The sequence below is a fragment of the Mustela nigripes genome, chromosome 11 (assembly GCF_022355385.1).
Source record: "Mustela nigripes isolate SB6536 chromosome 11, MUSNIG.SB6536, whole genome shotgun sequence".
NCBI classification, from domain to species: domain Eukaryota; kingdom Metazoa; phylum Chordata; class Mammalia; order Carnivora; family Mustelidae; genus Mustela; species Mustela nigripes.
In genome coordinates, this window is record NC_081567.1 from 35559007 (window position 1) to 35628195 (window position 69189).

The 69189-nt window shown below is 52.6% G+C and overlaps 4 protein-coding genes and 1 non-coding gene across 10 annotated transcripts in view; 2 read left to right on the forward strand and 3 right to left on the reverse strand.

Moving 5' to 3' along the window:
• MGRN1 (mahogunin ring finger 1) overlaps nucleotides 1–3496 on the reverse strand; it is a 56657-nt gene extending 53161 nt beyond the window's left edge. For 2 of the 6 annotated variants that reach the window (XM_059415428.1, XM_059415430.1), the window contains exon 1: nucleotides 3227–3496. In XM_059415428.1, the coding sequence (XP_059271411.1) occupies nucleotides 3227–3314 (88 nt within the window). In that variant the 5' untranslated portion in view covers nucleotides 3315–3496. The remainder of the gene's footprint in view (nucleotides 1–3226) is intronic. The other 4 variants (XM_059415426.1, XM_059415427.1, XM_059415429.1 and 1 more) reach the window with 2 other exon arrangements.
• On the reverse strand, nucleotides 1678–1814 carry LOC132027323 (U4 spliceosomal RNA). The gene has a single exon (XR_009407121.1). It is a non-coding gene; the product is annotated as a U4 spliceosomal RNA (small nuclear RNA).
• Nucleotides 3497–9393: 5897 nt separating the features above from the next.
• Nucleotides 9394–14639, forward strand: UBALD1 (UBA like domain containing 1). Its single transcript, XM_059415437.1, has 3 exons — nucleotides 9394–9656; nucleotides 13221–13280; nucleotides 13601–14639. The coding sequence occupies exons 1-3, from the start codon at nucleotides 9537–9539 to the stop codon at nucleotides 13952–13954; spliced, it is 534 nt and encodes a 177-aa protein (XP_059271420.1). The 5' UTR covers nucleotides 9394–9536; the 3' UTR covers nucleotides 13955–14639.
• On the reverse strand, nucleotides 14484–52592 carry C11H16orf96 (chromosome 11 C16orf96 homolog). The gene is made up of 17 exons (XM_059415889.1): nucleotides 52173–52592; nucleotides 42688–42792; nucleotides 40893–40973; nucleotides 40640–40730; nucleotides 39225–40517; nucleotides 37239–37324; nucleotides 36799–36909; nucleotides 32621–32695; nucleotides 31808–31972; nucleotides 30774–30892; nucleotides 30024–30086; nucleotides 26761–26853; nucleotides 25690–25867; nucleotides 25459–25561; nucleotides 21701–21781; nucleotides 20767–20980; nucleotides 14484–19344 (listed from the first exon to the last, which is right to left on the reverse strand). Exons 1-17 carry the CDS (start codon nucleotides 52590–52592, stop codon nucleotides 19329–19331), a joined length of 3294 nt encoding a protein of 1097 aa, XP_059271872.1. The 3' UTR covers nucleotides 14484–19328.
• A 13019-nt stretch (nucleotides 52593–65611) lies between these two features.
• Nucleotides 65612–69189, forward strand: part of CDIP1 (cell death inducing p53 target 1) — a 23824-nt gene continuing 20246 nt past the window's right edge. Inside the window, exon 1 of the mRNA XM_059415440.1 lies at nucleotides 65612–65724. The gene's annotated coding sequence lies outside the window, so the exon portion shown is untranslated. The remainder of the gene's footprint in view (nucleotides 65725–69189) is intronic.

The following is a 69189-nucleotide window of genomic DNA, read 5'->3' on the forward strand; positions in this document are numbered from 1 at the left end:
CATTATTCATTATAGCCAAAAAGTGGGAACAACCCAACTGTTAACTGGCAAATAAAATGTATGATATCGGGGCGCCTGGGTGGCTCAGTGGGTTAAAGCCTCTGCTTTCGGCTCAGGTGATGAACCCAGGGTCCTGGGATCGAGCCCCGCATCCGCATCGGGCTCTCTGCTCAGCAGGAGCCTGCTTCCTCCTCTCTCTGCCTGCCTCTCTGCCTACTTGTGATCTCTGTCTGTCAAATAAATAAATAAATAAATAAATCTTTTTTTTTTTTTTAATGTATGATATCTGTACAATAAGGTACAAGACAGCTGTGACAATAGGGATGAACTTCAAAGACATCGTTCCAAGTGCAAGAAGCCAGATGCAAGAGAGACTACATGTTATATGATTTCTTTTATATGATGTGTCCAGAGAGGGCACAATTTAAAGACAGAAAGCAGATCAGAGTAATGGGATGGGGGCCGGGTAGGGGCACAGACTGACTGCAAAGAGGCACCAGGAAGCTTTGGACAGTGCTGGAAATGTCTAAAACCTGACTGTGGTGACCGCTGGACAATTCTGTATGTTTACTGAAAGTCAACAAATCATATGTTTACAATGAATGCACTGTATGGCACACAATTTATATCTCAATAAAGCCACTTAAAAAGTAAAATGAAAAATAAATACAATAAAAACAAACCAAATGTTATTAAATTTGAACTAGATACCTTGGCAGTACATGCTGAAAGTTCCACAAGCAAAAGAAAACTGGATAGGAGATCTTAAAAGTTCTAAACACACACACACACAAAAAAAAAAAAAAAAAAAAAAAAAGGCAGAGTGATGAGGGTATTAACTCACCCTATATTGTGGTGATCATTTCCCCATGTGCACAATTATCAAATCATCAGTGTGTACACCTTAAACTTGCACAACGTTATGTCAATTTTATCTCAAAAAAGCTGGAAGGGACTGGACAAAATTATAGATGTGTTTTTAAAAATTAGCATCCAATCATTTTTCTCTGTTCGATATTATCAACAACATTAACAGAGACCTGAAAAGATACTTTCTCATCAGGTGCCTGAAGGCTCCATGGGGCCATCCCCTAAAAATCATCTGAACCCCCTGGGCTCCCCAGTCCACCCTTGGGGAAACATATGAAAGTACTGCTAAGGTCATTTCTCGGTCCAAACCTCCCTGAGCAAGGTGGCCCGAGGCACAAGGAAGCCAAGAGGACAGCTTCTGGACTGGACAGGTCCAGGAGAGCACAGCTGTGGTGCTCTAAGGTAGCCTACGACATTCACCATGGGTGCCAGACCCAATCGATTAGTTGTGGCTGACCCGGGTGTTTGTTAATGGATTCTGAAACCAAGTCCAGATTTCGTGTCAAAGAGTGTCCCGAATGATTAGCAAGGTCTACCACACAGAATCTGGAAGTGGTATTATAAAGGCCTTGTATTTGTGATTTGTCCAAACACCCAGGCAAAGTGTGTCCTAGTCCCAGGTTCTATAGGAAATGCCACATTAAACTTTTGATACCTCTGCCATGCCACAGCTAGGTGCTATTATGGCACCTAATATTCTTTTTAGGCCATTACAGCAATCAGTATTTTGAGGACTTAAGGTGCACTATTCTGACCAGTGTACAAGCATCAACCCACTGTAGAGAAAAGGAAACTGTGTGACCCAGAGCACAGAGCAGCTTGCCGAATGTCACTCAGCCTAAGAGGCTGGAAGAACATCAGAGATGGAAGAGGATGAATTCAATTAGCAATAATCGCGCCTCGGATAAACCTCATTGGCTACGATACTGCCACTGCGCAAAGCTGGAAGAGGATGAATTCAAACAACCGCTTCAATCAGATGTGGGGATGTCAGCCCACCGGCCTCCAGGGGATCCCCATACCCAGCTGAGCTGCCCCGCACTTCTGCCTGGGACACAAGCAGGCAATAAGGCCTTCTACCCACTTCTGAGTGTTCCAAAAACTGTGCTATCTCCACCCCTCTATTTTCCCAGACACACCCCCTGTTGGGCTTCCAAAATCAGGGTAGAGCGGTTCTCAAATTTCAGTGGGCATCAGACTCACTTGAGAAAGGGTTTCAATGCCAGTTCCTAGGACCCAGCAAGTCCAAGGCAGGGCCTGCGAAATGCACGTTGAACAAGCTTCCCCACTAGTGGCAGTGGGTGGTCCTGGACTACATTTGAAGGAAACCTGGCCTGGTGGGTGTCCCAAGGCCAACTGTGAGGTCTAGGAGACCCCCAGATCAGAAGAGATTCTTCAGAAGCCAGGATCAGGAGACCCAACTTGAAAGTCTCCCTCATGTCCAAATGATCTGTCCTTTTCCTTCTTTTCTTTCCACAGCAAATGACCCCCATGAGAAGATGGAAAGGGAGGAACCCAAGCTAAAGTTCTGGGTCAGGCCACACTCTTTACAGGCAGCAAAGCAGAGTGGGAACAAGTGGACTGGGAGTCCACAATTTGTGGTTCTGCTCCCAGAGACACTTCCAACCAGTTCTCTGAGACCTTGGGCAAGTAACTTCCTCGCTGGTGTCTCAGGTCTCCCTGCCACCCAAAAAAAAAAAGGCCAGAGAACCAGGCAGGTCCTCTCCAGTCTCCTGTTTTCCAACAAGGACTCGCAGCCTCTCCCCCATTGATCATAATCTCCTTGGGCCGAGCGCCACTCCCCCTACCCACCCACCATATTCACAGGCACCAGGTGGTCAGAAGAGCGCGAAGCTTCTGTCCAGATGGCGTGGCGAGTGTTCAGAACCACTGGCCGGGTCGTCACACTAAGCCACCAAAGAAAGCCAAAACTGGCGATGGCGTGATGTCAATCCCTTGACAATGACCACTTTGTAAGCACAAGCGAAGCGCTGGGCACCGTGCTAACCCCTCGCCAGCGTCGCACCAAGAACCTCACCCCCGCCCTAGGGGTTTCCCACTCAGTCTCCCCTGTGTGCAGACCAGGGAGCTGAGGAGCACAGGGGCGAAGCGACTGACCCAAGGTCACCCCGCCGGAGGGGCCGGGACGGGGCCGGGACGCGGCAGCCCGGGGCCCCACCCACGGTCTGAGTGGAGGTCGCGCGGAGCCCCGGGCGGTGAGGCGCAGGGATGGCCGCGGGCCCAGTAGAACCCACCGCACGTCTGCGGGGCGCACCGCGCGGGCGCGCCCTGCCCACTCCGCGTTCCGCCCCGGGCCTCGCCCTGCCGCACGCCCGGGGCCGCGCCGGCCGCTCACCAGACTTCGGCGGGTAGCGATAGGCCGAGTTCGCCTGGATGTCGATGTCCTCCACGCCCGCGATGCGGCGGCTCAGAATGGAGCCCATGGTGCGCGGCGAGCCGGGCCGGGGCCTGGACGCGGGCGTCAGCGGCGTCCTCACGCGGACATAGCCCGGACCAGGCCACACGGACACTCGCCCACCGCCGCGGGTACCTCGGCCTCCAAGCCCCAACCCCCAGCTCGGCCGGGGCCGCGACGCCACGGCAGCCCTCCGCTCCTCCCCGGGCACGGGGCACCTCGGGAAACGGAGTCCCCTCTCTACCGAGGACGACGGGCTGCACCGCAGGAAACCCGCCAAAGAACTACATGTTCCAGGATGCCCTTCGCTACGGCCCCGTGAAGATGCTGACCGGGACTCCGGGACAAACCAAATGGACGTGAATCCAGAGGGGAGGAACCATCACCCACACCGCAAACTGACTTTCCCTCTTCATTCCCAGCACGGCCTTAACATTCTTAATCTTTAGTCTCCTAATAATCTGTTCACATATAGATTCTTATAGGAACCCAGCGCCTTCCATTTACTCCCTCTCTAAAATATCTCCCTGAGCCACCGTGGTTCTCCCCACTTCCCAGGGTTGATCTCCTGCCCCGTCCAGAAGAGGGCACACCTTTACCTGCCACCTGGCAATAGCTGGGAGGGAACCCAAGCCGACCAGGAGTTGGGGTTCACAGGAGAAGCTAAGCGCTTCTTTTGGCCTTTTCCAGAACTCAAGGCTTCTCTTTAGCTCTACATCCAGAACAATTACTTTGAAGACATAATTATACAGCCCCACAGACTTCTCCCCATTTTACCTATAGAGAAACTGAGGCACGAAGAAGGGACGGCTGCATATGAGGTGCTGAAGGCAAGTTTTAAAAATTGGTTAGGATTAAAGGCCTGCAGGTTGCAATGTACTTTCCTGGCTTTTGATTCACATAAGATTCTGTAAGCAGACCCAGTGGAGATTATTTCCACCTGTTCTTGGGTTGCGAAAGTAATGGTTTCCCAAGGCAAGTCTGCTGTAGCAGGAAAGCAGCTGGGGAGGGCAGCAGGTGGCAAAGGGTCTCAAATGATAAATGCACCAAATTCCACATTAAAATGAGTCCTGCAGGGCGCCTGGGTGGTTCGGTTGGTTAAGCAACTGCCTTTGGCTCAGGACGTGATTCCAGAGTCCTGGGTCCGAGACCCATATCCAGCTCCCAGCTCTATGGGGAGTCTGCTTCTCCCTTCTCATGCTCTCTCTCACTGTCTCTCTCAAATAAATAAATTTTTTTAAAAAATGAGTCCTGCACCTCTCTGGAGACCAGAGTCCAGTATACAACCTTCTATTTTCAGGGAACCTGGAAAGCCAAAATTAATAAAAGAGGTGAAAGATTTATGTGCTTATGAGTAGAGTCCAGGTCTTGGAAGAGCCTGATTAAATCTCTACTTCATAATCAAGATCCCCATTTACTGAGCACCTACTATGTGCCAGACATTATGTTGAGACAATCTAATTTTCTTTTTTTTTTTTTTTTTTTTTTATAAAGATTTTTTATTTATTTATCAGAGAGAGGGTGGGGAGAGAGCGAGCACAGGCAGACAGAATGGCAGGCAGAGGCAGAGGGAGAAGCAGACTCCCTGCTCAGCAAGGAGCCCGATGTGGGACTCGATCCCAGGACGCTGGGATCATGACCTGAGCCGAAGGCAGCTGCTTAACCAACTGAGCCACCCAGGCGTCCCGAGACAATCTAATTTTCTGATGTAGCTTTTATTTTCATTCCAAATTCACACACACACACACAAAAGGAAAGTGAAGCTAGAAGAGGTGAAGTACCCCACTTAGGCTGCACAAGAGATAAACGGCAATAAAGCTGAAACTTGTACCAATCCATACTCCTGCCATACTCTCCTACCACCCCCAAAGCAGGAACATTCGAATGTGCTAGCTTTCATATCTCTTGCACTAGGTGGGCCCGAAGACACCCCTCTCCCTGTGTCTATCTTTCCTTATCTTTATTAAATCACATAACAGTTATGTGTATACACATGTACATATACCAACACTGAATTCAAATTACTGGCCTCCCTGCTTGGGGGGAGGCAAGGAAAGTAGGATAGACCCTGATGTTATTGAAAAACAACCCTAGAGGGGCGTCTGGGTGGCTCAGTGACTTGGGGCCTCTTCCTTCGGCTCTGGTCGTGATCTCAGGGTCCTGGGATCAAGCCCCATGTCAGGCTCTCTGCTCAGCGGGGAGCCTGCTTCCCCATCTCTCTGCCTGCCTCTCTGCGTACTTGTGATCTCTCTCTCTGTCTGTGTCAAAGAAATAAATAAAATCTTTAAAAGAAAAGAAAAGAAAAAAAGAAAAACAACCCTAGAGCGTGCCTTCCTGGGCCAGGGCAGTCATTTCCATGGGCTGGATGTTTGATTAAACATTCCTCTTAGTAGAGCTTTGGACTTGCTCTTCTGTGCTTATCCATGCCCCGCTGGGAGACAGGCCCTTTCTGATTTGTTATTAGTTCTACTGTCAACATCTGTGCTGATTCATTTATTTATTCAACAAATATTTATCATGCAGCTACTATGTAACAGGCAATGAGCCAGGCTACTAGCCAGGCAACTGGTTTCAAATGGAAGAACCCTAGATGTGGAGCACACAGGTTAGTGAGGAGAGACACTTAAAAGGTTAACAGGTGCATAAATACAAAATGTGATGGGTGCCACAGGAGGATAGAGGTGCAGTGAAATAATAGGGGAGATTTATTATTGATAGGGATGTCGAGGAAGGTTTCTCTGAAGAAGTGACATTTAAGCCAGGATTTGAAATACAAATAAGAGCAAATGGGGTGGAGGGGGGCAAACTCTAGGTAAGTCAATCCCAAGTTCCAAGCAGGGGAAACACTATGTGCAAAGGCCCTGGACTTCAAGGGGCTGAGTATGATCCAGGGGCTCAAAGGCCAGTTTGGTTAAATTCAAATGGGGGAGTATAGGAACAGAAGAGTGAGGCAGTGGCAAGACCTCAAGTCCTCTCAGTCAGCCAGCACTGGGTCTTTTGAAACAGACACTAGGCACAGTTAATGGGAACCCGGGCAGAGTCCCTTGGGTTCAGGCTTCTTCCTGAGCCTCCTGGGCAGGCAGGATCCTTGCCTATTCATTTTTGGGTTCCCAGAATCAGGCACCCAATGATCTATGGAGTATTTGAAGGAATGGAGGTGGAGGGGCACCTGGCTGTCTCGGTGGAGCATAAGACTCTGATCACAGAATTGTGGGACTGAGCCTCACATTGGGTGTGGACACAATAAAATCTTTTTTAAAAAGTGGGGGGGAATGGAGGTGGAAAGGAGGAGGCCAGAGCATGCTGGGGAGACTTTGGCAGGGCCCCCAACTTCCTAGAACTTCAGGTGAGATGTGGGCACTACTAGAAATAACTTTTTGTCCCCCTGTCCGTATCTACTGGTCCCAGCTGTTGGGCCTCATCTGAGCATGCTAAGAAATCCAAAGTCCACTCTCTAGTCAGGCTGATCCTGGATAAAAACAAGATTGTTTTTCCCTTTCCTGCTGCCTCTGGGAAAACAAGCAGGCTAGGGGTGCCAAGGGGGCCAGAGGAGTAACCTTTGCTCCTACCAGCCTCACCTGCCCCACCCCAGTCAGCCTACTGGCTTAGAAGTGCTCCACCTGAGCTGAACAAGCCGGGACAGGTAACTGAGTGTTGCTGGCTAAGGTTAGGGGGAAGGGGGAAGGTACTTGCTGTTTCCCTGAGCCAGAAAATCCCCTAGTAGGCCCTGCCAGGGCAGTGCCCCCTCTCACTGGCCAGAAATACACCCTCATAGTCTACTGGGTACCTGGTCTCCAATGACTGGCAAGAGCATAAGGGGGTGTGGATTCCAGCCTGTTTCTTCATTAGTCAAATGGGGCTTGGGCTCCCTAGAGTGGTCTGGATGCAAGCAAAGAGGTGTGTACTAAAAATAGTAGGTACACTGAGTGCCAGGCCCCTGCTAAGCACTGCACAGGAATTAATTCCCTCGGTAGTCCTGGGATTGCTCCACACTCCTAGCTCAGGTTCTACAAATGAAAACAAAGCTCAGGGCTGCAGTAGCTTATCCAACATCAGTCAGTAAGCAGCAGAGTTGACTCATACCCAGGTCTGGCTCCAGAACCCGCTTCCCTTCCAGCATGCCCTGATGCTGTCCCTGTGTAACAGGGACAGCAATAACCACTTTCAGAGCCACCTTCCTCGTGCTGGGCGCTTTATCCACATTAATTCAAGTTCATGATGCTTTGTTAAGGAGCGGGTCCATGCTTAACAAGACCAGAAATCTGGCATTATCGGGGTTTGCAAAAAATGGTGGAGCCTGAGTGATCCTGTGTGGCAGAAGAGACATGCCCCAGCCCCCACAATCCTGGGATCCTTCAGGCCCTGTCAGCCAGTCTCCCATTATCCTCCCACTCACCAAAGCCAGAAACTCTGGAAGGGTTAAAGGACCCAGGTGGGGCTTCTCCCCACCCCTCCAGTGTGGCATAGTTCCCTCCATCCAGTGTATTTCCCCTAGTGAGGGGCGCTGAAGGTGGGGGGGGGGCACTCCACTAGAAACAGACACATCCAAAACATCTCCTGACCTGGACTGGGCCCCTCTGCCACCATTAGGACCTCACACTAAGTCTAAAGCCAACAACAGATGAAATATAGGAAAACCTCCCAATGACCTTTAGCCCAAGCCCCTAGGGCCTGCGTCACTTTCTAAAGAGCACTTTCCATACTTCTACATTTCCCCAAGTCTACATCTGTCCTAGGGATTTTTTTTTTAAAGATTTTATTTATTTATTTGACAGACAGAGAGATCACAAATAGGCAAAGGCAGGCAGAGAGAGGGGAAAGCAGGCTCCTCGCTGAGCAGAGAGCCCGATGTGGGGCTCGATCCCAGGACCCTGAGATCTTGACCTGAGCCGAAGGCAGAGGCCCAACCCACTGAGCCACCCAGACGCCCCTGCCCTAGGGTTTTTTGACACACGATCCCAAACCGCCCCCCCTCCTTTCCCTCCCCAGACAACGCTTCTCGGATGTGCTCTCCGCAATAACCCGGGCCGGGTCAGGGCAGGGCAAGAGAAAGGGCCCAAAGAACGGTTGCCCAACGGATGAAACTGAGCCCAGGGAGAGCGAGGAACCCGGCCAAGGTCACTCAGAACCGGGGTGACCGAGCCAGACCTCTCCCCGCCTCCCCGGCCGGGATCCCGTTCCGAGCCCGTCCTGGCCCCGCACGCCCAACCCGCGACGTCACCCGGAAGCCGCGCGTGCAGAGCTGTAAACACAACCCGCAACTCCCCCTTTCCAGTGTTCCCCAGTCCCGCCCCCGCCCGCCACGTGACGCGCCCCCGCCGTCCCCGATCCAGCGCCCGCCCCCGCTGCAGCCCCATTGGGCGGCCAGCTTTGTTTACCTTATATGGCCAGGTCCTTACACTCTGCGGCCACCCATTGGCCATGGCGTAGCCTCACTCACTTGACGTCATTCGGGACAGAACGATGCAAATAAACCGGGGCATTCTGGGAATAGGAGTTCGGGGCCGCCCCGGAACTGGCTCCGCCAGGTCCTGGCGCCCGCGTCTCGAAGCCGAGATTTCCGGCAGAACGCACGAGATTTTGCGTGGGAATGTGGGAGCCTCGCGGGGAGGGCACCCCGAGGCACCAGAGCCTGCCCGCCTTGCCGGCTTGTTCGGGCGCAATCCCATCCCAAACGTTCCTCGGGTCTACTGTGTGCCTGGCCGAGCGCCAGGCTGGGAAGGGACCCACATCACGAGTGGGCGATGTGAGCTTGTGCTCGGGGCGCTGGAGAGACCGGAAGGCTTCCTGGAGGCGGTGGCTTTCTGCAGAGCCCTAGAAGGCACATTCATTCATTCAGTGAAGGGAGTATTTATTGGCGCCTACTGTGTGCCAAGCCTTCGGGGCTGTACGTCCTAGTGCCTACGATTTGTGCCAAAATGTCTAGGGGCCCCCTTTCCAAGCGTGCGCCCATTCAACAGAGGGATGCCAGGCACACCCGGCCGAGAAGCCAGAGGGCCCGCGGATGCGCCCGCCCGCTTCCGCACACAGCAGGGGCAGCGTCCGGACACACCTCCCTGCGCCCCCCGGCCGGCCGCGGCGCGGGACTACATCTCCCAGCATGCCCCCGCGGCCCCGAGCCAGGCGAGGCTCGGTGAGTCAGAGCCGCACAGTAAATATTTGTATTAGCCGGAGCCGGCTCGCTAATGGTGGACGCGTGAGGCGGAGGAGCGCGGCGGCGGGAGGCAGCGGGCAGCGCGGCAGCGGCGCCATGTCCGTGAACATGGACGAGCTCAAGCACCAGGTCATGATCAACCAGTTCGTGCTGACGGCGGGCTGCGCGGCCGACCAGGCGAAGCAGCTGCTGCAGGCGGCCCATTGGCAGTTCGAGGTGCGCGGCCGGGGCCGGGGCCGGGGTCTGGGTCTGGGGCCGGGGCCGGGGCCGGGGCCGGGGCCGGGGCCGGGTCAGTCCCGCCAACCGCGCGTGTGCGGGCCGGTGTGGACACGTGCCGATGCGCGCTCCGCCTGGGCCGGGCCGGGGCCGCGCACTCGGCTCGGTGTCCCGGTGGCCGCGCGCCCCGGCGACCGGGCCCTAGCGCGCACACGCGTCTTGCGGGTCCGGCCGAACGGCACGGCCGCGTCTACGCGGCCCCCGGAAATGCTGCCCGCGCGGGGTGGGCGAGAGAGGCGGCCCGCCCCCGCCGGCGCCCTGAATCCCCGCCCCCCCGCGTCCCCAGGCGGTCGGGATACGGGGACCCCCCTCTTTTGTTCGTGTAACGGCCAGGGCGGGGCGGCGCCGCGGCCCGGACGGACAGTCGGTAGGAGGCCGGAAGGAGGACGCCCCGGGCGGGGATTGCGCGCCGCCCCCACTTAGGGAGTCGCGCGGGGTGGGACAGGCAGTCCCGGGGCCAGCCGGCAGAGCCGCCCCGCGCGAGTGGGTCTGAGGGTCTGCGTGCCCGGTGGGCAGTTCGGCGGCGCCTGTGTTCACGTGCATGTGCATTTGTATTTACGCACACGCCACGCTACGTGCGGGCATGTTGGCGTGTGTGTAAACACGCAGTCCACCCGGCGCGCGGGTGCGGGCGCTGTGTGTTCCGTGTACACACACGTCGCCGTCTTTGCAGAGGATGCCCACGCGTGTACGCACACGAGTGTACCGGTACTGTGTTGGAGCCCCACACTACAGCTACGGGTGTGCATCCGTGCACCCCGCCCCAGAGGCGTGCCCGGGTGGCCGCCTCCATGCTGGCAAGGGACTACCTGCACAGTGCGCGGCGTGGTTTACATGGCTCAGTAGCTTTCAGTCAGCTGGGCAGGAGGTGGGGCTGCCCCAGTCAGGACCCCACCCACCAGGCCTCCCTGACCCATAGGGCGCTAGTGCCCGCAGCTTGTGCTGCCAAGAGGCCACCTGGCTTTGCCTAACTCAACTGCCACAGAAATAACCCAGAGTGGTATCTAGGAAAGAGGCCAGAGTCCTGGAGCTCCTCCCCTCACAGGTGTAAGGTCACAGCCCAGCCGGTGTCTGTGTCTAGCCAGGGCCTGGGAGCCTCATTTCCTGGTGGGGAGCCATCCCAGGAAAGGTGTTTGGGTCTGCTGAGGGGACAGTGAGCTAGGGGATTCCAGGGCTCAGTTTTCTGAGAGTGGGGTGGGGATCAGAATTGCAGCCCAAAGGTTTAGACAGCCTGGGGAAGCAGTGTCCTGTCCAGCCCTGGGGGCACTTTGCTCACCCACATCCACCAGAGCTCTCAGGAGGGACCGCTGCCCCTTTGTGGTCCTCACAGCACAAAATGGGAGGCTTCTTGCTCTGGGCAAGTCCCTTCCATCCTCTGGCCTCAGTTTTCTCTACACCTCCAGTGTGGGAATTGACCTCTAAGAAGTGAATGGCCACTCCCTCCACCACCACCCCCCAGGGCCTGAGCCCCACCCTGCAGGAAGCTCCCTAATCAGCCTGTTTGTCTCAAGAGCTAGATGTGGCAAAACTTGTAAAACCACATTCAGGGCAGTTTGCATGAGTCCCACATCTGCATACACTCCCTCCCTGCCTGGGGCTGGGCAGGCAGGTGTCTTGGTGGGAAGCCCGTTGCGGGTCTGGACTCTGAGCCCAGCAAAGAGCCTAGCACCTGCTGGGCTGTCTCAGCACGGGTTGGTGGCCATCGAGGGAATTAAAAACGGAGCTTTGAGGATTGAAATGTCTGGGGAAAACTCTGTCCCTAAGAGGGGCAGGAGCTGTCTACAGACTCGTAGCTCTGGTGGCTCCCTGAGTCTTCATTTCACATCTGTAAAATGGAGGATAGGGATACTAGGGAGATTCATGTAAGGTGAAAATGAGGTATGAACCCCCAAATCTTAAGTCCTTGCATGAAAGTGAGGGCTACTCCTTCCCCTTAGTAACCTCTCCCTAACAGGCTCACAGGCTGAGGGTTGACCCAGGCTAAGGTGGTCTTTTGGGTCTTAGCTCTGTGATTCAGGTGTTAATGAAGACAGGTGGCTGCGGGTTGGGGGGGGGGGGGAACCAGAGTGTTTTGTTAAGTGGTGGTGCTTCCTGGCAGCAGCAGGTTCTCCCTGGAATCCTGGCTCAGGGGGCCTTTGGGTCTGCTGCTGGGAATGAATGGTTTGGGTGTGTCCTGGGGCTCCCAGGTAGGAAGGATTCCGGACAAGGTACTTAACCCTAGCCTGTTCCCACACCCTGTTTGGAGAAAATGGGGTAAGGCATCTCCAGCAGGAAATTCCCAGAAAAATTCATCTGAATGTAAAAAAACAAACAAACATACCCCAGGGCAAGCCCTGGAAGTCAGCTTGGTCTGGCTGTGCTGGGGGGAGGGGGGCGGGGGGGGGGGCACACGGTGGGCAAGGGATTGGTTCTGGCTGTGTTTAGGAGGCAGGGAGCCTAAAGGGGTGGCGATGGAGGGCAGCTGGGACTGGGGCTGGGACTTGGCTGGGCCACGCAGACCCTTCACACACTCCCTCACCCAGCACTTACGCAAGAGCAGCTGGCTGCCTCATTTTCCTCAGTGGGCTCCTGGAGCCCCCTCTCACCAGTCCCCCAGGGCCTCCAGAAGAGCTTGTCTGGCACAGGCCTGCACACTGTCTCCTTTCCCGCTCCCCTTCTCACCAGCCTGGGTGCAGAACTCCCCGTGTCACCCTCCTGCTTTGCAAAACCCAGACCATCCTCCATAATTCTGGCTCTCCCAGCTGGAACGTGGATCTTAGGTTATTGCGGGGTGTGGGGGGGGGCAATCTGGAAACCACCTCATCCAATTTCCTTGTGCAGATGGAGAAACTGAGGCCCAGATCGTGGCAATCTCCCGTGGCCAGCCAAGGAGAAGGGGAATCAGGTCATGGACTTAACATCCAGGAGGCTGTGCCGTCCCCTGGCTCAGTGAGGAGGAAATTGAGGGGCTCCTGGGTGGCTCAGTTGTTAATCGTCTGCCTTCAGCTCAGGTCATGATCCCAGGGTCCTGGGATGGAGCCTGGCATCAGGCTCCCTGCTCCACCGGAGGCCTGCTTCTCCCTCTCCCACTCCCCCTGCTTGTGTTCCCTCTCTCGCTGTGCCTCCATCAAATAAATAAAATCTTTAAAATAAACAATTAATGAGGAAAATAAGACCCAGATTAAGGAGTTGCCACCCATGGAGTTGGTGAGAGTCAGGCTGGAATTTTAGTCAAAGGCCATTCTCCATGAGACCTGGAAAGGGTGCTGCCTGCTCCCCTCCCAAGGTCACAGTGACCACATTAGGTGTGTGCCAGCCAGAGGCAGCCTTGTGTCTTTACTCCCTCCAGACCTGCCCAGGAGTCTACCACGCCTCCTTGGGGAGGGTGGCAAGTGTCGAGTGGTGACAGGCACACTCCTTCCACTCCCTTCTCTCCTGCTCGATAGACAGGCCCAGGGGCACACCAAGCCCAGAGATTCTGGGAGCAAGGGCCTGAGGGATGAAATCTGGGCCTTCTTTCCACAGACGGCCCTCAGCGCCTTTTTCCAGGAGACCAACATCCCCTACAGCCACCACCACCAGATGGTAAGTGTCCCTGCAGCCCCAGGGGTGGTGATAGGGGGTGTTCCCGGGTCGGGGCAGGGAGGCCTCACCCCCCTGAGGAAGCCACAGTGGCTCTCTGCTGTGGGGGGGGCTCCCTGGCAACTGCTGGTGGGTGTGCTGAGCCAGCCTGTCTCAGCTGCACCTTCACCCCGAGCTAGTGTCTGGAGCCAGAAGGCAGCCTGGGAAGAGGCCCAGAAGCTCACAGCCGTGGCAGAGTGTGGGTCTCCTCCTACGAGGCAGCGAGAGGCCAGGGCCTCCCTGGAAGGGGTTCTCACCCTAGCCTCTCTGTTTTCCCCCCACAGATGTGCACTCCTGCCAACACCCCCGCCACGCCCCCCAACTTCCCCGATGCCCTCACCATGTTCTCCCGTCTCAAGGCTTCCGAGAGCTTTCATGGGGGTGGCAGTGGCAGCCCGATGGCCGCCACGGCCACGTCCCCCCCGCCGCACTGCCCCCACGCCGCCACCGGCAGTTTCGCGGCACCGAGCTGGCCGACTGCGGCCTCACCCCCAGGGGGGCCACAGCACCACCAGCTGCAGCAGCCGCCCCTGTGGACTCCGGCACCCCCCTCCCCGGCGTCAGACTGGCCACCCCTGGCCCCCCAACAGGCCGCCTCAGAACCGAGGGCCCACCCTGCCATGGAGGCGGAGAGATAAGGGAGGCCCCTCCCCCCTCCCGGAGGCCAGGACCCTGTGGGGCGGGGGAGAGGATGTCTCCGCGGGCCCCCTTCACCCTGCTCTGTCTGCACCCCTGTTCCCCGGAGCCCTGGAGGGGAGAGACTGGACCCTGGTGCCAGCACACGGGCTGCCTGCGTACAAACATGGGAGTGCAGGCACGGGGCCCCCACCTTGCATGGATGTGGTTCAGAGTCGTCTTGGTGCTGGTGGACAGAACTTCAGAGAACAAGCAGCCTTCCCCAGAGGACTTGCTTACCCTGCCCCACCCCAGGGGACTGCAAAGAATCGCCACAGCAGCGGAGACTTGGCTGGCTCCTGCCTGGGAGCTCCTCAGGGGCCAGCAGGCCTAGATCCCCACCCTCGGGAATGCAGAGGCTTCTCCGCATGTGTGTGTGTAGCTGTGTCTGTATTTATATGTATGTCGCTCTACAAGAAGCAACCTAGTTTATGGGGCAGCTGGACTTTGCATGTTAGAGTGAGCCCCCAAGCCCCTTGTCTGCCACCTGTCTCCCCAGGGCCCTGCCCCTCTCTCCCACCCCCTGCTCAGCCAGCCTTGCTGTTCCCTGCAGAAAAAAGAATTGTGGGAAACTTCAGGACTCTTCCCACCCATTCCCCAGCGCCTGCCTGCTGGGGCTGCCTGCATGCCTCCCCCAGAGCCCAGGGGTACCTCACACCCTTTCCCTTCCTCCTTTTAACAAAACAGAAGAAAGAGTTCAAACCACCACCAGGCTCTGTGGTCTTGCCACCCATCTGCACCCGTCTGCTGCTGTCTCAGTCACAACATGGCACTGGAACCTTCTCGCCCATCCAAGGCTCTTCCCATGAAGTTATTTCTGGCCTGTGTTCCCAGAAACCCTGCCTCCTGTCCATCCTTTCCTCCTGTCTGACTGAACTGGTCCTGAACTCCAGGGCTAACAGCTGCCTTCCGGTGTGCTTGGGTTTCACATAGGACCTTTCCTTGTGTGTTAGGGTCCCAGGGCTGGCTGCAGGCTGGACTCTGCAAGCCCAGCCTCCAGCAAACATGCCGGGTAGAGCAAGGCCCTCCACCTGGGAAGGTGTGCATAGCCGGCTTCTGTGCAGAGCCAGTGGGGGCTTGGGCAGGGACAGGATGAGCCCAGGGCAGAGTCCAGTCTGCAGCTGAAACCTTTGGTCGCTAAGGAGACTGGCAGCCTAGGAGCGATAGACGGATCCCAGGCTTCTCCCAAGCTGGACTGGGGCAGACACCTGCTCTCATCCCAAGGGAGAAGCCTTGGTGCTCCGCTCTGTGCAGCACCTCCCCTGCCTGGCTGCCCTTGGTGGGGAAGGGGCTTCCTGGGGCGGCCTCAGCCTTGCATACCTTGTAAGGGGCTGGGCGTTGGAGAGAGGCCAAGGTCTTTGCCCAGCCTTCAGTATAGGCACACCTCACTCTAACTTAGGATACCCCGCCTTGCACTGGGTCTTCTGCGGCTGATAATGTGGGTTGGCAAGTTTCTTCTGTTTCAGAAGGTCTGCCGGACTGCCATCTCTGCACTCCCCTCGGGCAGTCCTGCCTCCTGAGGACGGTGCTCCTGGGTCAGGTGTTCCCAGAGCTACTGCCTGGCCTCCCCAGCCTGTCTGCCCTGCTGGACCCTGGACAGGCTCAGGGGTCGACTCCTCTGGCTGTTACCGAAGAAGACTAACTGCTGGGCCCCCGCTCCAGCTGTTGCTTCTGTCCTGGAATCGTGTCCTTACCCTGAAAACCCTTCCAGCAGCCTCCCAGGCCTTCCTGGCAGAGGAGGTCTAGAGGGGAGCACAACTCTGTGAGGGCGATTCTTGTGCAGAGAGGAGGGACGGAGGGGCAGGACACAGGGAGGGGAAGGGTGTCTTGGGCCTCCTGAATCTTCACCACAGCCTTGTGATGGGAGAAATGCTCAGATAACTGCCAAACGGCCCCCCCGGAGTGTCAGGAGATCGCAGAAGCAAGTACGTTCCCGTGGACGCTCTGCTCTGTAGGGGGTGCATCTGCCCAGGTTGTCCCAGTGAGCAGGCGGCTGGGGTGCTGTGTGTGTCAGATGTGGGAGACTGCGCACCCTCAAGAATTTGCATTCCTGGAGGCGAGGCTCAGCCCTGGGCAGGCCAGTGGGGAGCCTGTAAACAACTCACAGTCCAGTTACTCAGCTGTGGCAGTCCTGGGTTTCCAGCATGGGCACTGTGGACATTTGGAGCTGGGTTAGTCTGCCATGGGACGTCCTGTGCTCTGTGGATACTGGCCAGCATCCTGGCCCCCACCACTAGATGCCCATAGCACCCCCCAGTTGTAACAGAAGTATCTGCAGACACGGCAAAATGTCCCCTGAACCCAGGGTTCCCATAGTTGGCTACAGAGCAGAGCCACCAGGGAGGTCTGTTAAAAAGACCACAGACTTCCAGGTCTCACGGCATCACAGTCCTTGGGGAGAAGCCCTCACAGTATTATTTGCAACGTCCACAGGATATTGGTTGATCAACTTCAGAATAAAAACCACTTAATCATATACCTTGAAAGGGTGAACTTTAGAGAATGTCAACTGTATGTCAAAGCTGAACTCACAGCTCCCAGGTGATTGTGAGGCAGGAGCAGGACATGCGCCTCCCAGCGGCCAGGAGCCACCAGACTCATGACCCCAAACTTGGAGAGCATAAGAGTCCCCTGGGTGCTTGAGGCAACTGCTCTGGAAGAGGGCCCAGGAATCTGATTTTTCGTCATTGCCCCAACCAAAGTGGGAACCCAAGCCAGAGCCAGGGCTGGGGCCTCTCCGAACTTAGCAGCACATGCAGAGGCCCTGGTCTGAGCATCTCACGGTCAAGGGAAAGGCTGCAAAAGCAGGCCAGACAGGGAGCCAGAGCTGGGAGCCTTCCTCAACTTCCCGAAGGGTGAAAGCTCAGAAGCGAAGCTGGAGTTAGTAACGGTCTCTTACATGTTCAAGTCTAAACTGGCTGGAAGGCAGGGGGGCTGGTGCAGGAACAGAAGGAACAGAACATCCTCAGCTGGCCTTCGTCTCCGCGCCTCCTGGGATCTGTCCCAGCGGCACACACGGGAAACCGGCCTTGTTACCTCAAAGCCCAGCCTCTTCTGGGCATGGTCACCCCTTACCTGCCTGCCAGACTTGAGTGCAAATGACCATTTCCAAAGTTCTGCTCTAAACGCCATTTGCATCTACGACCTTGCTAGGATCCTAGGAGCTCTGTCTTATTTCTGAAGGGCAGACGTTGCAGCGTGTGGGGTGAAGGTCCGGCTTCCCCAGGTGACAGGCAGTGGGTGTGTCTTTCTGGTCCGCGGTTAAAACACCTGGGAATGCTAACTCGGGGGTTTGCAAACTCCTAGTGCCCCGATGTGCTTCTTGGCTGGCGTGACGTGCTGCTTGGCTCGCAGGACGTGCCATGTGTTCTTGAATGGCCTGCCAACATGTTAAAATCAGGAGAGTTTGTGGGAGAAGCCTTCCTTCTGGCTCACCTCAGACGTTTGCAACAGCTGGCCCGGGTTCCTGCAAGGCCGCCGCTAGCTGAAGCAGAGCCTCCCAGTGGGACACAGCCAGCCTGGCCCAGTCCACTCCACTGGCTGCCGACGTGTGTGTCCAATTCCTGTATCCAAATCAGTTGCAGTCTGGAGAGGATCTTGTTTTTCACCAGGAAGAGCTTCCCAAGTAAAAGGCTGGCTCCGTGGGGCAGAGGGGAGCACCTGGCGGATGAATGGAGACTAAAACGCTTGCTGTGGGCAGGCGGGGCTCCTCCTCCAGACCACTTTCAAAAGAGAAGGGCTTGTTCTCCAAGATTCTCTCGGATGAAGGGGACACTCCCAGAGCCACTAAGGGGTCCCCAGGGACTGTCCAGGGCTCTCTGAGAACACCCTGTGGCTGGTGGCGGAAAACCATGCTGTCCCCAAGGCCAGCCCCCAAACCCGGCAGTGGGCAGGGCCACCAAGGCTCTGGAAGTCTCTGAGGGGCTTTCATAGCAGGACTCATCTGAGGACAGTCTGCTTACTTCCCAGGGTCAGTGTTGGGGAGGCCGCCTGGGCTGGACAAAAGGAGAGCTTCTGAAGCAAGGCTATTTCCAACTCCTGCGTTTGGAAGTCTCTCCAGCTGCTTAGCTGCGGCTTCTGTTTGGGCAATTGATGTGTTTCAGGTGTGCCTTAAAATGACTCCACTCTTTCAGGGGTGGGGGGTACGGGGTCCTCTCACACCCCATTCCAGGATGACTGAGGCCATGTCACTGGTGCAGCCCGAGGTGCCGGGAGGCTGCTGGCAGAGTTCTCTGCTTTCCGAGGCCGCTTCTCCTCTCCTGGGAAACAACAGCTGCACATACTGGTTGGGTGGTTTCCTGGGGATCCTGGTGATGCCATGAACCAGGCAGACTGGGACGGTTGGTCACCTTACCCCCTGTCCAGCCCAGCACTGCCGCTGCGTCGCAGGCCAGGATCCATGTCCACCTGGCAGAGGAGGAGGCTGGACCCAGGGCCTTCTGAAATTCCCACTCTGCGGACCCCTCTGGTTCTGTCTGCTCCCCAAACACCTTTCCCTGCTGGGATCCTGTGGGCTACCCCCCTGAGGCACCTGCCTGGGGGTTGAGGTGGCCCCTCCCTCCAAGCTTCCTGTAGGCCCCACCCTCTGGGGCTGGAATCTGGAGGCGCAAGGATTCTGCCTGCAGCTCCCATGTGGGGCCAGGCCAAACCTGGCTGGTTCCCCGGCAGAAGTGGGGATGGATAGGAGGGTCTGAGAATCGAGCCTGGGTGTGTGTAGGTGCCCGAGGTGGGGACTGCAAGGACAAGCCTGGCATGGGATGCCTTTCCTGAACCGGGTCACACCTCCCTTTCCTGCTGTGGGAGATGATGGAAGTTGGGACCCTCATACCCATGTACGGCACCCAAGGAGGATAACTTCTTGCGGGGGGCTGGAGAGCCGAGGCCGACCTGAGCACACTGGACAGGTCACACCACCACCCCTGCCCTCAGACCCCCCTATCTTCCCAGAACACAGGGCTAAGTCACCTCGGCATACTTTGCCATCATGGAAAATGTAGCAGAGGCAAGAAGGTTTGCTGTTGATTCTCTCCTGGGACTCCTGGGAACTCACAGTGGTTCTGGCTGGTGGCTCTGGGAGGCTGACCCTGGAGTGGGGGCCTGAGTAGGGACCAGCAGGTCCACGCACCCATGTGGGCAGACAAGGCCACCCTCTAAAGAGAGTGCCAGGCCAGTCACCCTCATCCACAGTGAAAAAAGTGAAAGATTTTATTCTGGGAGAAGTTGCCAAAAATACTCATCTGTGATATGGGGGTGGGTCGGGGGTCCAGAGCAGCACCAGCCAGTGCCTGCTAAGGCATCTTGAACTGGTAAGTCGCCTGGGTCAGGAAAAGCTTGGCCTCATTTAGACACAGTCCTTGGAGAAAGAAAAGAGAAGTCAGGATCTGGGAGTGGTCACAGATGAGGAGCTGGGGAAAGGGCCTGGAGACCATTAGGAAGGGGGTAGACATGCCGTGTTCCCAGACTCTGATGGCCGCCAGGCCAGGGGATCCTCCCCCATGCCAGCCCCCAACTTCCTTACCCATCTGGCGGTCCCAGGGGCCTCTAGTGGATGTTGGGGCTGGGGGAGCCATGTCCCAAAACCATGCAGAGCAAAATTTTTTAGACTATGTGTAATGTGGTAGACATGTCAGAAGTACAAGAAGCACAGAGGACACAACTAGACAGAGCCAGGAATGGAAAGGAAGAGGGAGAAGAGGGAACCTTCTCCTTGACAGGGAGAAGAAGGGAGGAACCAGCTGCCTAAGGGGAAGCAATCAAGGCAGGCGTGCACGGTGGCAGCTGCCCGCTAAATGTCCAGATCAGGACATTACGACCTCTTTGTTCCACCAAGTGCATGGGCAGTTAGCACAGGAACCAGGAGGACATCAAATAGGGGTGCAGGATTCCAGCCCTCGGTGGGAGAGAGCAGTCCCAGAATGTTCCAGGGCCGTTGCTCATGGGTTGGCCAAAGAAGTAAATATAAACAACCAGGTTTTAAAAATATCCAATTCATAACCATAATTACTGGTGGGAATAATCAACATGAAGTTAAAAAAAAAAAAAAAGGATGCACACAGTAAAATTTGTTTCCCGTGAGAAAACTGGTCTTGTTAGAAATAACGGCCCCCAAAGAAAATGTCCGTGGGGAGTGTCTGGGTGGCCCCTGGGTGGCTCAGCGGGTTAAGCCTCTGCCTTCCGCTCAGGTCATGATCTCAGGGTCCTGGGATTGAGACCTGCATCGGGCTCTCTTCTAGGCAGGGAGCCTGCTTCCCCCTCTCATGCTGCCTCTCTGCCTACTTGTGATCTCTCTCTGTCAAATAAATAAAATCTTTTTAAAAAGATAGAAAGAAAGAAAGAAAGAAAGAAAGAAAGAAAGAAAGAAAGAAAGAAAGAAAGAAAGAAAGAAAATCTTAAAAAAAAGAAAAAAGTTGTAAAGAAAGAAAACGCCCGTGGGCAGTAGTAATTGGAACTGATTATGATAGAGTCATTTCAGCAAAATAAAAAGGACAGTGTTTTTAAAAACCAGTTAGCTGTTGTATTGAAATGTGGTCAAGGAATTATATTGGCTGAGTGGAAAATTCAATCTAGAAAGCTCTGTACTCCGGAAGGGTAGGATAAGGGCCATGTATTTACATGCATAGAGTTAAAATAGCCACTGGGTCAAAATGAGTCCCTTATGGAGGCCCCTCCCCCAGGTGCAGGCATGCGCCTCCACCCCCCACCCCCCACCCCAGGCCAGACTCTCTGGGGGTAGGGGGAGAGGAGGGGAGGTAGGGGTATAGGACACCAAGCTCACGGATTGGTGAGCTCCTCGGAGGCCTGCATGCTGGCTCGGGACTCGAGACGCAGAGGTCTTGGGTGCCGGGTGGGCCCTGGGGCCTGCTGGGCGTCCCTTGGGGGTGGCGTCAGTGGCGGCAGCAGTGGCAGGGGCGGCAGTGATGGAGGCCGAGCTGGCATCGCAGGCGAGGGCCTGGAGGCAGCCGAGCGCACCCTGGCGTGGGGGTGCTGGGCTGGGAGAGGCAGGAAAGTGGGTGATGTGTCCCAGGAACATGCTCCAGGAGGCTGGCCTGTGGGGTCCTACTTACTAAGGAGCTGAGAAGCTACCATACTAGAAGTGGTTTCCCACGGCTCACCCAGTCCCAGGCACCCTAAACTTCCCCCGGGGGTGACCCCAAATAAATGACGCCAGAAACGGACGCTGAACCGGACATGGATCTGGAGTCCAGGATTGGGGAGGGGGGTGCTGTGCCCCCAACTCCACACCGTCCGCCCGCAGAGCGGGGCTGAGGATTGCAAGGGGCTGACAAGGGAGAAATTGCTTGGGTGACCGCACCCGCCGCATGCACCTGGGATCTCCCTGGTGCATGGCGAGAGGAATCCAAGGGGTACCCCCAGCCTGGCTCATGGGGCCCCAGGCAGAAAGGCCCCGGAGAACGAATAGGCTCCCTATCCCACCCCTGCAGCTAGTTAGACACCTGTGGGCCGACCCTGGGCCTGGGCCTCTGGGATTGGCACCGGGGCCAGGAAACCCCGCTGAAGGGCAAACTAGGGACCCAGGATGGCTGGAGGCCATGGCCAGGAAGCCGGGTGCTGGGTGGGGGTCACTCAAGGGGCCTACTCAGGCCCTGACACATGCGATGGGGCAGCAGAGCCCCAGGCTGGGACTGGGGGGCACCGGAGACCTGCCACAACCCCAGCTGGGCCAGGGAGTTAGAAGGGCAGATACTCACGGGGGTAGATTGGACCATAAAAGGTACTCGGGCGTTCACGATCATACAGGTTGCGAGTTGGGGGGTGTGGAACCTTCACAGCTTCGTGGAAAAGAAAGAGGAAGAGACAGTGCGGTGAGGGCTCAGCTCTCGCAGAGTTCGGCCCCGCTCCCGGAGGCCCCGCCCCTCCTGCAAAGGCCCTCCCACGGTTCCCCAGACCGGCCCCGCCTCCTCCAAACGCGCACCTGCCAGCTCTGCCCCTGGGGAAGCCTCCCCCTCCCACCTTCCTGAGTCTAGAGTTTCTCAAGGCATAGATACTCCCGCTGGGGCCAGACCGCTACTGTGTCCCCGCCCCGACCTTCCCGTCCCTCATCGGGGGTGTATGAATTTTTTTCTTTGAAGTAAAATTCATATTCCATAAAATTAACCATTTATTTATTGATTTTTTAAAAGATTTTATTTATTTATTTGACAGATCACAAGTAGGCAGAGAGGCAGGCAGAGAGAGAGAGAGAGAAGGAAGCAGGCTCCCTGCTGAGCAGAGAGCCCAATGCGGGGCTTGATCCCAGGATCCAGAGATCGTGACCTGAGCTGAAGGCAGAGGCTTTAACCCACTGAGCCACCCAGGTGCCCCTATTTATTGATTTTTAAGATTTATTGATTTGACAGATGGAGAGAGCAAGAGCAGGGCGAGCAGCAGAGGGAAAGGGAGAAGCAGGCTCTTATCTGAGCCAAGAGCCTGATGCAGGGCTCGATCCCAAAGCCCCAGGATTATGATCCCAGCTGAAGGCAGACTGAACCACCCAGGTGGCCCACCACTTATTTAAAAAAATTTTTTTTTGAGTAATCTCTATGCCCAACATGGAGTTCGAACTCACAACCCTGGAGATCAAGTCACATGCTCCACCAACTGAACCAGTCAGGAACCCCACAAAATTCACCATTTAAAGCAAATAATTCAGTGACATTAATTTCATTCACAGTGGTGGGCACACACCACCTCTACCTAATTCCAGAACATTTCGTGCCCCCCAAGAAAAACCCTGTGCCCAAGAAGCACTCCTTCCCTGTCTCCCCCTGCCCCTAGCCCCTAGTGGTGAGGAACATGCTCTTTGTCTCTGTAAATCAGGCTTGTTCTGGACCCTTCACAGACCCGGGGCCGTACAACATCTGGCCTCTTGGGTCTGGCTCCGAACTTCATGCTTGAACCCAAGGCATCACCTTTCTCCATGTCCAGCCAAGAATCCACAACTGGTCTCCTAGACCAACGTGTGCACAAGAAGAGGGGAGTCCACGGGGGCGGGGGGAGGCTGTAAGAGTGAAGACCCAGGGGAGGGCCCAGGCCTGGCCCCTCAGGACGAGTTACGGGGGCACCAAGCTCCTTCCAGTAAAGGACATGGGATGGTTCCTTCTGCCCAGAGACCATATCCTTCCCGGGGTGTCCTGACAATTCCCTCTTTGAATGTCCTTTCTTAAATAAATATTTATTTATATCTCATGGTCCCTCGTGGAGTAAAAACCCTAAGGGGGCGGCAACTTCATTTTGTCCACGTCGGGTGTCCCCAGTGCTATCCACAGGACACGCAGCACCAGTAAGGGCTGTAAGGGAGTGACCAGCCGACAGACCAGGGCCCTGAGGCAGTGGGGCCAGCAATGTGAAGTCTCCCTTCTAAGGAAGAACTCACCGTCAGCTGCATGAGCGAAGGTAGCCAGTAGCCTCCCCGTGCTGGTGCCTCAGGGCTGTTGGTGGCTCACAGCCTGGCCAGGGCTGGGAAGTGTTGGCTCAGAAGCCTCCTGACCAGGCTGGCCTGGACTGTACCAGGTCTGCTTACTGAGGGTCTCCACTGGCTCCCCTCCAATTCTTCCCTGCTCTCTGTTACCCCCCGCCCACCTGCCAGCACAAACCTCTTGCATTCCTAACTCTGTCTCACCCGTTTCTTGAGGCTGAACGAAGATCTAGTTCCAGTGTACTTCGTGGGTTCTGGGTAAGATCAAATGCCCAGTGGAGGGGTACCCCGAGGCCCTCGCTCTGATCACCAGGTGGCACCTGGATCCCTCCACAGGTCTGAGAGTGTCTCACCGCTTCCCTGCCGGGGGAGGGATGTGGGCCCAGGGCAAAGGTTCAAAATCGAGACCCAGTGAGCCCTGGGAGCCTAGTTCTGACCCAACGCTCTCCCTGAGGTCCCACCGATGCCTTGGACTCTAAAGGTCAGAACCTGAACTCACCACCTGACCCTGACACCTGCTCCTCCCAAGCCCTCCTCTGCAGCTTCCCCACCTCCGCAGAAGCCAGAAGCCAAGGAGCTGGGAGCCTCTCAACGGAAGGGGACCCTAAGCTCTGGCAGATGAGAATGGTTCCCCCAGGGCTTCAAGGCAGGCACAAAACACGGAGAGAGCCCCAGGGGCGGGAGACAGCCAGGCTCACTGACAGACGGACAAACAGGTCTGAGAGGCTGGGGACAGGGGCAGACAGGAGACAAGTCATCCGCTGCCCCCGCCCCTGCCACACACACACACCAGATTGGCCAAGGAGCCCGGACTCGGAGCACAATGCCCCTGAGATGCCCCAGTCCTAACCCTTAGAACCTAGGATCCTGAATCATCCAGATGGCCCGGTGTAATCGCAAGGCTCTTAAGAGGGAGGCCGGAGAGTCAGAGTCAGAGAAGGGGAGGTGAGGACAGAAGTGAGGTCCCAGCGAGGCATCTTGAGCTGGAGGAAGAGGCAAGGAATGCAGGAGGCTACTGGCAGGTGGAAAGGGGGAGGAAACAGAGCCAGCCCACTGCTGGAGCCGACGATTGGGGTTCCCCATAGGAACCAGCTGGAATGAAGGTCTTGATGCTGCAGCAAGCAGAATGACTGATTCCAGATGTCCCCCACTAACCCAACCATCACCTACCTGGGCCAGTAAGACAGTAAGGCCTCCAGGGTCTGTCCACATCTCTTCATCATTCCCAACACCTTCCCAAGCTTCAGCAAAGGCAGACTCACCTTTCTGAGTTCCAACTGTGCCTGGCTTCCAGCCACGACAGGATCTTTGCACCTGCTCTCTTTCCAACTGTCCCCTTGATCCAACTGTCCCCTATTCCATCATCAGAGGCCTCTCCTTGGACTGATGTCCTTCTCACAACTCTCCCATCCCCAGGTCAGCATCCCTCCTTCGTGAGGCCATCTGGCACCCCTGCCTAGGCCAGCATCCTTTGTCTCCAGGGTCCTCCCCTCAGGTCAGCTATTCACTGGTGTTCCAAACAACAGGTCCTCACCTTCAGGTTATTTGCGTGCAGTCTGCTTCTCCCACTTGTGTGGAAACCCTGGGGTGACAGCCCATCTTTCTTTGCTCTATCTTTGCCACCTGACTGGTACAGTGCCTGGCATACAGGAGAACCCCATTTCTGCAACTGGCTGTGTAAGAATGTCCTAGTCTGGGATGTGAGGGCGATCTGGCTGCGACATCTGTCACCCCATTGATCGCCAGGGTTGATTCGGCTGATCTGGCTGGCTAGGCGGGTGTCCCCTTCCTCCCTCACTGCTCCATGTGCGTCCCTCCTGAAGCTGCACGCTCAGTCGAAGAGGACGACCTTCCCCGATAGAGGAGAGGACCGTTCTTCGGTCAAGGGTATATGAGTAGCTGCGCTCCCCTGCTAGAACCTCCAAACAAGCTCTCAAGGATGTCCCAGTCTGGGATGGGGCCAGCTCTGAGCCCTGCCTGCACCCCCCAGACTCCCCAGCAAAGCCAGGACATCTAGGACAGGGCCTCCCAGGAAGTCCTGACTCCTCTCACCTGCCAGCTCCTTCTCAACGCTGATCAAAGGCCGTGCCCCATCCTGGCTGATCATTCGGCCCTTGTACAGGATGCCGTCCACTCCCAGAATGTCCACCTCGGCCTGTTAGATGGCCCAGACCCCAAGTCAGGGAGTGTCCTCCCCTGCCTCTCTAGTACATGCAGGGGCTCAGCAGACAGAGCACGGCGCCCCCACGGCTCGCCCACACCCAGGGTGTTTGCCATACTCACGGTGTCATAGTCCAACACTTCAGGGTCCCCGTAGGGGTAGAGTGTTGACAAGTTATAGGAGTTGAACTTGAGGCTGGCATTGCCAGGGCCATCTCCCCAGTCTTTTGGGGACCCCAGTGAATCCAGATTCCTGTCCTGGTCTCCAAGGTCCTGGAGCTGCTGTAGCCGCCAGTGTTCCCTGAGGTAAGCAGACAGGACAGCAGCCGCTGGGAGAACCCCCTGCCCCAGCAGCATCAGGATGGACCCAAGGGCCTGCCCAGTGGCAAGGTAAGACTGGCATTTCTTCTAGCTTGGGTTTGTGGGGGGCACTTTGGGCTGGCGGGTGGATACGGACAGGCGTAGTTGGGACAGAGGGGAAAAACCAAGGCTATGCTCCCCCGGATCCAGCCACCCCTAGGGACCCCGGTCTGGCCCAACTGAAGGCTTTTAACCTGTGATCTCAAGGAGGAGCCAGGCATAGGAAGGTGGGGGTGCAGGCCCAGGCCCCCATGGCTCTCCCCTTTATGTGGCTGCGACTGCTGGTCAGCCATCATGCCCCGACCTGGCCAGAAGGACCTCAGGCCAGGGTGCATGAGGCAGCCGCAGAGGTTGGATGTCAGGAGGTCGAGGGTGGGACCGGGACCCAGGGAGCCCCCCAGGTGCTCTGGGAAAATGCAGGTATGGACAACCAGCTCCACTTACTACTTGTGACCTTGAGCGGGGGGGGGCTGAAGTTCTCTGAAACTTAGGTCCTTCAACTACAAAACCTGTCCAATGCAGAATAAACCTCAGGGGGAAGGCTGAAGGATTCACCAAGGGTGGCTGGGGCAAAGTGCTCAGTGCAGTGAGGCTGGTGGGGTTCGGGGGAGGCCCTTGCTTACTTCCTCCTGCTGGAGGCTGGCACATCCAGCCTAGCTCACAGCAGTGGTGAGATTTCAATGAGAATCCTTCCCTCCCCCCGACTACCTGCTGCTCCAGCCCCCTCCCCAAAGGGCCCCCTTGCAGATGGCCGGCAATGCCCTGGGATCAGAGCTGGCCTCTCTGCAGGGCTGCGGCTCCTGCAGGTCCTGGGCCGGCCCCCAGCCCACTCACCTCATCTGCTGCTGCTGCAGGTACTCATAGGTATTGGCGCTGGCTGGCCGCAGCCTTGAAAGCAGGTGGGCTTTACGGATGGTGATGAGCTGCCTGTTGGAGGACAAGAGTTCCGTGGGAGGCGCAAATGGCCAGCAGACAGCCCCAGGCTCCCTCCTCCTCCAGGAAGTCCACCACCCTTCACCCCATCCTTCTCTCTAGAGATGCCCACGTCCCCGCTGGGCTCAGGGCTCAGAAAAGTCCCAGTAATCTTCGACCATCATAAAGAACCACCTCATTCTGAGTATAAAACTAAAAGCCAGAGCAGACGAATCCTAAAAACAGAACGTGTGCAGACCTGAGTTTGCCAGGGGCTGGGGGAGGGGCTGGGGAGTGGCCGCAGATGGGGCTGGGGTTTCCTTCTGGAAAGCTGGTGAAAACGCTCTGGCCCTAGAAGTGGGGCGGGGTGGGGGTGGGGGTTGCACAATATGGTCAATGTCCCTGGCCTGCCCACTTTAAAATGGTCGATTGTGTTCTGTGTATTTCACATCCACAAAAAAGAAAAAGGAGATATCCTCTCTGAGCAGTGGGAACTGCTGTACACATTGAGCTGAGAGGTGGTTATAAAGGTGTGCACCTGTGTAGAAATCATCAGTTTGCACCGTATTTACATGCTTTACTGTATTATTTAAGCCACAATAAAATGTTAAAGTGATACATATTGTCAGCATTTAAAAAAGGACAGAGAAGCACAAACCCCCAAAGCTCTAGAACCATGTGACAAATATTTTTATATGTGTCCTTTCACTAATTTTCTGTGTTTATGTATTTTTTTAAAGATTTTATTTATTTGACAGACAGAGATCACAAGTAGGCAAAGAGGCAGGCAGAGAGAGGGAGAAGCAGGCTTCTTACTGAGCAGAGAGCCCAATGTGAGGCTTGATCCCAGGACCCCGGGATCATGACCTGAGCCGAAGGCAGAGGCTTTAACCCACTGAGCCACTGTTTTTTTTTTTTTTTTTTTAACAAAAATAGGATCATGGGCAACCCCTTCGGGTCCCCTCCCTCCTTGGGAGCTTTGTGCTATCACTTTGCTACTGCTCAGTAAACCCTGCTAAAAAACAAAACAAAAATAGGATCATAACACAAAAACTACTTGATTTTCTCATTTAAGTTATTGTGAACAATCTTCGAGGCCACAAAGTAACTCTTCCATGACTGTGCCATCTAATATGACAACCACTGGACACTGGTGGCTATTTAAATTTATGGTTAAATTCAAATAATGGTTATATTTAAATAAATTTATAGTTATATTTAAATAAATTTAAATAAGATGTAAAATTCTGGGGGCACCTGAGTGGCTCAGTGGGTTAAGCCTCTGCCTTTGGCCCAGGTCATAATCTCTGGGTCCTGGGATCAAGCCCCAAATTGGGATCTCTGCTCGGCAGGGTGCCTGCTTCCCTCTTTCTGTGCCTGCCTCTCTACCTACAAGTGATCTCTGTCTGTGTCAAATAAATAAATAAATAAATAATCTTTAAAAAGAAAAAAAGAAAAAAAAGATGTAAAATTCCATTCTCAGCCACATTAGCCCTGTGTGGTCGGCGGCTGCTGTGTTGGACAGTATAGCTGTAACCATTTCCAGATAAGAAGGTTCCGTTATACCTCCTTTTACAACATGACTTACATCAGCTGATGTGAATGTACGTAACTCATTCACCGCTTCACATTGTTTCCTTTTCTTCTTTTAAAAATATTATAAATAGGGGCTCCTGGGTGGCTAAGTTGTTAAGCCTCTGCCTTTGTCTCTGGTCATGATCCCAGGGTCCTGGGATGGAGCCCTGCAAGGTCCTGGGATCAAGCCCCGCATGCGGCTCCCTGCTCAGCAGGGAGGCTGCTTCCCCCCACCCCCGCCTGCCTCTCTGCCTACTTGTGATTTCTCTCTGTCAAATAAATAAAATCTTTTTTTTCCCAAAGATTTAACTTATTTATTTGACAGAGATCACAAGTAGGTAGAGAGGCAGGCAGAGAGAGAGAGGGGGAAGCAGGCTCCCTGCCGAGCAGAGAACCGATGCGGGGCTCCCTCCCAGGACCTTGAGATCATGACCTGCGCTGAAGATAGAGGCTTTAACCCACTGAGCCACGCAGGCGCCCCTAAATAAATAAAATCTGAAAAATAACAAAAACAAAAAACCCACAACAACCCTGTGGGAGTGTTGTCGGGTGGTTCTTCGAAGAGTTAACCGTTGAGGGACCCCATGAGCTCTTCCACCACCTCCAGGTTTATACCCAAAATACCTGGAAGCAGGTGTTTGAGCCACTCTACGTACACGCACGTTCACAGCAGCACTGATCACAACAGCCAAAAGATGAATCAACCCAAACGTCCATCAGCGCGTAAGCGGGTAAACAAAATGTGAGCGGCTCCCACAACGTGGTATGACACCTGCCGCAATGTGGATGAAACTTGAGAACACGATGCTCAGAGAGGCCAGAACCGGCTCATAGGCGGGATGACTTATTGCGTGTGGAGTGTCCAGAACAGGCAAATCCACAGGAACAGAAAGTCAGTGGTTGTAAGGGGCCGAGGGGAGGAGGCAATGGCGACGGACCTGCTAATGAGTCTGGGGTTTCCTTGCAGGGAGATGAAAATGCTTTGGAATTAGAAGTGATTGCTGCAGATCATCGTGAATGTGTACCAAACGACACTGAAACGCTCCCTTTAAGATGGTGTGTGCACGTGAATTTCACCTAAGTAAAAAGTATTAAGCTCAGGGGCGCCTGGGTGGCTCAATGGGTTAAAGCCTCTGCCTTCGGCTCAGGTCATGATCCCAGGGTCCAGGGATAGAGCCCCTCATCAGGCTCTCTGCTGGGCAGGGAGCCTACTTCCTCCTCTCTCTCTCTCTCTGCCCGCCTCTCTGCCTACTTGTAATCTCTGCCTGTCAAATAAATAAATAAATAAATAATCTTTTAAAAAAAAGGTATTAAGCTCAAAATACACCCTTCAAGGAAGTCCCACAAAGTTCATCTTTCCCCTGGTTTCCTACTATCCTTTTGCTCTTGGAGTCGACCTTGACCCTGGGACACAGCGGGTGCCAGGCAGGGCTGGCGAAGGAGGGGATGCCCGTGCCCCTGCCCGGGACGGGGAGCAAATGAAATGAAGGGTACGGAATGATGTACACCGGCGGACGAACAGGTAAGTGACGGACCTAGAACCTCCGCTGGAGCGTAGGTGAGGAACCCAGAGAAGGTGGGCGTGGGCGCCCCCTGGCGGCGGTACTCACGGGCCCGTCATCAGCTCCACCGGCCGGTCGCAGGAGATGCATTTCACCCGCTCAAACAGTTTCCTGCAAGACAGCCAGCCATCAGCTGCTGCATGCTGGAGGCAGGTCTGTCTGTGCCTCAGGGTCAGGACTTCCCTCCACACCCTACTCCCCCTCTGATCTGGCTCTGCTCAGCTCAAGTTCACTCCGCTGCCCACTGCTATCCTGTGGCTGCCAGGATACAGGTGGGGGCACAAGGTGTATAGTTTAGCTTCCTGCTGCAAACACAATGGAGGTCTTTAAAACGAGGGGCCTTCTGGAAGGTTACCCTTCACAAGGGATACTGGGAGAGACGGGGGGTCATCTGAGGACAGGAAACCCTTCCCTCCTCAACACTGAGTCCCCCTCTGCCTGGGACTCTTATCTGGAGGTAGGGGACATGGCAACAGGGCTCTAGACCCTGATCCCCAGGCTCCCTGTGAGGCCTTGCACGGCCCCTACCCTCCATGAACCTTGTTTTCATTCGTAGCAAGAGGGCTTTGGAGCAGATATGTCCCTGCAGCCCCTGGACAGCCAAGGCCAGAGCCCCTGGGGACCCTCAGTCCCATCTCCCCATCCCCCAAGCTGGGAAGCCCCACACCTTCTCCCTGGGTCCACACACGTCTGGAATCCTCCCTCCCAGAATCTGTTGGGATGCCCCTCTGGTTTCCTCTCTGGAGAGAGGGTCTCTCCCACCCCTGGGAGCTGCACCCCTACCCAGGAGGGGCTCACTTTCTAAAACCAGCAGCACTATCAGGGTCAAATCGGAGGCCTTCAATCAGGAGCTTCCTGAGTACTTTCCAGATCTCATCCATGTCTTTCTTCAGACCATTCAAATCACTGTGGACCAGCTGCAAATAGCCAAAAGGAAGAGAAGAGCAGTTAGTCAACTAATTCACACCCCACTTCACTCCAGAAAATGACCTGCTGCAAAGTTACAGAGAGTGTAACAACATTAAGCTGAAACAGTGAGGGGTTCACGAAAGGGGAAATGACAAAGCTTAGGAGAAGGTTCATCCACCTAATGCATACTGTTAAGAGTTGCAAAGTGAGCTCCAAACCCCCAGGGTAGGCACCCACTAATCCAATTCTTGTCTTGGATTTGCCTGTTCCGGACATTTCATACAAATGGAATCGCACCATCTATGGCCTTCAGTGTCTGGCTTCTGTCACTCAGCAACACGTCTGCAAGGGTCATACCCAAGTGGCAGCATGAATCGGAGTTTCATTTCTTCTTACGGTTGAATGACATTCCATTGGATGGATAGACCACAATTTACTTATCCATCGATCTGTTGATGGACTTTGGGACTGCTTCCATTTTTTGGCTGTTATGAGTAATGCTGCCACGAACATTCGCTCTCACATGGAGTAGGGCTGGCCTGTGGAACCATAGGATGCTATGGAAATGATGTGGTGTGGCTAAGTCATGGAAGACAGTGCAGCTTCTGTTGGGCTCTCCTGGGTCACTCGCTCTGGGGAAGTCGGCTGCCATGTTGCGATGGTGCTCAAACAGACTTGAGAAGTTTGAGTGGCAACGAAGTGAGGCATCTTGCTGACGGCCACAGGAGGCTGCCATCTTGGAAATGGCTCTTCAGAGGACTGGAGTCCCAGATATCATCTTGACCGCATATGGTCAAATCTGAGTCCCTCAGCTAAGCTGCTCCCCAATTCCTGACTCTCAGCAACTATGAGGACTTGTCATTTCAAGGTGTCACATTTCAGGGCTGTTACACAGCAGATGATGGCTGCTACGGGGTACTCACCTTGGTGCTCAGGTCCTTGGTCAGCTTCTCCACATCTTTCTTCCAGTCATCCTCGTGGGTCACAACCCTGAAGAGCATCCCCTGAATCATCTCATTCAGCTCTGTCGCCACTGTCTCCAGGTCGGCTCGGCTTGCCTTGCTGGCCAGGGTGCTCCTGTCGGCTTTCTAGAGACACAGGGAACTCAGGGAGCCAGGGATGCTGTGGCAGGAGCAGGAGGAAGCTGGGGGATCAGACTGCTCTGGTCTGTGCTTTTTAGTCTAGGACCCTGAATGCCCGGCCTTGGCTTAAATTCAAACTTGGGGTCTAATTGGCTCAAACGTGACTGTCAGGTCTAAGCCAAGGTCTTCCTGTGTATGGAGAAGCTGGTGCATGATTTTTAAGTTCACATAATAAATTGTCATTAATCCTGAGTCACTGAAAATAGGAGTTGATAGGACAACTTTGGAGGAGCTTCCCTAGCCCTTCTAAATGAGAAAGATGAAAGGAAACTGTGGGAGGTTCTCTGCCAGGTTTTGTATTGACTCCATTCCCCTGGGTGGGAGACCTGGGCTCAGGATGGACAGGCAGAAGGAGAGAGGAAACTCTGCTCCCTCATCTCTTTCTTTCTTTCTTAAATATTTTATTTCTTTCAGAGAGAGAGAGAGAGAGCATGCATGAACTCAAGCATGACGGGGTGGGGAGCAGAGGGAGAAGCAGACTCCCCAGTGAGAGAGCGGAGCCTGATGCGGGGCTTGATCCCAGGGCCCTAGGATCATGACCAGAGCCAAAGGCAGATGCTTGACTGACTGAGGCACCCACGTGCCCCCACTCACCTCTTTCAACTCCTGCTCCATCGCACTTTTGTCCACCTTATGCATTTCGAGGTTTTTAATTTGAGCATGGACAATCTAAGAACAGAAACAAAGGGCATGTTTGCCATCCCTGGAGGCCTTTGGATAACATCTTCCTCCCATGGCTGCCCTTACCATGTGCTAGGAAGGGACAGTAGGGCCAGGTGGCTAGCCGGTAGGGTGGGCACACCAGGTATGGACTCCAGGTGCCCAGATCAGAAGGGAAGGAACATGAGCCTTGGGACCAGGTGTCCCCTTGGAGGTGGCATCATAGGAACTTGGCTGTACATGGAGGCAGACTTGAGGAAGGAGAATGTAAACCAGTGCTAACACTTTGGTTCCCTGGAAGTCTAAGGCAAGTTCAGCTTGTATCTGTAATGGGGTCCAGTGAGACCTGAGTCTATTTATCAACCAAACACTTATATGCCACACAGGCTGTGCCCCAGTGTCAGAGGAAAACTCTTATATCCCATCCCCCACTCCATGAGGAACCAGCTCTGTCCATGAACTCTGCCCACTCTCTACATACTGCACCCTCCCTGTGACAGTAGCAGCAGCTAACCTGCTTGGGAAGAGTCTCAGAGCCTCACACCTCCTGAGCCATGTCCGCAGAAGGTGAGGTCATGTTTCCTCCAAAGCTAGAAATAGGTTTCTGCTTCTCGCTTTGTATCTGGTTTCCCTCTCACCCTCAGGAACAGAGTCCCCAAACTTTCAGCTGGTACCTGGCAGCCCAGAATCAAGAATTCATTTCACACCCCCCTTTATAGCTCAGTATGACCCGCTAGGGTGTAAATCAAAGTGGGTAGGAAGTAGGTAGGAAAAATAACTTTAATGAAGTATGTCCTCTTTGCTGCTGGCTTGAATGTAGAGATGATGACTGGAGCGCCAGCAGCCATCTTGCACCTTCAGGTGGGCTTAGGAATGGGAGTCATGCACCGTGGAGTTCTAACCACCTCTGGACCAAGTTTCTTGAATGTGAATGGGAAATAAACTTACACCTGGTTTAAGTCAGTTATTTTGGGGGGAGGTTATGTTATCTGAAGTTGAACCTAAGTCTAATAAATGCCAAGTTCCATCACATGCAGAAGATGGGTCCCAAGGTCTAGAATGGGAAGTGGAGGTATGAAAAGAAGGCCCTGTTTTGGCCTCAAGTCAGGTTGCTTCCTCCAACCCCACAACAGCGGGGAGCCCTGACCTTTTGGAATCATCAGGCCCAACATTAATATTTACATCTCCACTTGGCTCTTTCTAGTTAATACCTAAAAACAGGGGCACCTGGGTGGCTGAGTGGTTTAAAGCCTCTGCCTTCGGCCCAGGTCATTTTCTCAGGATTCGGAGATTGAGCCCCACATCGGGCTCTCTGCTCAGCAGGAAGCCTGCTTTTCCCTCTCTCTCTGCCTACTTGTGATCTCTGTCTGTCAAATAAATAAATAAAATCTTAAAAAAAAAAAAACAACCCTAACAAAGAGGAGTAATTAGCTGGGATCTTCTAACTTCTACTGCTGGGGTTACCTGTATACTGGGTTGATTAATGTCTTCCCCAAAATTCACACCTGCCCAGAACCTGTGAACGTGGCCTTACTTAGAAATAGGGTCTTTGCAGATGTACTAGTTAAGATGAGGTCATACTGGGTCAGGGCAGGCCCTAAATCCATTGACTGGTGTCCTTAAAAGGAGGTGATGTGAAGACAGACAGCAGAGGGAAGAGGGAAGCAGAGACTGGAGGGGGGTGGCCACAAGCCAGGGAATGCCTGGAGCCACCAGAAGCTGGAAGAGACAAGACTCCTCCCCTGGAGCCTTTGGTCAAGCAAGGCCCTGCCAACACTTTGATTTTGGGCTATTAGCCTCTAGAACTGTGATGGACCGGGTCCCTCGTGTTTTAAGGAATGCAGTTTATGATCATTTCTTATGGGAGCCACAGGAAACAAACACATCCAGTCAGTGGCAGCACTGACAGTGGCAGCACAAAGCCAGGCCTATCTAAACCACAGCCAGTGTCCTGAACCCCAACAGCAGGCCGCCTCCCAGCCACGTGAGCCTGGCTGGCTTCTAGAAGTGCCTGGATCTGTTTCCTGCTCTTTCCTGGGGCACTGATCCCACGCCTCTCCCAGAGCCTGGAGAGACAAGAAGTGGCATCTTCTAGCTAATTATGGCAGAGTCAGCACTTTGTAGCCACTGGCTGCCTTATCCGCGCCCTCCTGCACCAAGCCCAAACTCCAAAGATCGCTGCTTGCTCCAGGAGGGGTCTTGGAATGCAGCCTCGGGCTTAGGGGAAGACCCTTGTCCCAGTGCAAAACACAAATCACGTTTTCCGTAAGGTCCGTAAGAAAGAGTTGTGCCCGCACTGATTTTCTGGCTGGGTGCTCGGTGGGAAACTCTCTGAGAGAAGCACACCAAGGACGGAAACATTTCCATTTTGACTGGAGGCTGAGGGCATGGCTACACAAACAGGCAGAGGTGGACCCAGCCCTGAGACTTACGACTTGGGCATTTCACGGTGTATAAATTACACTCTGGTTAAAAATAAACAAATACACCACTGCCCCACCCCCACCACCCCGAAGGGCCTGGGTGGTGACTGTCTTGCTGCCAGCCGTCAGCCGGGTGCCTGGTGCGAAGTGGAGGCGTGTAGCACAGGCTGAATGACTCGATGAATGAATAAGAGGGTTTCTCGTGCCACCTGCTCTGTTCCCGACGTTTCTTGCAGGCATCCAGGGAAAGCAGCGGCCGCCACGTTTCTTCACAGCTCCAGATGTTGCAAGAGAACCGCAGCATTTCTCTGGCCTCCCTCGTTTCTCCAGGACAGGCTCCTCAGGGCTGCTGATTTCGTATGGCCTATATTCATTTAGGGAATATTTAACGAAGTGTGTGTTGTATACGGAACCCTGCTCCAGGTCCTTCCAGGGTTAACTTTGAGAAGCAACGGATTCCTGTTGGCACAGTGGCGGGAAGCACAAAGGCTGACTTGTTCTGTCCGGTGCGGTTTGGTCGGGCCTTGTCCTCTGCACTTCCCCTCAACAAGTGACAGCTACTTGGAGGCAGACGGTGAGCTGGTCCCTGCTGCGGCGTAGGACGGGGACAGAGTGCTGGGCACACCCGACACGTGCCCCAGGCACTGGCTCTGGTCTCCACTGGGAGGGCCCCCCGAAAGGACGGGAACAGCAGCCCAGCTTCTCTGCAGGGCGGTGGCAGTGAGGGCCTGGAGCTGCCAGGAGACAGGGAGTTCCCAGTCTCAGCATTCACCAAGCCAGCAGCCCCTCTGCCCATACCCGGTACCCTTGCTCAGGCTAGGAAGGGGCTCCCCCTTCAGGAGTTCTTTCCTCTCCAAGTCGCCCTGCATGTGTCCCAGCCTGATTCCTATGCATCATGGTCTTGGGAGGGGGAGACAGGCCTTCTTCTTGTGCCTCTTACATCCTAATGCATCCCACCAATAGCCTCTGACTTGGAATCAGAAGCCCCCATGGAAACCATCTCCAGTGGTTCTGTGTGGGCTTTCGTGTCTTACTCTCTGAGGGAAGGTCATCTCCTCCTGCTGTGAATGACTCAGAGTCCTCCTCCAAAGGAAGGGGACACCTCTGAGACAAGGCTCAGAATGGACTGGTCCTGAGGACCATCAGGCCAGGGATGTCAGGCCAGCTGAATCAAACCCTCCAGGCCCAGGGGAGGGGGTGTTGGACCAGGTGAGCCCCAGCAAGGCGCTCTGTGTCTGTCCACGAAATTGTGGTGTCGGCAAATCTGCCATTCCAGAAAGATACCCTGCCTCTCCCCCACTCTTTGTCCCTGTGCTGAGAATTCTCAAACGACCTGGGATAGGGGAAACATTACAAGCCTAACAGTTGATGCAAGAAATCCTCTTATTCATTCCCTGATTCTTTCAGCACATTTTGAGCATTTGCTCCATGCCAGGCACCCTTCTGGGGGAGGGTAACCCAGAAGTCTGTAACACAGACATTGCTTGGGCTCTCTGGTTTATAGGTGGAGATGGAGGTGGGCGTGGTGGGATGTGTTTCTTTCCGCTGAAGTGTAATTCACAGAGTAAAATGCCAGTGCCCAGTCCCTGGTGTCCCCACCTTCAGTGGGTCGGTAAAACCTTCGGGGAGGGTCCGAATGTCCAAACATCTGGAGGACTCCCCCGCAGCTGCCCACCCGAACCTCCAGACCTTTAAGTCATCCAAGCGAATCTGGAGTTTCTCCACTGCCCTGTCCAGCACAATGTGGTGATGTTTTATCTTCTCTATCTGGTGGCCCCAAATTCTTTCGAGTTCCTCTTCCTAAGAGGGGGAGACATGGACACAAAGGGCCTCTGCCCCTAAGGTCACCATGGCTGGGGAGGGGCATCGACAGTGTACCAGGCCAGTGTGTCACTTGGACCTGCCACCACGGTGTCCCCCTAAAACCCCTGCCAGGGGAGCCACCCAGGCACAACCCACTGGGACCTCTGCACCCATCAGGTCTCCCTCTTTGGTCCCACCTACTCTCCCAGGGTGCCTTTCAGCTATAGGACAGACCAACTGCTGTCCTGGCTCAGGGACTCTGCCCTCAGCCTTGCCCCAAGCTGCCGTCCCATCCCGGAAGCTCTTTCTGCCTGGGGCACACACACCTTCATCCTGGATCTCTGGAGGCTCCCGATCTTTTCCTGCAGCACGTCCACTGTGGACCCAAGCTTGGCAGAGGCTCCCAAATTAGCTGAAAGGGAAGGAGGGGGTGGCTGTCAGGGGCGAGGATGGGGAAAGAGGCTTCATCTAGAGTTCCACCTGCTTCTCAAAGGAGTTGTCGGAGGTAGCGTTGTCCAAAATCAAGAGACTGTGAGCCTGGGGGTCTCTGCGGTCACTCAAAGTTTTCTAGTAGCCACATTCCTTAAACAAATTTAAAAAAAAAAAAAAAAAAAAAAAGGAGGGGTGCCTGGCTGCCTCTGTCAGTTAAGCACCTGACTCTTGATTTTGGCTTAGGTCATGATCTCAGGATCGTGAGATTGAGCCCCGCATCGAGCCCTGTGCTCAGCCAGGAGTCTGAGTCTCTCTCTTCCTCTCCCTCTCCCTCTGCCCCTCCCCCAACTTGTGTGCACACGCTCTCTCTCTCTCTCTCAAATAAATAAATCTTTGAAAAAAATTTAAAAAGGAGTAGGCGAAATTAATTTTGATATTTTCTTTAACCCAATATATTCAAAATAGTTCCCTTTCAATATGGGGTTAAAAAAAAAGTGAGATAGTTTATGTTCTTGTTTTCATCCCAAGCTTTCCGTATCTGACGTGTGTTTCACACTCAGAGCACGTCTATGCTGGGCCTTGCCCCATGTCGTGGGCCTGAGCTGGAGTGCCTGGCTGGCTCAGGCGGTGAAGTATATGATTCTTGATCTCGGGATTGTGAGTTTGAACCCTGGGGATGGGACACTGATTCAAAAATAAGGTCCTGAGCAGAACTACAAAACACCTTATTTATGAGAATATATGATGTGCATTATCTAATTGTGAGATAGAAAGGATGATTTAACAAAGAAAGAGGGGACTTAAAAAAAAAAGTACCGTATATAAAGTTCCAGAAAAGGTTAAAAGGTAATGGCTACACCTAGGAAGGCAGGAGAAATCCAAGCCAAAATATGTTTACCAATGATCTTGAGTCTTCTGAACCACAATGGCAGCTGGTCAGAGGGAGAATTTGGGCTCCTATGGCTTTACCTTCTAAATTTCAATCTTCTACTACCATATTCTCAGCTGCACACCAGTACTCACTGAGAGCGACCTAGTTTAGCTGGTTGAAGAGCAATGTCTTCTTTTCAAGATCTGTGGATGGCACCGCCAGTTAGGGGTAATGCCACCTACAGATTTGACTTAATTCAACTATGGCGCTTGGCAAGGTGCAAAAAAAAAAAAAAAAAAAAGACAATGATTCAAATAGCAATGGCTTCATAGTGGGTCCCCTGGGCAAGCAGCAGCAGCAGCAACTACTGGAATGAGTGAGAAATGCAATTCTTGGGCTCTGCCCGACCAACCAAGTCACACACTCCAGGGGAGGGGTGCAGCCCGCCCGGTCCCCCCACCCCATGCTGACGGGGGAGGGAGGAGGCACAAGGTTGAAAATGACTGGACAAAGCTATTCTGGCCTCCACTCTCCTCAGCAAGCACTTTGCCCATCGCGGGCATGAAACGGGAGCATAAATCTACTGTTTCTACTGCCACCCCGAGAGCCTCCGTGGTCTTTAAGGGCACATCTGTTTGCCCAGCAGAAGCTCCTAACCCCACTCGGACCACATCATCTGGGGTCTGTTCAGTGGGTCATTGGCCAGATCCAGACTTATCAAAACATGTTAGGCTGCGCTGTACAGGCTGTGGGAAGGGAGTTTTCTAGAGTCATTGTGATGTGCGATTTTCCTTCTTCAGGGCCAGCGCTAGACCCTAACCACCCCTCTCCAATGTGAGAAGACCTCATGGTACATTCGTGGTGAAAGGAGAGACTAGGAAGAGGCAAATGCTGAAGCCAAAGGAATGAATGGCTAATGGTTAATACAGCTTTCATTGGGGGTGTGAAACAAAGCGAGGGACTTCTGGAAGTCTGCAGGGAGGGAGGGCCTGGAGCAGACCGGACCTACCTAGGTAATTCAAGCGCTGTTGAAGAGTGGATGACAGTTGGGCAAACTCCTCCTTCAGGGAGTCATGTCTAACGGGTATCTGGGCTATACAGCCCATGGAGTACCTGACGGCCGTCTTCTTGTCTTCAGGGGTCACGGCCTTTTGGGCAGCCAGCATGACCTGGGACAGGGTCCTTTCAGGAGGGAGGCTGGCCACAGTGTACACGGAAGAGAGGTCGTCTTCCACCTCTGTGTCCTCTGTTAAAGCCGAGGCCCCACGGGAAGAGCCCGCACCCAGGATGTCTGCGAAGGTCCCTAAGGGACCAGATGCAGCCATGGCCGTTGCTATGGTGGCCAATTTGGTGGCAGGGGCATCCCTGACAGCCTTGGCGACAACCTCGGCTCTCCGGGCTGCTGAGGTGGCAGCAGCTGCGTAGGAGGACGCAGCAGCAGCCGCGAGGGCCGCGGTGGTCCTCAGGTGCTGAAGGGCAGACCGGGGAGCCTTGCTGGGTGCCTTGCTGGGCGCTTCTTTAGGGGCCCCAGCCCTGGGGGCTCCAGCCCTGGGGGGCCCAGCCCTGGGGGCCCTGGCCTGAGGGGCTGGCACATCCTCAGATACATAGTCTTCCTCAGCTTCTAAGACTGCTGGGAGCAGTTGCATGTCTACTTGTGTAGACTGTGACCTCAGTGGAGGGGGCCATGCTGAGCCAAACTCCCTGGCTGGCGGTGGGGCACTGAAGACCTGGGACTCTGCGGACTGCAAGAAGTCTGAGCCCCAGAAGGGCCACGTGTTAGCCCTGGACAAGCCTCTGGGAGGAAGCCAGCGTTCTCGCGGTGGGGGCTGAAGCCCTGGGACGGGTGCAACCCTGGGGGTAGTCCCAGGCTCGGGGGCAACCCCAAGTCCAGGGCCAGTCCCAGGTCTGAGGGCAGGCCAAGGGCCAGGACCAGGGCCAGCTATGAATGGAGACGAAGGTAGGAGTGGGAACCCAGGTGTCAGAGCAGGCGCCAGCACAGGCCCTGGAGCAGGCATGGCCTCGGGCTGTGGTCCCAGTGTGGGCACAGCCCCGGGCTCAAGCCCCAGAGGCTGCCCTAGCCCCTGGGCCTCGGCGAGCAGAACATCTTGGGCAGATTCCTCCTCCTGTAGCTGCCCTGGGGTCTCATAATGCCAGCCGGTCTCCAGTAACATGGGGCTCTGGATAGCCTCTGAGATCTGGACAGGACCGACAGCTTCAAGGTGCTCGGTCTTAAGATGACCTGTCTCTGGGAGCTGCCCCACCAACTGCCACAGGTCTGAATCCTCAATCTGTGTTGGACCAGCTCGTCCTATCGAAGTTTCCTGCAGGAGAGGGGGCGAGGCTAGCCAGGGCTGCTCCAGGCCAGCTCAGCGGTCACCCTGCCTTCCCAGACCCTCCGCTGCAGCCCCCCCCCCCCTCCTTCACTCACGGGGCCAAACATGGCCTCATGGAGGCTGCTCCAGAGTACCACGTCATCAGCTTTGGGGATGGTGAGGATTTTGCTCTGGAGAGCAACCTGGGAGGCAGAAGGGGAGGTTGAGAATGAGGGGTGATGCCCTCGGGTGGCTCCTCTGTCCACATGTGCCTTTTAGATTGTGTCCTCTTCCTTATTCTTCCCTGTCCCCAGCACCCTGGGGCTAGAGGTCAGGGGACTGGGAAGGGAAGTGGAGGCTCTCACCACTTCCCGCTGTAGCGCACTCATCCTCCTGTTCTGTCCTTTCAGATCTTCAAGCAAAGAATCCATTACTTCTGGCTGCATCTGTCAAATAAGCCAAGTCCATGGGCCAGGGGTGGAGGTTCTGGGCCTGGCCTTGCTTCCCCCATAGCTCAAAGACAAGGACTAAGCTTCAGGTGACTGAGTTGGAGAAGGAAGAACAGATTCCAAAGCAAGTGTTTCCTAGTGAGTGATAAGGGGGTGGAAGAGGGTTTCCTGGGGAAGTAAGTTTGGAAAATGCTGGCCTTAAAAAATATTCAGTGGGGGGGCGCCTGGGTGGCTCAGTGGGTTAAAGCCTCTGCCTTCGGCTCAGGTCATGATCTCAGAGTCCTGGGATCGAGCCCCACATCGGGCTCTCTGCTCAGCAGGGAGCCTGCTTCCTCCTCTCTCTCTGCCTGCCTCTCTGCCTATTTGTAATCTCTGTCTGTCAAATAAATAAATAAAATCTTTAAAAAAAATTTAAAAAAAATTAAAAAAAAATTCAGTGGGCTTCTACACTGCAGGACTTCTCAGAGCCTTTAGTGGGCAAAAAAAAATGTACATTAAGAATCTCCAGGGGTGCCTGGGTGGCTCAGTGGGTTAAGCCTCTGCCTTCGGCTCGGGTCATGATCTCAGGATCCCGGGATCGAGTCCCACATGGGGCTCTCTGCTCAGCGGGGAGCCTGCTTCCCCCTCTCTCTCTTCCGTGCTTTATGCAGCTGCCTTCGGCTCAGGTCATGATCCCAGGGTCCTGGGATCGAGTCCCACATCGGGCTCTCTGCTCAGCAGGAAGCCTGCTTTCCTCTCTCTCTCTCTCTCTGCCTGCCTCTCTGTCTACTTGTGATCTCTGTCTGTCAAATAAACAAATAAAATCTTAAAAAAAAAAAAAAAAGGAATCTCCAGGAGGTAGGCTGAGGAGGTATTTTTCCCTCCAACAGATTTGTTGAAGGAACCATTTTAGTGTTTCGGTTTGTTTGTGTTTTTTGGTTTGTTTTGTGTGGGGTTTTTTTTAGTGTTTTGTGATGCCCTTTCTTCTCAGAGGAAGCAACCCAGACCAAGTTCTCACAGTTGCCATGACAATCAAATGTGTATACTGACCTGTGAATTGGGGCTAATACATTAAACCATGCTATCTGGGGGCAAGTTGAAAATTTTAGCTGCAATTCCAGCCTGTCAGAGCCCAGCTCTGACTCACCAATGACTCATGCTTTAGGGACTCTGTGTCCTTCTACATCATGGTAAGGAGTGAGTATATACCTGAGCTGATGTCCTTGTGACTCCCAAGGGAGATAGACTGTATGCCTATGCTAGGTTTATTCTACTTTTCAGGGTGAATGGAGCTTTATAGAATAGGAAAAGCTGTTCTCTTTCTGCTATGTTGGTGGATGGCCAGCCTGGAGTCTTCAGGAATACCTGCCTGAGAATGAAGCCAACCCACAGGAAAACATCACTGACAGAGAGATGTTGATGGAGCACCTAGGTCTGGTGGTACCTGAAGGTAACTGTGGAATTTTTAGAAAATGAGACACTAAATTCTCTCTGCCTGAGCCAGAATGAACCAGGTTTCTGTTATCTACAAATGATGTCCTAACACAGAAGGGTGGAAGCCATGGAGAGTTTAGTGGGATGGGCCAACTGGCTGGGCCTTGTCAAACCCCTTCTCCTGCTCTCATAGCTGTGTTCTTTGACAAAAAACAGGCACCCTAGATGTGTACTATCACGCCAACCACCTGAGGTCCAAGCAGCATGGCCAGCACAGAGGATGCTGGAGAGGGTCTACCTTGTCAACCATGTCCTTCAGTCTGTCCAGATCCTCTCTGAGAGTTTCAGTGGTGCCCTTGAGTGCACAAATGTCAGTAAGCAAATCCTGCAGAGTCTTCATGGACTAAAGGGAAAGAAGAAGGGAAAATGTGAAGTTGGGTGTGGCTGGGGGAAAAAGTATGTCAAGTCCAGGAGCTGTCTATTGTTGGCCATGATCCAAGAAGTCCTCTTGGCTCTACCAAGGCCTGGGCTGGAACATGCTCAGAGGCCAGCAAACGACACTGGAGTCAACAGCGTTCAGCTCTCAGGTGACCTGGGTGGGGCGGAGACAACTCTGCATTTGAACACATTCACTAACCAGGAGTCTCATTAAGACACATGTCAGGACTTTCAGTGGGAGTCACTGGAACATCAGCAAGGGAATTATGAATCAGAGTTACACTTCTAAAGGGTCTCTCTGGCTGCATGTGTAGATTGGCCCTGAGAGGGGAAGGGTGGAGGCCAGAGGACCAGTGAGGAAGCCACTCATGGAGCTGAGGGCTCCTGGCTCAGCTCCCCCCTCGACTGGGATCATAAATGCGTCTTCCCAGGTTTTAGATTCCATAATCATAAAATGAGTCTTAAAAATGTCATGATGAGGGGCATCTAGGTGGCTCAGTCGGTTAAGCATCTGCTTTTGGCTTGGGTCATGATCCCAGGGTGCTGGGCTCAAATCCTGTGCTGGGCTCCTTGCTCAGCAGGAAGCCTCTTCTCCCTCTGCCTGCTGCTCCCTGGGCTTGTGCTCTCTCTCCCGAAAAAATAAAATCTTTAAAAAATGTGATAATGAAAAAAAATGTGATAATGTATATGAAGGGCCCAGTGCATAGTTTAGGCATTCAGCTAACAAAAATAACAAACAGCAAGATAGCAAAAGTCCTTCTTACCAGTAATTAATTACATGTAAATGGATTAAACTCTCAGTTAAAAGGCAGACATTGGCAAAATGGATAAGAAAACACAATCTAACCTCATGCTGTCTACAAAAGACACAATGTATGGTCAAAGATACGAATAGGTCAAAAACAAAGAGCCATTAAAAAATATACCATGCAAGCAGTAATCAAAAGAGAACTAGAGGGGTGCCTGGATGGCTTAGTGGGTTAAGCATCTGCCTTTGACTCAGGTCGTCATCCCAGGTCCCAAGTGGGACTCCCTGTTCAGCGGAGAGTCTGCTTCTGCTTCTCTCTCCCTCACTATTTCTGCTCAGGCTCTCTCTGTCACACTCTTTCTCTCTCAAATAAATAAATAAAATCCTTAAAAACAATGAACTGGCATGGCTATACTAATATTGGATAAAATAGACTCTAAGACAAAAATTGTAGCTAGGAGATACACGGGGACACTTATAAAGATAAGATGGTCAAGGCATCAGGAAGATATAATAATTACAAAAATATATATACCTAACAATGTAGCCCCAAAATATATGAAGCAAAAATGGACATAGCTGAAAGAAGAAATAGGCAATTCAGCAAGAATAGTTGGAGACTTCAATACCCCACTTTCAATAATGAATAAAACAACTAGATAGAAGAGCAACAAGGAAATAGATTTGCACAACACTGTTGTTTTTTTGTTTTTAAAGATTTTATTTATTTGAAAGAGAGAACTTAATGAGCAGGGAGAGGAGCAGAGGGAGAGGCAGAAGCAGACTCCCCACTGATCACAGAGCCCAAAGCAGAGCCCAATCCCAGGGCCCCAAGATCATGACCTGAGCCAAAGTCAGACACTTAATTGGCTGAGCCACCCAGGTACCCCTAGATTTGTACAACATGATAAACCGAGTAGACATAACAGACACCTATAGAACACTCCATTCAATAATAGCAAGACACACATTCTCCTCAAGCATACAGAAAACATTCTATAGGACAGACAGTATGCTAGTCATTAAAACAAGTCCCAATACATTTTTTTTAAAGTCCCAATACATTTTAAAAGGACTGAAATCATGCAAAATGTGTACTCTGACCACAAAAGATTTAAAGAAAAAATCAGTGACAGAGGAAACTATTGGAAATTCACAAGTAAATGGAAATTAAATAGCACTCTCTTGAATAACCAATGGGTCAAAGAAGAGATCACCAACAAAATTAAAAAACAAACAAACAAACAACACTTTGAGATGAATTAGAATGGAAACATAACATACCAGAACTTATAGGATGCAGGTAAAGCTAACCTTAAGATATTGAGAAAAAGCAGACCAAATTAAACCTGAAGCATGTAGAAAAACAAAAGCAATAAAGAGTAAAATGGAAACTAATGAAATAGAGAACAGAAAAATAAGAGAGGAAATCAATGAAACTACAAGCTGGTTCTTTGAAAACATCAACCAAGTTAGCAGATCTTTAGTGAGACTGACCAAGAAAAAAAAAAAAAAGAGAAGAATCAGAAATACAGGAGAGAATATTACTACTGATCCTACAAAAATAAAACCACTTATTAAGGAATGCTATGAACAACCGTGGGCCAACAAATTAGTTAAATTGGATGAAATGGACAAATTCCTAGAAAGACATAAGCCACCAAAACTGACTCAAGAAGAAATAGAAAACCTGAATAGACCTAAGTCAAGTGAAGACACTGAAACAGTAATAATAATAATAATAATAATAATAATAATAAATACCACAAAGAGAATCCCAGGTCCAATGATTTCTATCACACATTTATTTATTTATTTATTTATTTTTTAAAAGATTTTATTTATTTATTTGACAGAGAGGGAGATCACAAGTAGGCAGAGGCAGGCAGAGAGAGAGGGGGAAGAAGGCTCCCCACTGAGCAGAGAGCCTGATGTGGGGCTCGATCCTAGGACCCTGAGATCATGACCAGAGCCAAAGGCAGAGGCTTAACCCACTGAGCCACCCAGGTGCCCCCTAAAATTTTGTTTTTAAGTAATCTCCACATCCAGTGTGGGGCTCGAACTTACAGCCCCAAGATCAAGAGTCACCTGTTCTACCAACTTAGCCAGCCAAGTGCCCCTTCTATCAAAAATTTAATGGAGAATTAATACTAATTCTTCACAGCCTTTTCCAAAAAATAGAAGAATTCCAAATTTACTCTATGAGGCCAGTATTACCCTGATACTAAAATCAGACCAAGACATCACAAGAAACCTAGAATATACATGTAAAAATCCTCAAAATGCCAGTAAACTGAATCCAACAACAAATAAGAAAACCCAAATAGGGATGCCTGGGTGGCTCAGTGGATTGGGCCACTGCCCTCAGTGTCCTGGGAGCAAGCCCCGCATCAGACTCTGCTCAGCGGGGAGCCTGCTTCTCTCTCTCTCTCTGCCTGACTCTCTGCCTACTTGTGATCTCTCTCTCTGTGTGTCAAATAAATAAATAAAATCTTAAAAAAAAAAAAGAAAGAAAGAAAACCCAAATAAAGTGGGCAAAAATCTGAACAGGCATTCTTCCAAAGATAATATTCAAATGGACAATAAGCGCATGAGAAGATGCTCAACATTATTAATCATCAGGGAAACAGAATCCACAATGAAATACCACTTCATAACCACAAGGATGGTTAGAATCAAAAGCCAGATAGTAAAGTGTTGGTGAGGATGTGGAGAAATGGTGGGAATGCACAACGGAATGGGCGTTTTAGGAAACAGTGCAGCAATTCCTCAGAAGGTTGACCACAGAGTTACCAAATGACCCAGCAAGTCTACTCCTAGGTATATATCCAGGAGAAATGAAGACATGGGTCCACCACCTTGTATATGAATATTTATAGCAGCATTATTCATAATAGTCGAAAGTGGGAATGATCCAAATGTCAATCAACTGGCAGATGGGTAAGTAAAACGTGATATATTCAACCATAAGAAGGAAGGAAGTACTGATTCCAGAAAGACGACCTCACAAATATGATACTAAGTAAAATCCAAACGGGGCACCTGGGTGGCTTAGTTAGTGTCTGCCTTTGGCTCAGGTCATGATGGCCAGGGTCTTAGGATGGAGCCCAAAGTCAGGCTCCCTGCTCAGGGAGAGTCTGCTTTTCCCTCCCCTTTTCCCTCAGCCCTCCCCTGTCCTGCTCATGTGCATGTGCTCTCTCTCTCTCAAAAAAAAAAATAATAATCCAAACACAAAAGACAAAATTACATGACTCCATGTATATGAACCATCTAGAATAAACAAAACTATAGAGACAGAAAGCAGATTAGTGGTTACTTAGGGCTAGGGGTGAGCTGGAATGGGGGATGAGTGAACAGAATGGTGAAAAAGGGTAAAGGGTTTCTTTTGGGAATGGTGAAAATATTCTAAAATTGACTGTAGTGATGGTTGTACAATTCTGTGAACAGACTAGAAACACTGAGTTGTCCACTCCTTCAATGGGTGAGTTGTATGGTCTATGAACTATATCCCAATAAATCTGACTGATATGTAAATAGCACCCTATGTTATGTGTTTCTTGGGATCACTTCCCAAACTGATGTGCAGATTAAACTGAATCCCTATAAAGACGCCAGTGTGTTCTTTTTCATAGAAATTCACAGCCTGATCCTAAAATCTGTATGTTAATACAAGGGACTCAGACTAGCCAAACAATCTGAAAAAAGAAAAACAAAGCTGGAAGACTCACACTTCCTAATTTCTAAACTTTCTGCAAAGCTAAGGGAATCAAGACAGTGTGCTATTGACATAAGGAAAGATACAAAGAACAATGGAAGGGAATTGGGAGTCCAGATATAAACACTCCCATCCATAGTCCATTGATTTTCAGTAAGAGTGCCAAAACAAATCAAAAGGGAAAGAGCTGTCCTCAACAAATGGTACTGAACAGCTGGATATCCCCACGAGTGAAGCTGGACTCCTACCTCACACCATATATAGAAACTAAGTGAAAATGGCTCCTAGACCTAAACTTAACAGATAAACCAAAAACCATTTACTCCTGTACTGGAGGAGAGAATGTAGTTGTAAATCTTCATGACCTTGGTCAGGCAGTGGTTTCTTAGATATGCCACCAAAAGCACAAGCCAACACCACATCAAAAACATGTGACAAAAGAAAGATGTGTATGTTGTATCTCAGCAAAATTTAAAACTTTGCATATCAAAGGACACCGTCAATAAAGTGAGCCTGGGTGGCTCAAGTGATTAGGAGTCTGCCTTCAGCTCAGGTCATGATCCCTGGGTCCTGGGATCGAGTCCCTGCAACAGGCTCCTTGCACTGCAGGGAGCCTACTTCTCCCTCTGCTTGCCACTCCCCCTTCTGTGCTCTCTCTCTCTCCCCTTCCCTCTTTGACAAATAAATACAATCTCTAAAAAATGTACAAATCACACACATGGCATCATATATCCAAAGTATATAAATAACTTTTTTAAAAGACTTATTTATTTTAGAGAGAGAGAGCATGTGTAAGCACGTGTGTATGAGAAGGGGGAGGGCCAGAGGGAGAAAGAATCCTCAAGCAGACTCCCCGCTGAGCATGGGGCCCCACTCAGGGCTCGATTCCAGGACCCTGAGATCAGGAACTGAGCCAAATCCAAGAGCCAGACACTCAACCGACTGAGCCACCCAGGCGCCCCATATACGGAGAATTACAACTCAACAACAGAATGGCAACCCAATTACAACTGGGCTAATAATCTGAACAGACATTCCTCCAAAGAAGAGATGTGAGTGGCTGCTAGCCACATGAAAAAATGCTCAACACAATTAGTCACCAGGGAAAGGCAAATCAAAACCGCAATAAGGTACACTTCCTACCCACGAGGGTGGCTAGAGTCAAGAGGCAGAAACTAACAAGTGTTGGTGAGGAGGTGGAGAAATTGGAGCCCTAAGACACTGCGAGTGAGAACACAAAATGGTGCAGCTGCTTTGGAAAACAGCCTGGCAGTTCCTCAAACCTGAAACACAGAGTGATCCTATGATCCAGCAACTCCATCACGAGGTACATGCCCAGGAGAAATGAAAAGCTATGTCCACAGGAAATTGTGAGCCCCACGGGTCATAAGGGCCCCGACTCCTAACAGCCTGTGGGTGCAAACAGCCAAATGTTCGCCAACTAGTGAACAAAAGTAGTCTATCCGTCCCATGGAATACACTTGGCAATGGTGAGAATCAAGCACTGATACACGGGACAGTGTGGATGAACCCTGAAGACACCACAGTACGTGCAAAAGTGGGGCTCAAGGAGGAGCAGGAAGGAGAATGATAGCTAATGGTTAAGGGGTTTTGGGGAGCTGTTGAAAATGTCTTAAAATTGAGTGTAATATTCACAGAACTTCGTGAATAGGCTAAAATACCTGAACTGTACACTTTAAAAAAAATTTTTTTTAAAGATTTTATTTATTTATTTGATAGACAGAGATCACAAGTGAGCAGAGAGGCAGGCAGAGAGAAAGAAGGAAGCAGGCTCCCTGCTGAGCAGAGAGCCCTATGCAAGGCTCAATCCCAGCACCCTGGGATCATGACCTGAGCCAAAGGCAGAGGCTTAACCCACTGAGCCACCCAGGTGCCCTGTCACTTTTTAAATTTTTAAGTAGGCTCCATGCCCAACGTGGGTCTTGAACTCATGACCCTGAGATCAAGAGTCACACGCTCTCCAGACTGAGTCAGCCAGGCACTCCGAACCATATCCTTTAAAAGGATGAATATTCTGGTATGCATATGAATATATGCATGAATACATTTCAAAGAAACTATAAAAAATTTTTTTGTTTTAGGAAAACTTGGGAAAAGTTCAACACAGTCTATTTGGGAACTGTTAATTTTGTTGGGAGTGGGAGCGCCTGGGTGGCTCAGTGGGTAAGCCTCTGCCTTCGGCTCAGGTCATGATCCCAGGGTCCTAGGATTGAGCCCTTCCTCCGGCTCCCTGCTTAGTGGGGTTTCTGCTTCTCCCTCTCCCTCTGCCACTCCCCCTGCTTATGCTGTCTCATTCTCTCTCTCAAATAAATAGATAAATGAAATCTTTTAAAAATAAGCAAATAAAACTCCGGTTCTGGGCAGGGTCTGGGAGCCACTGGCTGTGAGCCACTGAGAGGTGAGGGCAGGGCCTGGGAATCTGCAATTTTGGGAGCGCGACACAGGTGGGGCTGGTGCTCCAACAGTCTTGGAAGCCAGGTCGGAGCCTCCCAAGGGGGCTTCAAGGACAAGCACATACTGCGAGCAAGGGGAGCCCAGATTTCCTCCCTTGGCAGTTCTCAATGGGGACAACTTGGCCTCCAGCCGGCATTTTGCAAAGACTGCAGACAGTTTTGGTTGTCACCACCAGGGGTCACTCCTGGCACCTGGACGGTACAGGCCAGGCCTGCCATCCTACATCCCCCAGTGCACAACGGTCTTCACCCCAGACAATTATCCGTGAGCACAAGGGACACTGCAACCCCAGTCCCTTTAGTAAGGACTTGTTGCGGTGCCGGAGCCCCAGATCTGGCAGTGTGCTAACCGTACCTGTGGAGCTCTGCAAACCTTCTTTCAAGAGCCTCCTTGTTGCCGGCCCTAGTTTTCTGGGCACCATTAAGCCCTTCTGGGATGGGTGCTAGGGCTGGCAGACTAGTTTTTCCCCACTTGGGGCGGTCACACCTGCACAGGTGTTTGTAAAGGACGGCGGAGGACACTAACTCAGCCAACCCCAAAGGAAGGGGGGGTCAGGGGCAGTTGAAGTGACCTGGACATCGACATGACATTGGGTCTGCTAGTCGGACCAGCTGGTTGGTGCACTCAGCTAAGCAGCTTGTACCATCCCGGAGCCAGCTACCATGGCAACCCCCTTGAAGGGGAGGGGCTGGGAGGCGGTCATTGTGGTAACCCCAGCAACCTCAGCCAGGCCTGGGGGCGGCACCTTCTCTAACCCTAGGTGTGCAAACAGTCTTGTGAAGGCTACACACCCATGTCCGACCTGACAGCCCCCTTCACGAGCTGGCTGGGTTACTCTGGGTACTGTGCATTCTAGAAGCCTCGACACATCAAGTCAGGCTGGGGGCAGGATGCTCGGACACTGTGCCCACGTTTCCAGCCTCCGAGGCCTCTGTAACCTGAACTGGGCCACCCATGCTGCCTTCTTTGTCTCTAGCAACGATTCCCATCTTCCAGTCTGTCTTGTCTGACACGAGCCGTGTGGCCACTCCAGCTCTCTGCCGGTTGCTGCCTGCAGAGAATATCTTTCTTCTGTCCTTTTACTTTCAACTTATTGGTCTTTGAATCTAGAATGCGTTTCCTGTAGACAGTATAGTTAGATCATGCCTTTTTTCTTCTGGTCGATTCTGCCAATCTCCGGGGTGTGTGTGTGTGTGTGTGTGTGTGTGTGTGTGTGTGTGTGTTAACACGAAGAATTCAGTGGCATTTAGTACATTCACAAGGTTGGCAACTGTCACCACTATCTAGTTTATGGACATTTTTATGACCCTGAAGAGAAACCCCATCAGCAGTCACTCCCATAGCCCCCCACCGCCAAGCCCCTGGCAGACGCTAATCTTTCTATCGCTACCAATTTGCCTGTTCTTGATGTTTCATGGAAACAGAAGCACGCAGTCCTGTGTGTCTGGCTCCTTCACTGGGCACCTGGTTTAACCTTGGTCTGTGTTGCCCTGCCTATCAGCCCACCTTGGCCAGACTGCACCCCCTCCCTGTCCCTCAGGGCTCCGGTGCTGAGGTCCTGGGCATCCTGGTTTCCCTGCTCAGTTCAAGTCTCTGGATAATACTAACAGTGACCGCTGATTGGATGCCCAGAACACCTCGCGCTCTGTGCTGAGCGCCTCCCACACATGATGTGGTTTAGTATCAACCCCGAGCCAATCCTGAGAGGAGGAAACCACAGTCCTCCCCCGCCCAGTGGGTAAGTGATAGCAACTCAGCAATCCACCTTCCTATGCCTTTCACCGACTCTCTTGGCCCCTGGTTTGCACCAGCTTCCCATTTTCTGACACCGTGTGACTTCACCTGGGTTAACCTCTCAGTGCTTCAATTCCTCACCTGTAAGCTGGGGACAGGAACTGCACCTATCTTACAGAGGTGCTGTGAAGATCAAAGGGGCTCACCTGGAGTTTGGTGCTCCTTCTAGGGGATTCCCTGGGGAGGGAGCCAAACAGATCCTTGAGCGTGAAGGGGAAGGAGGAGATTAGGGAACCAGAGGGTGGGAGAAATTAGGTGTTTCCAAACTCTTTTCATCACTGCAAAAGGAGACCTCATAACCACTAGGCTATCCTTCCCCATTCCCCCCCTGCAACTTTCCCCAGGTCCCTGGCAAACCACCAGTCCACTTTCTGTTTCTACGGATTTGCCTGTTTCACACAAACGGAATCATACCAGATATGGTCTTTTGTGTCCAGCTTCTTTCCTCCACACTTGACAAAGGGCACAAGCTTGGAGCTTTGGCTCTGCCTGACTCCAAAGCTCCATTCCTGCTCCTGCGTCTGGGGACAGCCCATCACAAGGGGTATACGGGAACAGACGCCTGGGAGGAGAGCAAGGAGGGCAGGAAGCTTCTGGAGGCCAGGTGGTTTACCTTTGCCGTGGCTTCTTCATTGCCCTCCACCATCTTCCGGAGCTTGATCAGGTGCCACAGGTCCTGGGCAGGCTGGCCCTTGCCGCGGCTTCTCTCCAGCAGCTGGGCAGTGGAGGGCAGGTCCTGCAGCTCGGCGAGCTGGCTCTCCAACTTGTCGATGCGGCTCACCACATGGTCAAACACATTGCTGAGCCTCTTCATGGGGCTGAGGACGGGCTGGGCGTCCGCTTCCCGGGGCATGAACACCGCTGGCGAGGACTGGAGAAAATCCTCATCTCCCGAGAGGACCTTCTTGAGCTCGGCCATGTGGATGTGCTCCAGGATGCCCTGAAGCAGGACGTGCAGAGCCTTGAAGTTCACCACCCCGCACTGCGGGACGGCGATGTTGACCAGCTCGGAGAACGTCAGTGAGAAGCTCATCCCGCCGGGAGGCTCGGCGGGGCTGGGCTTCTGGGCATCCGTGGGGATGAGCAGTGGCTTTCAGGGAACCCACCAGCTGTCCGGACAGGTCCCCTGAGGCCCGGGGAGGCGGCGGGTCATGGCAGTCAGGGAGAAAATGGCCCCTGTCCCAGCTGGAGCCCAGATGAGAGCTTCTGGTTGCTAGGACACCAGAGAACGTGGGCGAGTGCTCGTGCTTCCGAGAGCCCGAGTAGGGCTCGGTGGGCACTCAAGGAGAAGGTGCTGGGTGTTTGAACAGACGGACGTCAGCCTTTCATTTCAAGCCCTTCCGCGATGGGAGACTGACGACCCCTTCCAAGAAGCATGCAGTGAAGGTGATGGAGAGGCAGCTCACTCCTTGGAAGCCTCTAGAATTGGGACAGGAGAGAGTTCTTGGAGTTGGGAGAGCCTGGGTTTTGAGAAGAGTCTGAGGAGCAAAGCTGATCTCCAGACCCGCTGGCAAATGCCCCACAGGTGTTCGGGTTTCTGGCCCGGGTTGGGGAGGGGGTAAAAAGGGGAAGAAGCAGCTGGCTTCCCACAGGTCTGAACCAGGCATGGCCCTGCCCACGGTGGGGTGGGAGGCACCGATGAGGACCCTCTTGCCAAACCTTGCTCTGCTGCCCCCTAAAGCCAGAGCTCTGGAACACCCCAGTGTCCTGAGGGCACTGCTGGGAGCCAGCTGCTGCAGAACTGGGAAACCACTTGGGGCCCTATGTGGTCAGGCCCCTCTTATGTCAATTCTTGGACAAGAAAACGGCAGCCTGCTTGTCCTGGTCTCTGAGGGAAGTCTGCAGGGAATGTCCCTGGCTTAACCCTTGGGGCCCCAACTCCGGGCCCACCTCACCATTCCGGGCACGATACACGACGATTATATACTGTGGGTGGCAGGAGCCCCGCTCTGGAGTGTCACTGGCTAAGGGGCAATCTCCCCCAGCTTCCCTCACAGAAAGCCGAGCACCTGTCCACCCTGGGTTTATGGAGATGAGTGCGTGACTCTTTGTCAACAGTGGTGTGACCTGCGCAAATGACTTAACCCCCCTGAGTCTCAGCTTCCCTGTCTGCTAAATTGGAAATAAGCCCTTCCACGTGAGGTTGCTGCCGGGAGGGGCAGAGAGAGAGAGAGAGAGAGAGTGTGTGTGTGTGTGTGTGTGTACACAGAAATAATACATGTTGGGGCACCTGGGGGGCTCAGTGGTTAAGGCTTCTGCCTTTGGCTCAGGTCATGCTCCCAGGGTCCTGGGATTGAGCCCCGGATTTGGCTCTCTGCTCAGCAGGGAGCCTGCTCCCCCCCCCCATCTCACTCTCTTCCTGCCTCTCTGCCTACTTGTGATCTCTGTCAAATAAATAAATGATCTTTTTGAAAAAATTGCATTACATTAAAGGAATCTGCCCATCTCAAGAGGTAAGAAAACACACAGAGACCCACTCCTGCTGGGAAAAACGGTACTGATGTCCCCAGCTCAGTCTGGATCCCATTTGGATATTTATTTATTTATTTATTTTTGGGTAACAGCTTTACTGAGCTATCTTCCCCACACCATACCATCCGCCCATTTAAAGCATACAATCCTGTGACTGTAGTAGGTCACAGAGTTGTGTAATCATCACTGCAGTCAACGTCAGCACATCACTCTAACAAGGAACTCCGTACCCATGAGCACGCACTCCCCTATCCCCCGCCCCCCAGGGCCTGGCACTCATTAACCTACTTTCTGTCAGTACAGATTTGCCTCTTCTGGACGTTTTGCATAAATGAAATCATCCTACGTGTGGCCTTTTGCAACTGGTTTCTCCCCCCATCATGGTTTCCAGGCTCACCTACGCTGTAGCACAGGTCGACACTTTGTAGTACAATGTAGCAGGGGTCATTCCTTCCTAGGGTTGGATCCTATTCCGTTGTGTGGACAGACCAGTTTTTAACATGTCCACCCTCGGATGGATATTTGGGCCAATTCTGCCTGTTCACTCTCGGGGACGCTGCTGCTACGGAGGGTTGTACAAGCCTTCAGTGACTTGGTGTCGATGGCTGGGGCGGAACTGCTGGCTCAGACGCGGAGTCTGTGTTAAAGGCTTTGAGCGACAGCCAGATGGTTTCCACAGTGGCTGTAGTATTTTACATCCTGCCCCCAGATATGGGAGTTCCGATTTCCCTCCATTGATGTCACCCCTGTGACTGCCCGTCTTTGTCATTACAGCAGCCGGGGCTGTTGGATGTTCCTTGCTCCGTGGCCGTCAGGCATTGGGCTCTTAGCCCCCTGCTGTGCACTCACTTATCCTGGGCATTCAGGACGCCTCTGGGAGATTCCCAGATGTTTAAACCGACCACCCCTCCAGTGGATCCCGTCTCCCCGAAAACACCCAGAAACCTCAGGGAAGATGCAAGCACAGGTCGCCAGGGCCACTGTCTCTTCAAGCACATCGGCCAGCTGTGGTGCCCACACAGAGGTAACGTGGAAGGACGACCTTTCCCATCCCAAACGTGTCTCTGACACTAGCGGAAGTCATAAACGACACAAATGCCATCCGAGAGAAGCAGGGGGAATGCACATTCATGAGCGGATCACGAAGCCCCGAATTTCTTGTTGCCAACCCAGCGGGGGTGGGGGGGACTCATGCTTAAACAGTCTTTCTTGCAGCACCTCTGTAAATGCGACATAAACACGATGGGTCAAGTAGAACAGTTTGTGACTAGGCTTTAAAAATCAAGAGCCATGGGGCACCTGGGGGGCTCAGTGGGTTAAGGCCTCTGCCTTCGGCTCAAGTTATGATCTCAGGGTCCTGTGATCAAGCCCCGCATTGGGCTCTCTGCTCAGCAGGGAGCCTGCTCTCCCACCACCACCCCCTCTCCGCCTGCTGCTCTGCCTACTTGTGATCTCTGTCTGTCAAATAAATAAATAAAATCTTTAAAAGAAAAAAAAAGGGGGGCGCCTGGGTGGCTCAGTGGGTTAAGCCACTGCCTTTGGCTCAGGTCATGATCTCAGGGTCCTGGAATCGAGTCCCGCATCGGGCTCTCTGCTCAGCAGGGAGCCTGCTTCCCTCTCTCTCTCTCTCTCTGCCTGCCTCTCCATCTACTTGTGATTTCTCTCTGTCAAATAAATAAATAAAATCTTTAAAAAAAAAAAAAAAAGAAAAAGGAAGAGCCACCAGGCCCTCTAGGCAAAGCCAGCTGCCCTCTGGGGCAGGTTTTCACAGCCTGGGTTTGGCTATCAAGGTCCCAGTCTTCAAGACCTAATACCAGAGCCAGGAGCCAGGCTTGTTTCTGGTAAGCAGCAGCAACCCACAAGTGAGAGGCCAGAACAAATCACTCTGCAGGACAGGGGGCGGTCAGAGGGAGGATGTAACCCGTGACCAGTTGCAAGGACACTCTTGGAACAGGCTCCTGACCGGCAACAGTGGGTCGTGGCAAGGCTCTGCATACTGGAGACCAAGCTTCTGAGGACCAGCTGTGGATACCTCTGGCTACTCAGGATGTGGAGGGAGAGAAAAGCATCTCCTGAATTGGGAACTGGCCTGGCACTGGGGGTCCTGGGGCCGCTGGGAGGCCTTTCAAATGCTCCTGCGGACACCAACAACTTCATGGAACACTAGCCCCCCAAGCCCCCATGATAAGACCACCCAAACCAAGACCAGCTGCAATCGTGTCTGAACTCAAATAAAAACACGCGTGTTGTTCCCACCACAAACGTGACCAGACAGCCCCCTGTCCAGACTCATAGGAGTGACCACTGGTTCTTGACCTGCTAGAGCGTTAGCGCTCCTTTAGGCCTCCTGCCTTCTAGATGAGGTTGAGTAGGAGACCCCATCGCAGAATCATGTCCGCTTCCCAACAGCGCCAGTCCCCAACACTCACCCATTACCCAACATGGACCCAAGTTCAGTAAGCCCTTCTAACTTAACCCTTCCAGACGTGCCTGGGGTCTCCTCATTGTGCTGGAAGACCTAGCAATTCAAGGCCGCCCTAACGTCGCGGAGCCTCCCGGGGGGCTCCTGGGTCCCCTTCACTCATCAGATGTAACCCCCCCTCCACCGACCGCCAGCATTGTTGGGAAAGGCTCCCCACCCAGCCGGTTCTTCTGCCAGCCAGACCAGCCACACTCCAGGGAGGGGATAGGAGTTAGAAACATACTAAAACAGGACAAAATGAGAGTGAGCAATGGGCACTCATTTCATCAGGCCGGGAGGGTAGTCGGCCCCCAACGCCCCCTCCCCCACCCCACAAGGATACCCTGTGTGGCCTGTTCCACACGACACCAGCCACATACAGTATACACCACTGTATACTGGGTACGCAACGCACACATGCATACCACCGATCTGCGCCTATGGACACACGGGAGTTCACTCATTGTACATTATAGAATGGCAAGATCTGGGAAAGCTGTGTTTGGTGCCGCAAAACCAAAACAGTAGTGATAAAATGCAATAAATAAATAAATAAATAAATAAATAAAGCCAATGCGTTAGACTTGAGAGGACTGGTAAACTTTAAAGATTATGTCATTTTAGGTCTGGGAATAAAACGCTTGTTATAGAAACAAAAGAGCCGAAGACCCGGCCGTTTGAGTGTAAGAGGACACAGTGTGGCTCCACAGGCTGTGCCTTGCTTCCTGGAGGGACTGCTGTCCCCAGGAGGTGACCCTGCCCTTCGGTCACCAGGAAGCAGCAGCCGAGGCCTGATGGCAGAATCCCCAATCAGACAATTTCAGGGCGAACTTGTCACTGGACATTCTTTGCACGGCTGATAGAAGCCAGAGACCAATTAACATGATTGGAAATGACCATTAACAGTATTTTTCCCTCCCAAATAAACAGACGTCAACAATTAAATCCATTTTTTTTTTAAGATTTTTTTAATTTATTTGACAGACAGAGATCACAGGCAGGCAGAGAGGCAGGCAGAGAGAGAGGAGGACGCAGGCTCCCTGCTGAGCAGAGAGCCCGACGCGGGGCTCGATCCCAGGACCCTGAGATCATGACCCGAGCCGAAGGCAGAGGCTTTAACCCGCTGAGCCCCTTAAATGAGGTGCCCCTTAAATCCATTTTCTAATGTGCCATTTGTCCACTTTGCCCAGACAAGCCATTTTTCATGTTGCATAAAATAGCTACGAAGGAAAGCTATGAAGAAAGTCCCCTTTCCACTGTAGCTCCAGGAAGAACCGGGTGCCAGGGAGGACTGTGGGTGAAGGGTCAGAGTTGGAGGTGAAAGTGTGCCGTTCCTGGCTGCCTGCAGTCTGGACATTCTCCTTACTGGGGGAGGGCGAGGGTGGCAGGTGGGGGTGGGGGGTGAGCTCACCAGGTGCAGCAACCTGTCCCAATCCCATCAGATCTCCCCGGCCCCACCCACCTCCGTCTCCTTGGTGGTTAGGTGGGAAAAATAAACAAGGCAACTGCCGTTCCTGGTTCTGAAATGCAGGACTAGTATTTAAAAGAATTTTTTTTTAAGAGAAAATCGTACCTGTACTGGCCCACTGGAGGCTCTGGGGTTGGCGGGTGGGGTTGGGTGACTCAGCCACCCAGGTGTCCCTTTTAAGCTTTTAGATCTGGTGGGTGAGTGTAATACTTGTCCTGTTGCGTCCCAAGACAAGTCTCATATGTAAGTTCCCTTTGCTATTATTTTTTAAGATTTTATTTATTTATTTATTTGACACAGACAGAGATCACAAGCAGGCAGAGCAGCAGGCAGAGAGAGAGGGGAAAGCAGGCTCCCTACTGAGCAGAGAGCCCAATTCGGGGCTCAATCCCAGGACCCTGAGATCATGACCTGAGCCGAAGGCAGAGGCTTAACCCACTGAGGCACCCAAGCACCCCTGCTATTATTATTTTAAGATTGTGTTTATTTGACAGAAAGAGAGAGAGCAAAAGTAGGCAGAGTGGCTGGCAGAGGGAGTGGGAGAAGCAGACTCCCTGCCAAGCAGAGACCCCCATTGTGGGGCCTGATCCCAGAATTCTGGGATAGTGACCTGAGCTGAAGGCAGAGGCCCAATGGACTAAGCCACACAGGCGCCCCTCCCTTTGCTATTATTAAACTTGTCACCTACCTACTGGGAGTGGCCTGGCTCGCTCTTTGGTCTCTCCCTACTCTCTGTGTATAGGGGCAGTTCCAGATTACACCAGGAAAGCTCCCAAGAGGGCTGTGAACCTATGGTCCCCCTGTCCTTGTCCTGTTCCCTCCTGCAGTAGGCCCTTCGCACATGAAACATTTTTCCTGCCCATATTTATGAGGGAGAGGAAAGTCCTACTCATCATCCAGACCTCAGCTCAACCATCACTTTCTAAGGGAAGCCTTCCCCACCTCCTTGGTTGGGATAAACGTTCCCAACTCCAGGATCTTAGTACTTCTCACATCCTTCCTTCACCGGCTGGCATGGTCGTTGGTGTGACTATTGGCTGAGTGCCATTCTCCCCCACTACTCTGTGAGTACTTGCAGGCAGATGTTGAGTTCCATGGGATGACTATGGCTTCTAGCAAGCACACAGTAGATGCTTAATGAATACATAATAATTGATGACTACAACAGAGTCATTTGTAGAAGGCCTTTTTCCTAGGAAGGACCACAAACCGAGACATTTGCTTCTTTTGGCTAAACCTCCAGATCGGTGCAGAAGGGCTGATTTTTACTCTGCCTCAGTAATACTGAGCTGCTGCCATCAACTCAGGTAAGGCGGATGAAATAACACAAAAGAGGCATTAGGAAACTATACTATATGATCCCTGGTAATGTGTTCAGGGAACCCCTGTGGTCAGACACTGAACTTACAGTTCCTGAATCCAAACAATAATGCCGTAATACCAGGGTCACCCTGTTGATTACTACTGTTTTTTTTTTTCCCCCACTTGGAATATCATCCCACTGCCTTAAGGCCTTCTGTTGTTTCCATGGATAAGTTAGCTGTTAATCTTATCTTTGTTCCCTGGGGCACCTGGGTGGGGCAGTCGGTTGAGCATCCAACTCTCAGTTCCTGCTCAGGTCATGATTTCAAGGTGGTAAGATCAAGCCCCATGTCAGGCTCTGCACTCAGCAGAGCCCACTTGAGTTTGACTCTCCCTCCCTATCCCATGCACTCTGTCTCTCTCTGAAATAAATAAAATAACTCTTTTTGAAAGATCTTTTTTAAAAATTTTTTTAAATTTATTTTATTTTATTTTTTAAAAAATATATTTTTTTATTTATTTGAGAGAGAGACAGTGAGAGAGAACATGAGCGAGGAGAAGGTCAGAGGGAGAAGCAGACTCCCCATGGAGCTGGGAGCCCGATGTGGGACTCGATCCTGGGACTCCAGGATCATGACCTGAGCCGAAGGCAGTCATCCAACCAACTGAGCCACCCAGGCGCCCCTCTTTTTGAAAGATCTTATCTGGGTTCCCTTGTAGTTGATGAGTCATTTTTATCTTGCTCTTTTAAGATTTATTTATTTATTTATTTGAGAGAGAGAGAGAGAGTGAGGAAAGCGCATGAGAAGGGGGAGGGTTGGAGGAAGAAGCAGATTCCCTGCCAAGCGGGGAGCCTGATGCGGGACTCGATCCCAGGACTCCGGGATCATAACCTGAGCAGAAGGTAGTCACTTAACCCACTGAGCCACCTGGGAGCCTCTCTTTTGCCCTTTTCTGTCTCTCTCTCTTTTTTAAATGACTTTATTTATTGATTTGACAGAGAAAGAGGAATCACAAGTAGGCAGAGAGGCAGGCAGAGAGAGAGGGGGAAGCGGGCTCCCTGCTGAGCAGAGAGCCCAATGCGGGGATCAATGACCTGAGCTGAAGGCAGAGGCTTAACCCACTGAGCCACCCAGGTGCCCCTTTTGCTCTTTTCAAACTTGTTTTCTTTGTCTTGTCTTTTAACTTATGTTAAAATCATACCATGATGTATCAGGGTATACAGGCATACCGGACAGTATATGCACCTGGGTATACAGCTCTCTGGAAACTTCTCTTTATAGTTCGTTGAGATGCTTGGATATTTTGATTAATGTGGGTTTTTTTTTTCTTTGACTATATTTGGGAGTTTGGGGCACTATTTCTTTAAATATTTTTTTCTGCTCCTTTCTCTCTCTCTCTTTTTTCATTCTGAAACTCCCATTACACATATGTTGGTGTGCTCAAAGGTGTCCCACATTTCTCTGAGGCTTGGTTCAATTTTTCTTCATTCTATTTTCTCTCTTTTTCAGATTATGTGATTTCTCTCAATCTACCTTTAAGCTCTGTAACCATCCCTCAAAACAATGTACTGCTTAAAATATCACCCATGAAGAACTGTACTAGTCTGGCAAGCATGGTTAAATGTTATCTTAAGAAAACATGCATTAGTAGGGACGCCTGGGTGGCTCAGTGGGTTAAGCCTCTGCCTTCGGCTCTAGTCATGATCTCAGGGTCCTGGGATCAAGTCCCGCATCGGGCTCTCTGCTCAGCAGGGAGCCTGCTTCCTCCTCTCTCTCTGCCTGCCTCTCTGCCTACTTGTGATCTCTGTCAAATAAATAAATAAATAAATAAAATCTTTGAAAAGAAAAGAAAAACATGCATTAGCAACAGGTCTCTGAGGAAGAGGATGATTTACATCTTGGAAGCTGACCGGGAACGCCTGGCCTGCTCAGGGTGGAACATGGCCTGTTTCATTTTTGGATGTCATCTCCCCTGCCTCGGAGACAGCCTACTGTTAATCAGTTAATCAAGATAATCCCCTTAATCCAACTATAAATTCTATACTGCTTGACCATATATATCCTACTCTCCTTATCTGTAAGATTTGTAATCAATATATAACTCATATTCCTTCTTGTTTATCTACAAGGCATACGGTTAATGTATAGTCCTCTTCTGCTCCTTGTCAATAGTGATCTTGCATCTAATACATGCAGGACTGAGGAGTTGCTGGGGCGACAGTCTTCTCTATGGTCCACCCCTGCTCCCTCTCTCTTGCAGCTGACTTGTTTGTGCCTCATTCTTCTCCCATGCGCCGCCGGAAGCAGCAAAGCTCATTTGTTCTTTCCTCTGCCAGTTCAAGCACTCTCGTTTCATAGATGAGGAAATGAGGATCAGAAAACTTAAATAACTGTGGCGCCTGAGTGGCTCAGTGGCTTGAGCGTCTGCCTCCAGCCCGGGTCATGATTCAGGGTCTGGGGATCAAGTCTCGCATCAGGCTCCTCCTTCTCCCTCCGCCCCCCAGCTCATGCTTTCTCTCCCTCTCTATCTCAAATCAGTCAATGAAATCTTAAAAAAAAAAAAAAGAAAAAGAAAAAGAAAACTGAAATAGTTTACTGAAGGTCCCAGGCAGCTTCTAGGGGCAGAGTTAGGACATGAACCTAAGATCTTGGGTCTCACCCTTCCTGGCACTTACTCCATCGTTTACTCACCCAAGAAATATTTACTGAATGCCAGCTATGTGGCGGAAACTATGCGAGAGGACAGAGAACACCAGGCAGACGAGATTCTTGCTGTCGTGAGAACGGCGACTACGTCAATAGACAAGGAAACCAGGTACCTTCGCTGATGTACGTGCCATGAGGAAAATCAGACAGGGAGCGGGTGCTGGGGGCAGGTGCTCCAGGAGGCCCGTCTGCAGACGTGACATCTGAGCCGTTACCTATAGAGAGAAGGTCCCTGGAGCTCCTTCAGGACAGAGAGCTTTCTGCTATTTTTCTGTCTCTCTAGCACCAGCAGCGGGAGTCCAGCACGCAGGAGGGGCTGAGGCAATGTTCTCCAACTAGACGATGGCTCCAAGGGAGTGGTCCACTCTCAGGGGCTGTGTGAACAATAGAAATGTTACCAAATAGATGGTGACACTGAAATCATTCAGGGTTCCCTTTAGAATCATTCAGCATTTATATCGGAGGGTCTGGCCATGCCAGGTGTGGGCGAGGATCTGATGAGCAGAGCTCCCATCTTTTGGTGGAGTGCAAACTGGGAGAAGCACTTGGGGAAAGTTTGTGGCAGGATCTGCAAAGCGGAACGCAGGCAGACCCTACGACCCAGGCACCCTGCAGTGTCTGTGACAGCCATACCGTAACAGCTAAGAATTCCCATCTGCGAATTCCCCTGATGCCCATGAACAGCACAACAGACGACCACACTGCAGTCACACAATGGACGGTCCTATGGCCATGAGCTTGAACAAGGGCAGCCATGTGCACCCACATGGATGACTTTCACTGATATAAAATTGAGCAAAAGCAGCTATATACAACAGAGCTCATACGGTATGAATCCATTTCTATAAAAAGCACAAAAACGGAGAGCACTATCTTTGCTGTTAGACATTAGGAGCGTGGTGGCTGTGTGGTGATCTCTGATAAGGGCCCTTTTCCGAATCAAAGATCTGAAACGCTGCCCCCATGACCTAACAATGTGGGGTCCCGTGCTGGATGTGAAGACAGATCTTTATGGAGAACAGGCCTGCGTGTGACAGTTTCCTCCTGGCTCACACCATCTCTGGAGAGCAGCTTAGGGAGCGAGGAGACCACCAGTCAAGGGTCACGAGATTTGGGGTCTGCCAGCTGCAGGCTCTGCACCTCTGAGTACCTTCCACTCACTGCTCAGATTCAGGCAAGAGTGCGCAGGCTCCTTGTGGGGCGGAGGGCAGGTATGCGTGCAGAATGCTTAGCATAGTCCTTGGTGCAAATAAGACTTCCTTGTGGGGGTGGGGGGCAGTGAGTGAAAAGGGGCACAGAGGAGGTCGCTGAGGGACAGTCACACTCTGTGTCTTGACCTGGTGCATTCTGCACCAAGAGTGAGGTTTGTGAAACTCCATCAAGCTCAACACGCAAGACATCAGCCCTTTTCTCTTGGGTCTCAACTCAATGTAGGAGAGAAGTCTGGTTTAAACTCAAGCTCAAGAGAGCTAAGAGGGATGAACATTGCTCCGGGCACTCCCTAAGGCAGGCTCCAAGTCCCGGAAGGAAAGGCACGCCGGGGAGCCACCCCGTCCCCTGCACTGCGGTTTGGCCAGCAGATGGCACTGGTTGTAGACAGGTCGAAGGAGCTCCTGCTTTTCCCACCTTCGGGCTGTTTTCGGTAAAACCTGGGCAACTGGGGTCTAGCCCCTGTAAAAGCAGACAGGTTTTCTTCCGGTGGCACCAGGAGGGTCTGGAAGCAGGGGCCAGCAGAAGGACCACGAGGGTTGTGTGGGGCCCCAGGCGCTCCAGCTGACCCAGTTAGGGTATAATCTGGACTAAAAATAAAGCGAGGCTGGGTTTGCAGTCCAGGTGTGAGTACAGGTGTGAGGCTTGGAGGCTGGAGGAGGAGGCAGATGACGTGGAAGCAGCCTTGTAGGTGCATCTGTGAGAAGGGCAGGCGTCTGCAGAGAGCAAACACTCCAGGGGGAAAGGTGAGATCAGCAGTTACATTGACAGCTCCTAAAGCCTCCTAGGACAGTCGTGGGCTTTTGGTCTCAGATGCATCCCATGAGGATTCTACAGCAAAAAGCACAGGGAACATCACCCTATCTCTCTACATAGGCATGGCTGTGTCTTATGGCATGTCTGATTCTTCCTGAGTTGCTTTGGGTATAATGTCTCCCTGGTTAGTTGTTTGTTTTGGTAACTGCTTTAACATATAATCTCCATTCACCCATTCTGTGGTTTTCGGTATATTCTCCGTGGCAAGCAGCCATCACGACAGTCAATCTTTGAACGTCTTCATCACCCTGAAAAGAAAATCTGCGCCCATTAGCACACCTCCCCCGCTTTCCCCTGCATTCCTCCAGCCCCAGGCAATGTTGATCTGCCCATCTCTGTGGATCTGCCAGTTCTGAACATTTCCTACAAATGGAATCCTGCAATATGTGGTCTCCTGTGATTGGCTTCTTTTGCTCAAGCATGCTGTTTTCAAGGTTCATGCACGTGGAAGCCTGGATCAGTCACAATTTATTGATTTATTTGTTGGTAGGTTGTTTCCACTTTTGCGGCTTTAGTGAACGTGAGCATTCGTGCTATGAGTATGGACATTTGTGTATGGGTTTGTGTGTGGCCATATGTTTTCATCTTCTTTGCCTTATTCCTAGAGTAGAATTGCTAGGTGACTCTGTTTCATCTTTTGAGGACTATTTGCCTGCCTTTCTTTCTTTAAGTAAACTCTATGCCCAGTGCAGGGCTTGAATTTATAACCCTTAGGTCAAGAATCACACGTTCCACCGAACTGAGCCTCCAGGCACCCCTGCCCTTCGTTTTAGGTGCAAATACAATTCAATCATCTCCTTTTTATTCCTTGATTCTTCTAACAGCAAACGAGAGATGGTAGTTCCCTTTTTGTAACCAGGGGAACCGAGGTGCAGGTCACTCTCAGGTGAGCGAATGATAACCGTGTCCAGTGCCATTCCTTCCTTACAACAGCGCCAGGAGGCCTGCCTTGTATTTACTCCCATTTTCTGGTTATAAGATAGTATCCTGAACAAAGCCATACAGTGGTGTGGTCCAACACTGGACCCCAGTTCTACCTTACTCCTTACTTGGTTTTAGGCTTTCGCGGGCTCTTAAGCCCTCTGCTATTTGGTGGACTCTGGAGGGTCGCTGAACCTCCCCTAGCCTCTGCCCACGTGCCCTCCGCTGCACAGGGTACTCTGCGCACTTGGACGCCATTTTAAACAGCAGAACCACCCACAAAAATGCAAAAAGCGTGGCATGAAACATGAATGAGACGTTTGTTTACAGTATGAGAGCTAAAAAACTAAGTCACAATGGTGCCTGATTTGACCTCAGCTTGGACCCTCCAAAACCTAGCGACCTTTCCCATTCGGGGCACGTCCACGGAACGCACAGCACCTAGCCTCAGTGAGCGCCGGCTGACTAAATGAAGGAAGCTGCACCTTGCTCCGACCGGCGCTCTGGTGCTGCGAGGGCGGGAGGGAGGGTCCTCCCCCTAACTTCACGCCACTCTTCCTCAGGACAAAACCGTACCAGACCCTCTCACGTGTCCCACCTTCGCCGAAGCACCTCCGCTCCCTGTGACGTCACCAGGGTCCGTCACGTGTCGCCCCCAAACCCCGCCCCGGCGCTGACCTAATGGCTCCGCCCCTCGCCCTGACGCCCTGCTCCGAGGCATACCCGCCTCCTTCTGACAGACGCGCGACGGCGAGCTGCGGAGGTGTTCGTTCCTGCAGCTGCGGCAGCCGTGGGTGCCGCGGGGACGGTGAGTCGCCTGGGCCGCTAGAGAGCTTCCGGCGGAGCCCCGCGGGAGCAGAGCTGGGCGCTCGCGGCCCTCACGGAGAGGGGCATGACCTCGGACCGCCGAGCCCCCAGCCCCCGCCTGCGGCGCCTGCGCGGTGCATGTCGGGCACTGTTGTCTTCCCGACCCGCGGAGCGCGCCTGAGGCGCACCGACGCACTACATCTCCCAAAGGCCTTTGAGCAGGCGGGGGGCGGCGTGCGCGCAAAGCCCCGCGGGGCCGAGGGTCTCGTCCACCCAGCGCCTGGACCGTGGGTTGTCGGTGTTTGTTCGGCCTCGGGCGCCTGGCATCCCGAGGTAAAGGATCCCCGGGGGCGGCGCGGCGAGCCGGTCGCCTCCTCGCCGGGCACTGATGCGATCCAGAGCGGCTCTCGGGGTTTTGACGTCTCACCGTCTCTGGGTTGGCCGGTCACCCGCGGGGCTGCGGTTACAGTTTGGCCAGGCCCTGGCGGGCGCCGGGATCCATGCCTTGGGGGCTGCCGGCTAGCTCCTCGGGGTCCCGCTTATTATCTCTCCCGCGTCCCCTCTAAGGAAGGGTCGGGAAATAGCATCTCCCCCTTTCCGCGACGGCAGTTTCCTCAAGGAAAGGGGGTCGGGAGCAGGGTCCCGGGGACAGAGGAGCCCCTGCTGAGCTCCTCGGTGACCTTGGCAAGCCCGAGGGGCCTGCGCGGCTCTCTCTCCCCCGCCCGTCTCCGCTCGCCGACATCTGTAAATCTCTCTGCCCCGCACTCGGCCCGCACGCGCCAGGGCTGGTGGGGAGGCAGTGACCTGGCCAGGCTTCGGGCCCAGCTTCGTGCGGTCGAGGACCTTGGTGTAGTTGAACGTACGGCGTCTTCGAGACCCACTTTGGGCACTTGTTCGTAGGTGTGCGTTTCTGTTTTCCTCTAAATGTTCCCAGGAGTCTTCTCAACAGGTGTCAGGTAAGGAGCTAGCGGCTCGGAGTGTCTCCAGTGTGGGTCTCAGATCCTCTGCCACGAAATCACCAGGGCCTTTGTTAAAAGGGCTGATTCCTGGGCAGCTGTCCCCCCTCCTTCCCGCAGGTTCTGATTCAGCAGTTATGGGACGTGTCCAGGACTCTATTTAATAAGCTCCCCAGATAATTCTGAGTCACATTTGGGGTTGAGAGCCGTTATCTTGAAGTGTTGAGGATAAAGGTCCTGGGGCAGAGCATACCAATTTTGTATGTAGAGTGGGACCTGCTGGTGTGCAGGCAGTGCGTAGGCAAGTGTGACCTCTCTCCTGGGTACTTTGTTCCTTACATCCAGGCTGACTTAAGAGTTGGGTGGGGAGAAACATGCCAGCTCTGCGTTTTTCGCTGGCCCACAATTAATTATGAAGAATTTTAAACATATATAAAAGTTGGAAAAGCTTAACACAGTACCGATAGACCACCACCTAGAACGCACAGCATTTTATTGTATTTTGTCTCAAATCTAATGATCAACAGTGCTTCTTGTTTATGTGTGTCACAGTAAGTGTGCACATCAGTCTGTTTCCCTCCCAAATAATTCAACATGTATATAATTAAGTAGAATCATAGAATTTTTGCTTATTGTCTTTTAACCAGTAGAAGCCCTGGGCATTGAAGTGTTCCCTCTGTCTCCTATCCCTGAGGAGCTGGAGGTTTTTCCATAGGATAGGCCTCTGGAACCAGGAAGGAACTTTACATGTATTCTTAACAGTGATTTGAAAACAATAGCCCATGGTTCTAAAATCACTAAAAGCAGAAACATGGAATGTGTGATGGACAATAATACTTCAGGGAACAAAAATGTTTTGAAGGGGTGCTAATGAAATGTATCCCAGTAGTCAGATGACCCCAGCAGGTCGCTGTGACAATAAATGATACAAGTTGTCAGCTTGAATACTCTGTTGCTGCTCCTTATATTTTATGTTTGCCTGGTTTGAACATGCTAGTTTGGTGTGTTTTCTCAAGCTCCAGGGGAAGAGGGCTGCCTAGCCCAGTTGACAAGCTTTGAGTCTCTTGGACTGAGGTACTGTGTTCTGTAGGCACAAACACCAGTGTTTAATGCAGTGCAGTTTTCTGAGAGGGAGAGGAGACAGGTCCTGTAGAAATCCATCTTCAGCTTCAGCAATATTATTCAAAGGGCATGCACATCTGTTTATTCATGGAGGACACAGGGAAATGTGGTAGTTAGAGTCATGGCACCTTCTGTTGACATCTCTGTCCTTATGTGAAGGAAACTGTCACGCTGGTGAGAAGGCAGCATGCAGGGGGAGCTCTGCAGATAGCGTCCGCCCTTAGTGGGGAGGAGAGCCAGGCTGGAGGTTTGTTAGGCCTCCACAGAGGGACTTGGAAATGGAGTATAGAGAATGGGTGTGTGCCAGTTTCTAGAACCCCACAGAGGGCCTCTGCAGTCAGGGGTCTCACAGGCAAGACTCCCCAGGAGGTGGTAGAGGCTGCATTGCTATTCAGTGCTGCAGAGGAGAGTGGGCACTCGGCCTGGGCCTGTGGCAAACCCTCTCCCCCCTGAGAAGATCGCCCGCCCAGGGGGATGCAGGTCTGGTCCCTGTGGAGCCTGTGGACCAAGCGCCTCTCCTGCTCTGTGAGTTACCAGGTTCTGGTGATAAAGGTGAGGTCCTGGAACCAGTACTGTTGAGACTCAGCCGACCGTGTTAGAGGCACTTCTCTTGCCTCCAAGCTGTGTGATGAGGCGTTTGCCCTCCCATAGCCTCACTACCTGCATCTTTGGCAGGTGAAAAGCAACACCCAGGGGAGAAGAAGACCGTATCTGTTCATGCAGAAAGATTAGGGTCCCTTAATGTTAGACAAAGTAAAACCAGCACAAAACCAGGCAATGCAGGGGAAGTCCAGTGACATTCTGAGAGTTTCCATAAAAGTGGTTGAGATGCGTTTTGTAATGTCAGATCAGTTTTCCAGAAAACGTTTCTCATCATCTTTTTGGAGTTTCTCATCTGTGGGTGCTGTGAGCTCCTTCATGGTCTGGCCACTGGGTGACCCCGCACCATCGGATCCTTACCACAAGGAGCTGTCCTGAAGGTCCAGTCAAAACTGGACGTGCTGGGTACGTAACGTGTTCCCTCTATCGAATCTGTCTGAATTCAGATCTACTCAGTGTCTGTGTTTTCGAAGGAGAAGCAGATGGAGGCCGCAGTAGGTAGAGAAGGCTGGAGGGCTGTCCTAGGCTGGGGTTTGAGAGCTCGAAACCTTATTCCTATGGGAGGAAGTGAAACGTGTTGCGGTTCTAAGTAGCATTAAGAGCAGCGGTCTCACAAGCTGGGGAAGTGCGGGAAGGCAGTTGTGTTTGCAGAGGCTGCTCTTGGTAAGTGCTCTGGGCCCACCTGGCAACGCCCTCCCCTATGCTCCATCCTCGTGGGTTCTTGCAGCAGCCAGTGGGCCACACAGGCATCGTCTCACGGTGGAGGAAATGGCCAGAGGTAGTAAGCG

Excerpts from the sequence above, each read along its gene's own strand:
- UBALD1 (XM_059415437.1), top strand. The coding sequence starts at position 9,537 with ATGTCCGTGAACATGGACGAGCTCAAGCACCAGGTCATGATCAACCAG. Across the intron at positions 9,657-13,220 it reads CGGCCCATTGGCAGTTCGAG|ACGGCCCTCAGCGCCTTTTT; the intron begins GTGCGCGGCCGG and ends TTCTTTCCACAG. Across the intron at positions 13,281-13,600 it reads ACAGCCACCACCACCAGATG|ATGTGCACTCCTGCCAACAC; the intron begins GTAAGTGTCCCT and ends TTCCCCCCACAG.
- C11H16orf96 (XM_059415889.1), bottom strand. The coding sequence starts at position 52,592 with ATGAGCTTCTCACTGACGTTCTCCGAGCTGGTCAACATCGCCGTCCCG. Across the intron at positions 37,325-39,224 it reads ACAGCGCTTGAATTACCTAG|CTAATTTGGGAGCCTCTGCC; the intron begins GTAGGTCCGGTC and ends CTTCCCTTTCAG. Across the intron at positions 25,562-25,689 it reads AAGTGTTGGACTATGACACC|GCCGAGGTGGACATTCTGGG; the intron begins GTGAGTATGGCA and ends GCCATCTAACAG.